This window comes from Hippopotamus amphibius, chromosome 1, assembly GCF_030028045.1.
Source record: "Hippopotamus amphibius kiboko isolate mHipAmp2 chromosome 1, mHipAmp2.hap2, whole genome shotgun sequence".
NCBI classification, from domain to species: Eukaryota; Metazoa; Chordata; class Mammalia; order Artiodactyla; family Hippopotamidae; genus Hippopotamus; species Hippopotamus amphibius.
This window is the reverse complement of record NC_080186.1, coordinates 97,451,868-97,522,059: the sequence shown is the minus strand read 5'-3', so window position 1 is coordinate 97,522,059 and position 70,192 is coordinate 97,451,868. Positions and strand designations below refer to the sequence as shown.

Here is a 70,192-nt window from a genome sequence, read left to right as displayed (position 1 = left end):
GAGGGTACAGAGGGGAAAAAAAAGAAAAGAAAGAAAAATAAGATGAAAAAAGAAAAAATGAAGTAATTGCAAATGATGATAACAGCAGTGATAGCAGTAAATAGGATGGTCGGGGTCAGGGGTCTTCTCAGAGGAAGTGATATTTAAGCTGCAATACAAGGAGTTAAAAGGAGCCAGGCCTACAAAAGAGAGGTAGAAGGATTTTCTAAGGAAGTGGAAACAGCATTAGTAAAGGACTGAAGGCAGGAAAGAGCTTAACATGGCTATAAAAAAATGAGAGACTAGAGCTTTAAAAGGGAGAGTGAACTCACAGTAGGCAAGATAGCTTCTAGTCCCTCTGCCTGGAGTTCCAGTGCTTTTTCTTTCGAATTGTTATTAAATGTAACTTGAGGGAAAATTGGACAGCAACATGTAAAAGAATGAAATTAGAACACTTCCTAATACCATACACAAAAATAAACTCAAAATGGATTAACGGCCTACATGTAAGGCCAGACACTATAAAACTCCTAGAGGAAAACACAGGCAGAACACTCTACGACATACATCAAAGCAAGATCTTGCTGACCCACCTCCTAGAATCATGGAAATAAAATCAAGAATAAACAAATGGGACCTAATGAAACTTACAAGCTTTTGCACAGTGAAAGAAACCATAAACAAGACTAGAAGGCAACCCTCAGAATGGGAGAAAATACTTGCCAACAATGCATCGGACAAAGGATTAATCTCCAAAATAGACAAGCAGCTCATGCAGCTTAATACCAAAAAAGCAAATAACCCAATCCACAAATGGCCGGAAGACCTAGATAGATATTTCTCCAAGGAAGACATACAGGTGGCCAACAAACCCATGAAAAGATGCTCAACATCACTAATCATCAGAGAAATGCAAGTCAAAGCCACAATGAGGTATCACCTCACACTGGTCAGAATGGCCATCATCACAACATCTAGAAACAAGAAATGTTGGAGAGGGTGTGGAGAAAAGGGAACTCTCCTGCACTGTTGGTGGGAATGTAAGTTGGTACAGCCACTCTGGAAAACAGTTTGGAGGTTCCTTCAAAAACTAAAAATAGAACTACCATATGATCCAGTAATCCCACTCCTGGGCATATACCCAGAGAAAACCATAATCCCCAAAGAAACATGTACCATAACGTTCATTGCAGCACTATTTACAATAGCCAGGACATGGAAGCAACCTAAATGCCCATCAACAGATGAATGGATAAAGATGTGGCATATATATACAATGGAATATTACTCAGCCACAAAAAGGAATGAGATGGAGCTATATGTAATGAGGTGGATAGACCTAGAGTGTGTCATACAGAGTGAAATAAGCCAGAAAGAGAAAAACAAATACTGTATGCTAACTCATATATACGGAATGCAAAAAAAAAAAAAAGAAAAAGAAATGGTACTGATGAACCCAGTGACAGGGCAGGAATAAGGATACAGATGCAGAGAATGCATTGGAGGACATGGGGTTGGGGTGGGGTGTGGGGGGCGAAGGGGAAGCTGAGATGAAGTGAGAGAGTAGTATAGACATATATACACTACCAAGTGTAAAATAGATAGCTAGTGGGAAGTTGCTGTATAACAAAGGGAGATCAACTCAATGATGGGTGATGCCTTAGAGGGCCAGGACAGGGAGGGTGGGAGGGAGTCGTGGGAGGGAGGGGATATGCAGATATATGTATGAATACAGCTGATTGACTTTGGTGTACCTCAAAAGCTGGTACAAGGGTGTAAAGCAATTATATTCCAATAAAGAGTTTAAAAAAATTTTAAAAAAATGTATCTTGAATTCAAGGACTATTAGTATCCTTGTATCTCTTTGGTCCAAGTTACACCTTACCAGAACCTATCCCTATACTTCAGGGGCTATTTCCAGAAATAAGGGAATTCCTGTGAACTGGAAACTAGCCCAAATGGTACATGCTGTAGGAAATAGATAGTGAAGACAGCCACTAATATTCACCCTCTCTTCTCTCCAGGAAATGCTGCAGGCTTTTGAAGAAGAGGCTAAAGAAACAGGATACCCTAGACTGCTGATCACAGCAGCTATATCTGCTGGCAAAGGGACAATTGACACAGGATATGAAATTGCAGAAGTTGGGGAATGCAGTGAGCTCCCAGGGTCCCCAAATCCTAAAGCAGAGATTTCTATATTTTTTGGTGGAGAGCATCTCAAGTAGTTATGTAAACACAATGTTGAGAAAGTTGGTGCCTTCAATTGCCAAAGAAGTTTGGGGAATTAGTGGCTCCGGGATAACGTGCTGATTCCTTTAAATTGTCACCATGATGGGTGTTGGGGAAAAGAGGAACAAGATTCAAGACCCTGGAAAATCCTTATGTGTAATAGGAATCATTAGTAGTTCCTTTTGGAAGAGGTTGTAAAATCAAGAAAGCTGTTATTGACAAAGCTACTCACTTGTGATTCCCATGGTCCTGGAGATGTGTGCTTCTGAAACACACGCTCTTCTAACAAGATTTCCTTATCTTCTGCTCTGGGTTTGCCTTGTTTCTTTCAAGAAAGTAAAGGAAGATTTCTACGTAGCCCTATGGGAGTCACAGAAGATAACCTGCTTCCCGAAGGCACCCAGGAAGCCACATTAGTGGGGCCATTTGGGTATTTATTTGACATCATGAATTTCCACTGCTACAATTTCTTGCTCTTAAATTGTCCATAAGAAAATGCTCCCAAGATCTGATGGCTCAAAATCTCTCGTTCCAGGCTCCTTGATCCCATCAGCATGATGACCTATGACTTCCATGGTGCCTGGGACACACGTACAGGACACAAGTGTTCCCTGCATGTAGGAACCAAGGATCGAGGTGACATGGGTTATTTCAACTGTGTAAGAAAGAAAACCCTCAAATCATATGCAAAGGGAAGATGGGGAAGGGATTGGTAGCTTTGATAGAAAACAGGATTTCTCTTTGAGGGACAACTAGCTAGACTTTGTTAATCCTATGGAATAAACGCTAGTGAGGAATAATGTCTGTGTGGCCTTCTTCAGGAATATGCCACGAAGTACTGGAGAGACAATGGGTTCCCTTTGGAGAAGCTTATCATGGGGTTCCCTACTTCTGGGAGGACATTCCAGCTCAGCACTTCTGATACCTCAGTCTGTGCCCCAGTCTCTGGAGCAGGGTCATCTGGTCCTTACTCATGTGAGGCTGGCTTCTGGGCAGTGTTTGCCAAAGACCTGAGCATTTTTGGAAGAATGATCTCAGTGCATATGGTCATGCTTACTATTTCTCAACCTCTGGGTACAGAATTAGAATTTCACATGTTTGTAGCCTGGTTTCATAGAAACTTGTGTTCATTTTATGAAATAAAATCACATTGGAGAGAAATATGTGAAATTAATGTAGATATTTCACAACGTCCCCTTTTCCATACCCCTCCCATTTCTTACTATTTTTCTCCCTTTAACTCCTTCCTCCTCCAATACATGACATAATCTATGATGTGCTCAGTGTTGTCTTCTTCATTACCCCACAGATCTGCACATTCCCAAATAAAGCCACAAATGCCTGGATTGAAGACCAAAAAGTCCCACAGGCTTATAGAAACACTGAGTTTATGACAACATTGAGAGCTATGGATACAAGATAGGAACCGTGTAAAAAAATTAGAATTCTAGCTTTGAATCCCAAGTTTATCAGGAGCCCATTTCACTAAGATCTGTGGTTTCAAAGTTTTAAATATGCACAAAGCCGGGTAGACACCAGGCAGTGTCTAGATAAGTACTTTGAACTTGGGTGCTATGAGGTCTGACTTTGACACACCTAGAATAACTTGTAAGGCTTCAGGGCAACATTAAAACTGGGAGTCCGGGGCAGATGCAATCCACCAGCCTCCCTGTAGCACCCTTCTCGTACTTCAGTCCAGGCCCAAGAAGCCAGTAGATGAGTTCATTTTGATTCCTGCTGTACCCCCAGTGCTTGCCACTCTGCCTGACACATGGTAGGAATATGATGATGACTGACAGACTAAATAGATGACATGATGGGAAAGGGGGAATTTTTGATTCTGTGGGTTTTACACAGATCTGGAAAAGACAATCAAATTGGGACATTCCCACTCCATGCTGGGGAACTCAGACACTTGGAAGTGGAGTCTGTTTTCCCCAGTCCTGTGGAGCTCCTGCAATTAAGTCCCCTGGCCTTCAAAGACAAATGCTCTGGGGCCTCCTCTTCCGAATGCCGGACCTACAGGCTGGAGAGCCTGACATGGGGGCAGAACTCTCACTCCTATAGGAGAACGTCTGTGATATAATTATTCTTCAGTTGGTGGGTCGCCCACCCAGGGGGTGTGGGATTTGATTATATCATGAATGTGCCCCTCCTACTGTCTCATTGTTGTTACTTCTTTATGTCTGTGGATGCAGAATATGTTTTTTGGTAGGTTCGTCTTTTTTACCAATGATTATTCAGAAGTTAGTTGTGATTTTGGTGTGATGCTGAGAAGAGGTGAACTCCAGGTCCTCCTACTCTGCCATCTTGTCTAGGAACTGGAAGAGTTCCTAAAACATTTTCTCTGCCTTAAGTATCCTCTGCATCTAGCAAGCCCAAATACAAGGCCAAGCAAGCCATCCAAAGCCTCGATATGTATAGATCAACATACATATCATGGTAAGTCTGCTATTATCAAGGCTACTGATATCTACCACTAGGTAGAAAACATAAAACTGCTGCCTGGGAATTAGGGCTAGAGTGCAGGGACCCATAAGTATTTCAGTAAAGTGAAGCCACCCCACTGAACACTCAGTAGGAACCCCCGTGACCACCTACATGGATACACAACTAACCAGCACAGGGAGAGAGAGCCCTCTGAAATAATCTTTATGCTGCCAAATAGCAGTTATAAGCCCCTTGCCCCTCCCTGTGCCCCATGCTGCAGACAGCAGGGCCGGAGCAATGCAGCAGGACAAGAGTGGCTCTGTCCTCAGTCCTGGAGAGTCTGTGGGCAGGAAGAGCACGTGGAGGCAGTCACAGCTTCTCAGTCGTAATACAGGCTTAGGTAGGCCACACGGTTCCGATGCTTTCTAAAGTCTCTGTCTGTGGACAGCTGCAATGACAGAATATTGTCTAGGTGAATATTCAAATGAGAACCCTCTGCCTCTGGTCTTCCTGGTTGTGCAAAATAGAACTCTATGTTAGAGCTGCTGTGGCCTAGCTGGACCCTAACCCCATAGTAACCTAGCCTTAGTGACTCTCTCAACATCTCTATGTACATCTACCCTTTGTCATCTTACCCTGGAATATATCATACTAGGAATTATTTTCTACTTGGTAGATCATCAAGTATAGCTGGTAAACTTCTTGAAAATGAGGATTCTATTTCTAATTCTTTTTAAAGTTAATTAATTAATTAATTGGTTGCATTGGGTCTTCGTTGCAGTGTGTGGGCTTCCCAGTGCAGTGGCTTCTCTTGTTGTGGAGCACGGGCTCTAGGCAAGCGGGCTTCAGTAGTTGTGGCACATGGGCTCACTATTTGTGGTGCGCAGGCTCAGTAGTTGTGGCGCATGGGCTTAGTTGCTCCACAGCATATGGGATCTTCCTGGACCAGGTATTGAACCCATGTCCCCTGCATTGGCAGGCGGATTCTTAACCACTGCACCACCAGGGAAGTCCTATATGTTTAATTCTTGAATGCTACCCATCGGCCCTAGCACAATGATGTTAAGACATTTGGCATTTAATAAATATTTGTAGAATTGATACAAAGTTCCACTGGGGAAAAAAGACACCTCTGGAATTATGATAGCTGACATGGATTGAGAACATTTATTATGTTACAGGTACTGTGCTAAATGCTTTTCTATGATGTTTCAATCTTTACAACTTTATCGACTGAACCTATTATTATATCCATTTTAAACACAGGCAAGCTGAGGCTTAGAAAAGTTAGAGGACGCTCAGCAAGTAAATATGGAACTTGTATTTGAACCCAGGAAGTCTGTCCCTGAAATCCATGTTCCTGCCAGAATGATCCACAGCCCCTTGATGATCTAATACTCAAGTGGTGCGATGGAAAGAGCACTAGCTTTGGAGTCACAAGATCTAGATTCTAGCTGAGCAACTTCTACAAGCCACTTAATCCATCTGAATTTGTTTCCTCCTCAATCATAGAGGATAATTATCTCAGACTACCAAGGAAGATTATTTGAGGATTAAGTAAGAGAATGTGACTTTTGATCAGTCACACATACCTTTAAAAGAGATCCCCATATGCATATACACACAAAATCGTGCAAATAATTTCAGGGAACAAGGGCTTCTTGAAGCTTATTCACGGACTCCTGGTTAAGAATCACTGATGTATGTGGAAGTATTAGGTAAAGGGCTCCACAGAAGTCCAATTCTGTTACCTCAGCTTTCAGGGTTCTTTTCTGTAGACATGGAACCTGAGCCCAGTCTGGAGATCCAAATTTCATTGGCCAGGTGACTTTCTGGGGTGCCTTTATCTCTGGGTTGTATGTGCCAGGGCTAGAAATAAAAACATAAAATATTATGTTGAATGAGTTAGTCTCCAGATACATACTTCATCAGTACCACCTGTGCACCTGAACTAGTCCTAACTCGTTTGGAAGAGGCAACAGACTGATTAGATCTTAATGTCAAGTGTAGCGTTCCTTTGCCTATTTACAAATTTCTAAAGAGGTCTTAGTGTTCGAGATGTCTAGTCTTGACATGCAGTTAGGGTAAAAATCGACTCTAGTTTAAAATATTTCTGCAACCTCAGGATTCTTAGCTGAGAGACCAAAAGATCCCAGAAATAGTGAGTGATAAAAGAGATCTACCACAGTGATGCTTAAGTACTGCCCATGATGTGAAATTTCTTAACAATGGGATATCTTGTATTGCCTCTGTTCATAACACTTTGTCTTTTAGTGTAGACTCTCTGCTGTGGAAATAACACATAGAGTGGACATAGGAATCAAGATTTAAAATCTCCACTTCCTTACTACAACTTGAGAAAGTTACACTCACTCTCTGATCCTTGGATTTCTCACCAGTAAAAGAAAAACCTTGACCCTGTGCTCTACAGTTCCACACATTCTGAATGGCTTCCTTTAGGAAGCCATTTAGGAGGCATTTAGAATGCCTCCCTAGATCTATTAGACCTATGTACTCCAGCCCCGCCCCTCCGCCTCTGTTTTCATTTCCTCCTCGCCCTCCATACTGTAGCCATACTAGCCTTTGTTCTTTTTTCCTCACACCAGATTTCTTCCCAGCTTGTAGACTTTGTACTTGTAGGTCCTCCTGCCTGGGAAGCTCTGGGTCTAGATCTTCACAGGGCCTGTTCAGGCTTATCACTGTGATATTAGATCAAGGGTCATTTCCCTAGAAATACCTATCTTGACAATCCTTGCCAAAGTAGATTCCAGCCATCACTCTGTATCATATCATCTTGTTTGGTTTTATTCAGCACGTCATTAGGTCACCATACTTCCTAGTGTGCCCAGGACAGCCCCAGCTTATGGCTGCTGTCTAGTTATAATTATTAATAAGATCCCCTTTCACTCTCAGAAGTGTCACACACTGACAAAAAAATTATATGGTCAATCTCCTTATTATCACTGATATTATCTTGTTTATTTGCTTCTCATCTGTCTGGACTCTAGAATGTAAGCTCCCAGAAATCAGGAACCTTGAATGATGGGTTTAATGTGAAATCATTGGCACCTACAGAACTGCTTGGCCATTTATAAATATTTATTGAATGAATCACTATACTCTACAATATTATAATTCTAGAGACCTGGAAGGCAAGAGGTTGAATCTTTAAAGATAGATGATTTCTTATTTAGAGGACATGGTTGAGATGAAACCCCTTTTTGTATTTCTTTTCCTATTGCTCTTTGTTGAAGTGCACCAGAAAAAGGGGCACATACCCAGGATAACAGGTGTCCTTTGAATATGTCCTAAATCGAGGCAACAAGGCATTAAATGGAGCAAAATTTTGTTTGTGTGTTTGCTCCTGAGGATTGACTGTCTGGTACATGCCTGGGTAAGGTGTCATATCCTGTTTCCAAGAAAAAAATCAATATGTTAGAGGGTGATATATACACATGAAAAGCCTTCTAAGTAGAAAAAACAAAGTCATCCTTTTCCTGTTCATATATCAGCTATGGTTTAATCAGCTCAAGCTATAGAAATAGGCCTACAGTAGGTAGAAAACCAAAATAAGAGCATGGTTCAGCTACCTAAAGGTATCTAATGCTTAGGTTATGGAAATAAACCTATAGTGGGTAGAGAGCCAAGGTAACTCACTGCAGCTACTACCCCCACCATCCCACCATCGCACTCAGAGATTCTTTTAGAGCCAGTATCCCTTTCCTTGAGCTTAAGTGTCAAGGAAATGTCTAACAAGAGATTAAGAGCCTATGCTGAAGACTTGAAATCCAGTCACACAAAAGGGTGACGAAGTTGGAATTTGTTTCTTAACTGACAAGATAATATGATGCATATAAACAAAGCTTCCGGTATTTTAATGTCAGGTGTCTCAGGGCTGAAGCCCTGCCTTGGTAACGTTATTTCTGAGACTTGTTTTCCACTCTCCCAGGACACTCACACACATATTCGCAGTGCTAACATCCAAGCTTTTCAGATAGGCTTCTTAGTAGCTTTTGCCCAAATGACCTTTTTTCTTGAGTTTCAGGGCATGTTCTTTGGGTAACCTCTAGCTTTGCTCCCCATTGCAAATATATGCAGCAACATGGATCACGCTAACATCTAAGTACATTCAGCCATTTCTAACCTTGCTGATTGGCTTAAATCTCACGGCTGTTCTGGCTCCAAAAGCATATCCTTTTTTACTAGTCAGGATCTTAGAGAGGTTGTATGCCAAGCCATACTTCTTCAGGTTGTATATAGAAAAGAAAGAAAGAAAGAAAAAACACACAGAGAGAACATTATAGTTACTAAAACCAAGTGAACTTAGAATATTCCTGAATCTTCTCTGCCTAAGTTGCTCTTTCTTTCTTGATTCCTCTGAATCAAGACCATACAAGCAAATGCATAATTAATAATTAATTAATATATATTTATTATTAATATAATATATATAATAAATAATATAATTAATACAGGCAACTCTACAAAGGAATGTGGCTGGAGAGGTAGAGTGAATGACATTTCTGTGCATTCCAGTGAATCCACTCCTCTGAGCCCCACAGAGCTGAATCTGCTGTAATGCAACTATCAGTCTGATTTCATAAACTGACCTACCAGCACAGCCACAGTCCAGGTTTGGACTAAGGGGAGCTACTGAGTCACAGGCCTCTGGAGATGGGAATGGAGTCTCCTTTGGTGGGGACTATACTGGGGACTGACTGCATGAGGCCAAGGTTTGTGTTTGGTGGGGATTCAAAGGGGAGCCATGGCCCTTTAATTTCTGATATTGGCCCTGACAGCTGGTTGCAGAGGACCAGGGCAGTTTCTCATGTTGGAACCCTGAGGGTCACAAATCGCACAGGGCTTTTCTTCCAGGAAATTTGCGTATCCTTATATAGTCCGGGAACTGAGACCTACCTAAAGGAAGAGGAATACTCACGTCTTCTGCTATGTAACATCCAGGCCCTCTGTGGGGCACTCCCCTAAGAGGGAGAAACTTGTTCCCCAACAAGTTGGGGGGGTGGAAGTGAGGAAAGAGCTTCCTTTGCTGACATGTTCCAAAGGAGTAGTTAACCAGCGTCTCTGGAAAGCAAGAAAGAGGAGAAACTCACATGAGGGAAGGCCCCTGTGGACTAAGTGAAAGCTTGGGGGCAGGTGGGGTGTGGGGAGGAGGAGCAGAGACCTGGGCAGACAGAGCTCTTAACAAAACCCTGAGCAATCCAAGGAGGGGGGGTGAACTACATTTCACTCCTTTCCCTTTGGTCTTTCCCAGTCTCCCCACTACTTGACTCAACCCTCCTCACCTGGTTTGTTGAAGCACATCGCGCCAGTGCCGCTACTGCCAGCGTTTGCGTACTGTGTTGCCTAGGAAGCAGAGGCTGGCTGACAACCCCGGCCCTTGTGTTCCTGGAGGGGCGTGGCTCCTAGCGCGCCTGCGCAGCAAGTGACTGCCAGGGAAACACATTGGGTGGGAACCCACACCTCCAGGGCCAGGAGCCTAGGAGAGTGTGAGCTAACAAAAACAAAATGAGTGTATGTGTACCAAGTATATGAGGGACAGAAAAAGGCTGAGGAATTACTTCCGTTTGAGGGATATTGATGAAACATGAAAATCTAATGCGACATGTATTCCTGGATAGGATCCTGACTGAAATAAGAAAGATATGCTGCTGCAACAATTACCAAATTTGAATAGGGTCTGTGGATTTAATGACAGTGTTTATCAATATTGAATTTCAGATTGGTGGGGTTGTATGGTCATAACGTTTGAGAGAATCTCTGGGAGGGTAACAGTAGAGTTTTTAGGGTGGTTTCGGAATCATATCAGAAAAATTATCTATACGCGGGGCAGGAGGTGGGGCGAGGGGGGTGGAGGGAGAGAGAGAGAGAGAACACTTAACAATAAGAAATAGAATTTAATTTAAAAAATGAGTAAAGGTTTGAATGGGCACTCAGAGAGAAGAATGTCCAATCTGTACTACCTGTAGCTTTCCATTTTTTTCTATTCTGCTTTCTTTGTTTTGAATGTCAGACTCAGCAATGGAAACTTTGCATAAAAAACGAACGAACAAGCAAACAAACATCATTTGGGTGTTGGCAGGCATTGCATGGAAAGTAGAAGTGGGACATATGCTGAGCCTCTCTGGCAGTTGAGCTTGAACACAACTTATTCAGGACAACTATTTGGAGGGTTTCTGTACTTAGCTAGTCACTGAAAAGACAATGAATTATTCAACATACTTTTTATGATGCTGTAAGACATTTATTCAAATTGTTCAACAAATATTTATTAGTGTCCAAATAACGGGGAAGATTTCACCAGATCATTGTTTCCTAAGAACTTATTTTCCAATGTTTTCTCACTGGAAGTGGAATAATGGATTTTGCCGGCCATTCCATCTTTCCCTGTCTTTTTCTAGAAGCTTTCCCCACCTAATTTTCTGGGCTGTTAGTAGGACAACAGCAATGCCAGAATAAAGCCAAATGCCTTGAGAGTTAGTTAAACCCTCTCATGATGTGGACTTTGCTTTTATAGGAATAACTTAATTTGTTAGGTTAGTGACAGTGGACTACTTGAATCCTAGAATTGTTTTCTTGGTGTAATCCACTCTCAATTTCCCTCCCCACCCCCAACAGGTGCTGTTGCATTGTGGGAGCTGGATGACAATGAGACACTCATTGTTAGCAAGTTCTGCAAGTATTAGCACGATGACATCGTGTCTACAGTCAGTGTCCTGAGCTCTGGCACACAAGCTGTCAGCGGTGGCAAAGACTTCTGGTGGGTCCCTGCTCTCACTGAGTCTCCAGACCTCATTTGGGTGTCTTTAGTGTCATAGTAGCCTCATTATACTTAATGTTTTGGACTTATTATAAGAACCCAGTGACTAATTAGGACACGTCTATAAGGTTTCCTTAGAGATTTTGCAATTCACTGTAAAAGTACACTGTATTAGAAGCCCAGGAGGCAAAGACACAGCATGTGTCAGTTAAAGGAACTTCTTGTTTGAACACATTTTTATGTAGATAGTGTAGGTCCAAATTAAATTTTTGTTTCCTTTTGCTTAGCATCAGTATTTGGGATCTTGCTCAGAAAATGGTTCTGAATTCATACCAAGGTGAGTGCATGCTGTTTCCTTTTCAGTCTTACCCTTGGCTGTTTTATTTTTAAATGGTACTAGGAATCCACCTGGAAGAGGCTTTCCTTAGCCAGAATCAAAGGTGAGGGTGCCAGGTGCCCAGTCACTTTGATACAAGTGACAGAATTGTTTTATTCCCACTAAAGCTCTGCTGACCCCATTTTGTGCAGTGGGTTCCAAGAGGAAGGGCTCGTTCCTGGTGGGTCATTTATATTTCCTGGATGAGAGAACAAAGGGACCAGAGTTGTTATCTTCATACTTTATATTGAAACTTGCCCAAGACTCACTTCTGGAAAGGGCAGGAGGCTGATGGGTAGACATAGGTTGTGAGGGTCAAGGATGAGGACAGGACTGCCTTAGCAGGGCTTGGGAAACTGAATATAGGTGCTCCTGGGATTTAGAGTTTCTTCACCTGAGAGGCTTCTTTTCAGACCTGGTCTTGTTCCAGACATCTCTTTTCCCCTTGGCAGGCTGCAGTGCCTCTGGCTACCTTCCTGCCTCCCTGGCTTGGCATCCGCAGCAGAGTGAAGTCTTTGTCTTTGGTAAGGCAGCATGTCGAACTCTGTTGACTCTGGGAACGGGAGGATGAGCGAGAGCTGACTCCATAATTCAAGGCTCTAGCAGCTCAGTCTCATCAGCACACTTGGGCACCAGGTGATACTGATGGAGGGGGTGGGAAGGTGGGATGATCCAAAAGTGGTTTTAGTTTAGCTTTGGAGGACATGATGACTTTTGTCCTAGTAGATTTGACTCCTGATTGTTTGCTGTGGCTGTTGTATTCTGGGCATTGTTAGGAGTCAGTGGGCTGCATAGCAAGTGAATTGCTACATAGGGAATCCTGTTGTATAGCAGGGATAGTTGTGTTAACGTGGTGATGCGGCTGTGTATATGGTGACCAGTTTGTGGTTAATATAACAACGATGTCATCCATTAATTTAATTTTCACAGCCCCCAAATGACTAATTATTCCTGCTTTACTGATGCTCAGAGTGGTTAACCTGTTCAAGATTGAGGACCTAGCATTCAGATCCAGATCTGGCTGAGTCCAAAAACCCACGCTCTTAACCTCTGTGACATACTCCCTCTTTCCTTCAGGTGATGAGAATGGAACCATCTCCCTTGTGGACACCAAGAGTGCAAGCTGTGCCCTCAGCTCAGCTGTGCACTCCCAGTGTGTCACTGGGCTTGTGTTTTCCCCACACAGGTACTGTCCTTTGTCGTCAAGGGCCTGGTGGGTATGAATGGGAACAGTGAGAGGGGGGATGCTTGTGTTGGCATAGCATTAGCTGATTGGGTAGTTCCTTAAAGCGGGCACTATTATAGCTGAGGTTTTAGAATGGGAAAGATCTCTTAAGACTGTAGCCTGCTTTTTTTTTTTTTTGGGTTGTATGGTCTCTGATTGCAAATGGCTAAAATATGATCTTGTTCCTGCTCAACACCCAAAATGATTAATATTTGGGCTTCTAGGGCTGTGTGGTTGGAAAGGCTGTGTTTCTGGATCATTGCTGAAGCTATTGGGAGGGACCAGATAGGATGGTTAGTTGCCAGGATGGCTGTCAACCCTGGCTTTTCTCCATTTCCTTTATCTTCCCTTGGAACTTATACCATAGGCTTGAGTGGTAGCCAGACATTAACCCAAAGTGGGTATCAGACCACCTTCTCTGATTATTTTAGAGTGTGGTTTGGGGACTTCCCAGTCAGGTTTTGTCTTGAGATCCATGGAATTTATGTTTCCCAATCCTCTCCTTCTCTCCTAGTGCTCCCTTCCTGGCCTCAATAAGTGAAGACTGCTCACTTGCTGTGCTGAAGTCAGGCTTTTCTGAGCTGTAAGTGTGATGTGGAATCCTGTGAACAGGAATCAAGGAGAGGAGCAACAGGTGGCTGGGTCCTTTTTCTCTTCTGAAAAGTATTATCTCTTTCAAGGGGACTCGGTGACGGACGCAAGCTAACTGTTGACTGTCTCCTTGTTCTGGGGGGCTGAATCACAACCAGCCCTGTTCCCAGTAGAAGAGGAATGTGGTGATGGGTGGGATTTCTGAGTCTGGTATTCCAGGGTTCAGCCTGGAAAATGAAGTGCATTTTCAATATTGCAGCTGCACCCTGCAGCCAGCTTCCAGAGCCAGCTCTGCCCACCAGTACACCTATAGCAGCTGTGGCTAAACTTCACAGTCAACCAGCTTGGAGGATAACCCCACCTACCAGCACATGCACAACTGTCATGGAACCACCACAACATGAGGGCCCATGCAGGGTAAACTTCTGGAGTGCTTGGCTTTGGTGACCAGAAGTGATTGCTCTCTTGTCCCCATAAGAATCCTTCTACATAAAGCCACTCCTTCAAGACTGAGAGATGTAGCTGATCTACCTAATATATAGAAACAAACACAGAGAATTAGGAAAAATGAGGAGACACAGGAATATGTTCCAATGAAAGAACAAGACTAAACCTCAAAAAAATAATTATACAAAGTAGAGAAATAATCTAACTGATAAGGAGTTCAAAGTAATGATCATAGAGATACTCCACGAATTTGGGAGAAGAATAGGTGAACACAGAACTTCAACAAAGAGGTAGAAAATACAAAAAAGAACAAATCAGAGGGGAAGAATCAATAACTGAAGTAAAAAATTACACTAGCTGGAATCAACATTGGATTAAATGATAGTTAGAAAGAGACCAGTAATCTGGAAGACAGAGTAGTGAAAATCATATAATTGGAACAACAAAAAGAAAAAATTTTTATTAATTTATTTAAAACATTTTTTTAATTTTAAAAATGATGATAGTTTAACAAACTTTGGGGACAACACCACATTGTAGTAACATTCATATTATAGGGGTCTGAGAAGGAGGAGAGAGAGAAAGGAACAGAAAATTTATTTCAGAAGATAATGGCTGAAAAATTCCCTAACCTGGTAAAGAAAACAGTTACTCAAGACCAGGAAGCACAAAGAGTCCCAAGCAAGATGATCCTGAAGAGACCCACACCAAGACATAATTAAAATGTCAAAAGTTAAAGATAAAACAGAAAATCTTAAAAGAAGCAAGAGAAAATCAACTAGTTACATACAAGGGAACACCCATAAGACTATCAGCTGATCTTTGAGCAGGAACTTTACAGGTTAGAAGGGAGTGGCATGATATATTAAAGGTGTTGAAAGAAAAAAAGAAAAAAAGCAAGAATACTCTTCCCAGCAAGGTTAACATTCATAACTGAAGGAGAGAAAAAAGTTTCAAAGTCAAGCAACTGTAAAAAAGGTTTACCAGCAGTAAATTGGCCCTACAAGGAATGTTAATGGCCTTCTTAAATGGAGAAGAAAAGGCTACAACTAGATACAAAAAAATTATGAAAGACAAATCCCACTGGTAAATGGAAACATAAAGGTAGTGGATCAACCACCTATAGCTAGTATGAAGGTTAAAGGACAAAAGTAGTAAAATAGGGGGAAGAAAGATGGTGGTGAAGTAGAAGGATGTGGAATGCATCCCTCTCCACAGATGCATCAGGAATACACCAAAAGATGCAATAATTCCCACAGAGAACCGGCTTAATGCCAGCAAAGGACCTTGGACACCAGAAAGGACTGCAAAGATCCCAACATAACTGGGTAGGACAGGGGAAAAAAAGAAGAAAGAGGAGGAGAAGAAAGGAAAGGGGCAGGTCCCACACCCTAGGGTGGGGGGATCTGAAACAGAGGGGAGATTGCTGAATTCAGGGAAATGTCCCTTATCTGATGGGGAAACCCCTTCTCCAATGGGGAATTTCCCTGGGTTGGAAGGGAGACATTTAGGACTGTTCAAAGAGGGTGAAGTGGCTAAGCTGTGGCAGATGGGATAGAGTGAGAAACACACGGATGGTCTGCACCATGGCTCAGCGTGTCCAGACTGAGACATCGATTCACAGCTGAACAGGGGGTCTGGGAACTGGAACGTGGGAACCGGAAAACTGGTTCAGGGTGAGAAACATTGTTGGCAGTGGAGAGATGGACTGAGAGAACAGGAGGGAAGAAATCCGCAGTGGTGAGTGCCTACCGCAGAAAGATGTGTGGCAATAGTGGTGGCTCGATACTGCTGACTCACAAGCGGGGGGAGGAGCTGCGGGTGTAGCCTCTCTCTTGGAGCCTGCGATGGACAAAGGAAGGACCCCTCTGGGCCTGGCTAACACACTCAGGGATAACAAAGGCCCCCAGGCAGGGCTGGCCTAGAATGCCTGCAGCCAAGAGCCATAAGCCTGCAGAGTGGCCCAGCTCTGGAGACACTTTGTTTACACCTGAGCTGCCAGCATCCCTCTGCAATAGGCACCACCATGGCCGACTGAGCCACTGTGACCCAGGCAGGGTGCACTGGTGGAGTCATAGCAGGGGGGAGGAACCGCAGTGGGAGTCACTCTCTTGCTCTCTCAGCCTGAGCTGCCCAAGCCGCCATGACACAGGCAGGGTGCCACTGCTCACTCACTCCCAGGGGAAGGAGACACTATTGTACCCTCTGTCTCCCCACACACCGGTGCTTACAGACGAACAATAAAGGAAGCTCTGCTGGTCACAGAATAATACAAAAAGCCCAAGGCAGGTAGAAGGACACTTACAGCTGAGACCCCAAGGAAACAGAAATATTACTATTAATTCTATTGATCTGGTCCATTCTGGGGTCAGTTCTAGTTTTTATTTATTTATTGTTATTAATTACGATCTTAGTCCTAAGGGATCTACAAGTTTTATAACATATTTTTTATTATATTTTTCTCTTTAGCCTTTTTATGTATTTCTATTTCTAGCTAAGTTTTTTGTAGTGCTGACTGTATCTCTCCTACCTTCTTTTCATCTCTATCTTTTATACGTTTCTATATCTGTCTTTCTCTTTTCATATTTCCAGTCACACTACGCTCTTCTGTTGCCCTGTCTTCTATCCTTTTTTAGTATATTTTATCTTAATATACTTATAAGCAATATTATTGGTCTGCTCTGTTTCCTTGCTTTATTCTCCAGATGACACACTGCTTTGGTTTTTACTATTATGATTTGTCTTTAACTTAGTTCTAAGTATAATTGTCTGATTTCATTCGGAGAATCTTCACTCTGTCTGGTGGTACTCTCGCTCATTATTATATTTGATCTTAGCTTTCAAAATCTCCCTGGATTTGTGTTTGTGTGTGTGTGTGTGGTATGTTTTTTTGTTTTGGTTTTTGTTTTTGTTTTGGTTTGGTTTTGAATTTCTGTTGGTTTTCTCTTTCATTGTCTGATAGCATACTGGGGTTCTTCTGTCAGGTCTTTCTAGTGCCTTATGTTCTATTGGATTCAGTATTTGTGTGTCTTATACATGTATGTGTTTCCTTGACTTAGTATTTGTTTGACTCAACACTCTTCCATTAGTCTGGGGTTTGGACAGTCTTCTTGAAACCCCTTTATTGCCAGAACAAGCAACCTCTGAAATTTGGACTATTCCATCAGAAGTCAAGTAGGAGGCTCTGGAGAGGGAGCACTGAATCCAGGATGCTAGACTACTAGGAAGTCCTCAGGTGCAGGGAAGATTAACTGCAGAGAATTCTCATGGAGCCTCATATCAGATTCTAAGACTAGGCTTCATCCAACTGTCTGCAACTGCCAGTGCTGGACACATCACACCAAACTACAAACAAGACAGGACCACAAACCCACTCATCAGCACACAGACTACCTAAAGCCATATTAACCTCACAGATACCCTAAAATACACCTCCTGACATGGTTCTGCTCATCAGTGAGAAAAGACGCACAGCCACACACCAGAAAGCAGACACCAGACCCCCCCACCAGGAAGCCTACTCAAGACACTGGACAAACCCCACCACAGGGGACAGAGGGCAAAAACAAGAGGAATTACTACTAGGCAGCATAGGGAAAGGAGACAGCAAATCCTATAAATTAGACAAAAGGAGAAAACAAAGAAAGACCATGCAGGCAAAGGAGCAGGAAAAAAATCCACAAGACCAAATACATGAAGAAGAAATAGGAAAATTGCCTGAAAAAGAATTCAGAGTAATGATAGTAAAGATGATCCAAAATCTCAATAACAAAATACAGAAAATACAAGAAACAGTTAATAAGGACTCAGAAGCACTAAAGAGCAAACAAACAGTAATGGATAACAAAATAAGTGAATTAAAAATACTCTAGATTGTATAAACAGCAGAATAACTGAGGCAAAAAAAATGAATAAGTGAGTTGGAAGATAGAATGGAGAAAATAACTGCCACAGAGCAGCAAAGAGAAAAAAGAATAAAAAGAATGGAAGACAGTCTCAGAGACCTTGGTGACAACATTAAGCCCACCAATATTCGAATCATAGGCATCCCAGAAGAAGAAGAAAAAAAGAAAGGGTCTGAGAAATTATTTGAAGAGGTTATAGTGGAAACCTTCCCCAACATGGGAAAGGAAATAAGTAACAAAGTCCGAGAAGCGCAGAGAGTCCCATACAGAAAAAACCCAAGGAGAAATACACCAAGGCACATATTAATCAAACTAATGAAAATTAAACACAAAGAAAAAATCTTAAAAGCAGCAAGAGATAAGCATCAAATAACATATAAGGTAAAACCCATAAAGATAGCAGCTGATTTTTCTACAGAAACTCTGCAGGCCAGAAGGGAATGGCAGGATATACTGAAAGTCCTCAAAGTGAAAAACCTACAGCCAAGAATCCTCTACCCAGCAAGAATCTCATTCAGATTTGAGGGAGAAATCAAAAGCTTTACAGACAAGCAAAAGTTAAGAGAATTCAGCACCACCAAACCAGCCTTACAACAAGTGCTGAAGGAACTTTTCTAAGTAGGAAACACAAGAGAAGGAAAAGACCTACAAAAAGAAACCCAAAACAATTAAGAAAATGGTAATTGGAACACACATGTCAATAATCACCTTAAATGTCAATGGATTAAATGCTCCAACCAAAAGACACAGACTGGCTGAATGGATACAAAAACAAGACCCTTCTATATGCTGCCTACAAGAAACCCACTTCAGACCTAGGGACATATACAGACTGAAAGTAAGGGGATGGAATAAGATATTCCATGCAAATGGAAGTCCAAAGAAAGCTGGAGTAGCAATACTCATATCAGACAAATTAGCCTTTAAAGTAAAGACTATTACAAGAGACAAGGAAGGACACTCCATAATGATCAAGAGATCCATTCAAGAAGAACATATAACAATCGTAAATATCTATGCACTCAACATAGGAGCACCTCCATACATAAGGCAAATGCTAACAGCCATAAAAGGGAACATCGACGGTAACACAATAAGAGTAGGAGACTTGAACACACCACTTACATCAATAGACAGAGGTCATCCAAACAGAAAATAAATAGGGACACACAAGCTTTAAATGACACATTAGACCATCTCAACTTAATTGATATTTATAGGACATTCAATCCCAAAACGACAGAATACACTTTCTTCTCAAGTGCACACGGAACATTTTCCAGGATAGATCACATCTTGGGTCACAAATCAAGCCTCAGTAAATTCAAGAAAATTGAAACCATATCAACCATTTTCTCTGGCCACAACGCCATGAGGCTAGATATCAATTACAGGAAAAAAAATGGTAAAAAATACAACCACATGGAGGCTAAGCAATACACTATTAAACAACCAAGAAATCACCAAAGAAATCAAAGAGGAAATAAAAAAATATCTAGAAACAAATGACAATGAAAACACAACAACCCAAAACCTATGGGACACAGCAAAAGCAATTCTAAGAGGGAAGTTTATAGCAATACAGTCCTACCTTAAGAAACAAGAAAAATGTTGAATAAACAACCTAACCTTACACCTAAAACAATTAGAGAAAGAAGAACAAAGAAACCCCAAAGTGAGCAGAAGGAAAGATATCATAAAGATCAGATCAGAAATAAATGAAAAACAAAGGAAGGTAACAATAGCAAAGATTAATGAAACTAAAAGCTGGTTCTTTGAGAAGATAAACAAAATTGATAAAGCCTTAGCCAGACTCATCAGTAAAAAAAGGGAGAAGATGCAAATCAACAGCATTAGAAATGAAAAAGTAGAAGTAACAACTGACACTGCAGAAATACAAAAAATCATGAGAGACTACTACAAACAACTATATGCCAACAAATTGGGAAACCTGGAAGCAATGGATAAATTCATAGAAAAGCCCAATCTTCCAAGACTGAACCAGGAAGAAATAGAAAATATGAACAGACCAATCACAAGTACGGAAATTGAGACTGTGATTAAAAATCTCCCAACAAACAAAAGCCCAGGGCCAGATGGATTCACAGGCAAATCCTATCAAACATTTAGAGAAGAGCTAACATCTATACTTCTCAAACTCTTCCAAAATATAGCAGAAGGAGGAACACTCCCAAACTCATTCTGCAAGGGCACCATCACCCTGATACCAAAACCAGGCAAAGAAGTCACCAAAAAAGAAAATTGCAGGCCAAATATCACTGATGAATATAGATGCAAAAATCCTCAATAATATACTAGCTAACAGAATCCAACAGCACATTAAAAAAATCATACACCATGATCGAGTGGGGTTTATCCCTGGGATGCAAGGATTCTTCAATATATGCAAATCAATCAATGTGATACATCATATCAACAAATTGAAGGATAAAAACCATATGATCATCTCAATAGATGCAGAAAAAGCTTTTGACAAAATTCAACATCCATTTATGATAAAAACTCACCAGAAAATGGGCATAGTAGGAAATTACCTCAACATAATGAAAGCCATATATGAGAAACCAAAAGCCAACATCATTCTAAATGGTGAAAAACTGAAAGAATTCCCTGTAAGAACAGGAACAAGACAAGGGTGTCCACTCTCACCATTATTATTCAATATAGTTTTGGAAGTTTTAGCCACAGCAATCAGAGAAGAAAATGAAATAAAAGGTATCTGAACTGGAAAAGAAGAAGTAAAATTGTCACTCTTTGCAGATGACATGATATTATACATAGAAAACCTGAAAGACTACCAGAAAACTGCTAGCACTAATCGATGAATTTAGTAAAGTAGCAGCATACAAAATTAATGCACAGAAATCTCTTGCATTCCTATACACTAACAATGAAAAAACAAAAGAGAAATTAAGGACACTCTCCCATTGACCATTGCAACAAAAAGAATGAAATACCTAGGAATAAACCTGCCTAAGGAGGCAAAAATCTGTATGCAGAAAACTATGAGACACTGATGAAAGAAATCAAAGACGATACAAACAGATGGAGAGACATAGCATGCTCTTGGATTGGAAGACTCAACACTGTGAAAATGACTGTCCTACCCAAAGCAATTTACAGATTCGATGCAATCCCTATCAAATTACCAATGGCATTTTTCACAGAACTAGAACAAGAAATCTTACAATTTGCGTGGAAATTCAAAAGACCCTGAATACCAAAGCAATCTTGAGAAGGAAACATGGAGTTGGTGGAATTAGGCTTCCTGACTTCAAACTATACTACAAGGCCATAGTGATCAAGACAGTATGGTACTGGCACAAAAATAGAAAGAAAGATCAATGGAACAGAATAGAGAGCTCAGAGGTAAACCCAATCACATATGGGCAGCTTATCTTTAACAAAGGAGGCAAGAATATACAATGGAAAAAAGACAGCCTCTTCAATAAGTGATGATGGGAAAATTGGACAGCAACATGTAAAAGAATGAAATTAGAACACTTCTTAACACCATACACAAAAATAAACTCAAAATGGATTAAAGACCTAAATGTAAGGCCCGACACTATAAAACTCCTAGAGGAAAACATAGGCAAAACACTCCACGACATACATCAAAGCATGATCCTTGTTGACCCACCTGCTAGAATCATGGAAATAAAATCAAGAATAAACAAATGGGACCTAATGAAACTTACAAGCTTTTGCACAGTGGAAGAAACCATAAACAAAAGAAGAAGGCACCCCTCAGAATGGGAGAAAATACTTGCCAACGAAGCAACACACAAAGGATTACTCTCCAAAATAAACAAGCAGCTCATGCAGCTTAATACCAAAAAAGCAAATAACTCAATCCACAAATGAACGGAAGACCTAAATAGACATTTCTCCACAGAAGACAGGCAGATGACCAACAAACCCATGAAAAGATGCTCAACATCACTAATCATTGGAGAAATGCAAGTCAAAGCCACAGTGAGGTATCACCTCATACCAGTCAGAATGGCCATCATCAAAAAATCTAGAAACAACAAGTGTTGGAGAGGATGTGGAGAAAAGGGAACTCTCCTGCACTGTTGGTAGGAATGTAAGTTGGTACAGCCACGATGGAAAACAGTTTGGAGGTTCCTTCAAAAACTAAAAATAGGACTACCATATGATCCAGTAATCCCACTACTGGGCACATACCCAGAGAAAACCATAATCCAATAAGAAACATGTATTGTAATGTTTATTGCAGCACTATTTACAATAGCCAGGACATGGAAGCAACATAAATGCCCATCAACAGATGAATGGGTAAAGAAGATATGGCATATATATACAATGGAATATTACTCAGCCATAAAAAGGAATGAAATTGAACTATACGTAATGAGGTGGATAGACCTGGAGTCTGTCATACAGAGTGAAGTAAGCCAGAAAGAGAAAAACAAATATTGTATGCTAACTCATATATATGGAATCTAAAAAAAAAAAATGGTACTGATGAACCCAGTGACAAGACAAGTATAAGGATGCAGATGCAGAGAATGGACTGGAGCACATGAGGTTGGGGTGGACGGCGGGTGAAGGGGAAGCTGGGATGAAGTGAGAGAGTAGCATAGACATATATATACTATCAATTGTAAAATAGATAGCCAGTGGGAAGTTGCTCTATAACAAAGGGAGATCAACTCGATGATGGATGATGCCTTAGAGGGCCGGGTCGTGGAGTGTGGTGGGGAGTCGCGGAAGGGAGGGAATATGGGGATATGTGTATAAATACAGTTGATTGACTTTGGTGTACCTCAAAAACTGGTACAAGGGTGTAAAGCAATTATATTCCAATATAGAGCTTAAAAAAAGTTAAAAAAAAAATCCTTCGTCCAATTACTATAGGGTTGGGTTCACTTCTGCCTGAGTGGAAACAGAGCAGAAGCCCATAGCTGACATCCTGATAGGACTCCACTGGCTCTTGTTCTCCTATCCTCTTTGCTTTCATCATCTGTCCCCTTGTAACCTTCTTCCCAACCATGGCTTGGAACTCTCATGGGCTCAAGTTCTTGGAAAACAAAGCTGATATAGGAGGAGGTCTATAGTTGTTGCTTCTAGGTTCAAAAACAGCTTATGAAATGGTCTTTCTGTTCTTTTAGAATGCACGCCACCAGCCACCAAGACCTGGTAACCAACAAGTGACACCCAGAAGTGGCAATTCTGTGCCAATATTGGCAGAGACAGTGGCAGTGGTGGAAAAGGTGGTAGTGATGGAGGAAGTGGTGGAGGAGGTGATGGTGTGGGGGCAGTGAAGGAGATGAAGGTTTCTGCACTAGTAAAGCAGATGGCATTCATAACTATCCCAAAGACAACACCAAGTTCTACCAGTGTGCGGGAGGCAGGACCTTCCATTCCCAGTGTGCCCAGGGTCTGGTGTTTGACCAGAACTGCAAATGTTGTAATTGGCCTTAAATTTTAAATGTTGGAAAAACTCTACTTTGTCGCAGAGTCTCTTATACTGCATGTCAAACTTCATCTTCCAATACTACATATAGTCTGCATATTATATCTATCTGTCTGTCAGTTTGGAAGCCCTACCTTACTGAAACAGCATTATGATTAGGTCTTACTCCATTAAAACCTAAAAAAAAAATTGTAAACCTCTTGAACTAAATCCATTTGTAAAATAAATATGATACTGCATGTTTTATTTTTTGTATTCATTTGTATTCTTTCTTAAGTACTTGAATATACAATTAAGCATTTCAAGGAAACTTGAAGATTAACTGAAGCTATAGTAAAACTTTTACTTTTTATCAAATCAGATTACTATTGTAGAAAGGGGAATTCCCTTTTTTGGTAAAAGCCTTGAGAGTATAAACCAAATGACAGTGTGAAAGATGTTCTCTCACCCTTGTCACTCTCCTCCAAAGAAGGGGCCCAAGACCCTGAGTCAGAAAAGATAATGAATGCTAAATTACAACCTCTGAAAAAAGGGAGGCAGGTGTGTAAGAGAGGTGAGAAATGTTAATCTTGACTTAAATCATAAAAATACTTCCTGACAAGATAATAGAAATATTTAAATCATCAGATTTAATGGAGTGAAAGTTTTTAGACTGAGGTATCTTTAGCATTACCTTAATATTCTAATTTGATTTCCAGCAGAATTTTCTTTCACCATTTTTCTTCAGAAGATCTTGGCCTCTAAGGAATTAGGCCTCTCAGCATCATACTGCCAGTAGTGCCTCTTTCACCAGCTAACACTTATCATGTGCTGGCCCTGAAGGGTACAGCAGGCTATAGCTTTCTGAGGCACTGGCAGCATTTCACTCATTGGTACCCAGACACATGAAGACTTGCCATCAGTCTGATAATTACTAAGAAGGTTAAGCAGGCACAAAAGGACCTTCCCATTAAAAGATAAGGTAAACTACACAATGCCCATTCTGAAGGAACCATACTTGAGTTACTTCAGTTTGTGTTGGAAGGAAAAGGCCTGTCTCCCAGGCCAGTGTCTAGATAAGTACATTGAATGTGGCTGCTATGAGTTCTGACCTTGACAAACCTAGAGTAACTTGTAAGTCTTCAGGGAATCATTAAAACTGGGAGTGGGGGGCAGATACAATCCACCAGCCTCCCTGTAGCACCCTTCTCATACTTCAGTCCAGGCCCAAGAAGCCAGTAGATGAGTTCATTTTTTTTGGCACACAGGCTTAGTTGCTCCATGGCATGTGGAATCTTCCCAGGGCAGGGCTTGAACCCATGTCCCCTGCGTTAGCAGGCGGATTCTTTACCACTACGCCACCTAGGAAGTCCCGATTAGTTCCTTTTGAGTCCTGCTGTATCCCCAGTGCTTGCCACTCTGCCTCACACATGGTAGGAACTCAATATGATGATGACTGACAGACTAAATGGATGATGTTATGGGAAAGGAGGGATTTTTTCATTCTGCGAGCTTTATATAAATTTGGAAAAGGAAACCAAATCAGAACCTTCTCACTCCATGCCAGGGAACTCAGACACTTGGAAGAGCTCTGAAACCTAAATGTTAACTCTGCCTTTAAATATCCTCTGCATCTAGCAAGCCCAAATACAAGGCCAAGCAAGCCATCCAAAGCCTCGATATGTATAGATCAACATACATATCATGGCAAGTCTGCTATTATCAGGGCTAGTAGTAGAAAACATAAAACTGCTGCCTGGGAATTAGAGCTAGAGGGAGGGACCCACAGTATTTCAGTAAAGTGAAGCCACCCCACTGAACACTCAGTAGGAACCCCCATGACCATCTACATGGATACACAACTAACCAGCACAGGGAGAGAGAACCCTCTGAAATAATCTTTATGCTGCTGAATAGCAGTTATGAGCCCCTTGCCCCTCCCTGTGCCCCATGCTGCAGACAGCAGGGCTGGAGCAATGCAGCAGGACGAGAGTGGCTCTGTCCTCGGTCCTGGAGAGTCTGTGGGCAGGAGGAGCACGTGAAGGCAGTCACAGCTTCTCAGTCGTAATACAGGCTTAGGTAGGCCACACGGTTCCGATGCTTTCTAAAGTCTCTGTCTGTGGACAGCTGCAATGACAGAATACTCTCTAGGTGAATATTCGAATGAGAACCCGCTGCCTCTGGTCTTCCTGGTTGTGCAAAATAGAACTCTATGTTAGAGCTGCTGTGGGCTAGCTGGACCCCAACCTAGCTTTAGTGAGTCTCTCAACATCATTGTGTACAGCTACTCTTTGTCATCTTACCCTGGAATATATCATACTAGGAATTATTTTCTACTTGGTAGATCATCAAGTATAGCTGGTAAACTTCTTGAAAATGAAGATTATGTGTTTAATTCTTGAATGTTACCCATAGGACTTAGAACAATGATGTTAGTACATTTGGCATTTAATAAATATTTGTAGAACTAGTCCAAAGTTCCACTAGGGGAGAAAAGGCACCTCTGGAATTATGATAGCTGACATGGATTGAGAGCATTTATTATGTTACAGGTACTGTGCTAAATGCTCTTCTACAATATCTCAATCTTTACAACTTTATCAGGTTGGACCTATTATTATATCCATTTTAAAGGCAAACTGAGGCTTAAAAAGTTAGAGGACTTGCACAAGATCACAAAGCAAGCAAATATCGAACTCATATTTGAACCCAGGCAGTCTGCCCCTGAAATCCATGTTCTTGCCAGAATCATCCACAGCCCCTTGATGATCTAATACTCAAGTGGTATGATGGAAAGAGCACTGGCTTTGGAGTCACAAGATCTAGTCACAAGATCTAGCTGAGCAACTTCTGCAAGCCACTTGATTCATCTGAGCTTCAGTTTCCTCCTCAATCATAGACGATAATTATCTCAGACTACCACAGATTATTTGAGGACTAAATAAGAAAGTGTAACTTGTTTAGTCACACACACCTTTAAAAATCAAGTGAAATTGTCTAACTCTCCAAAAAGATCCCCATATGCATATACACACAAAACTGTGCAAGTGATTTCAGGGGAACAAGGGCTTCTTGAAGCTTATTCACAGACTCCTGGTTAAGAATCACTGGTGTACATGGAAGTATTAGGTAAATGGCTCTATAGAAGTCCAGTTCTATTACCTCAGATTTCAGGGTTCTTTTCTGTAGACATGGAACCTGAGTCCAATCTGGAGATCCAAATTTCATTGGCCAGGTGACTTTCTTAGGTGGCTTTATCTCTGGATTGTATGTGGTAGGGCTAGAAACAAAATTTTAAAGAATCATGTGTAATGAGTTAGTGATCATATATGAACTTCAACCCCTGATCTAGCGTCCTAACTCTTTGAGGAAAGGCAGCCAACTGATTAACATAGGATTCCTTTGCTTGTTAATGTATTTCTGATTACGTTTTAGTGTTCAAGATATCTAGTCTTGACAAAGTAAAAATCAGCTCAGTTTAAAATATTTCTGGAACTTCAGTATCCTTACCTGAGGGACCAAAAGATCCCAGAAATGGTGGGTGATAAAGAGAGCTAACACAGTGATACAAAATTGAGTATAAAAGTGCAGTGCTAATTTAAAGTATCAGTAATCTAGGGACAGCAAAGCAGGTGAAATTTCTTGATAATGGGATTATTTAATAATTGCCTTTGCTCATAACACTTTGTCTTTTGGTGTAGACTCTGCTGTGGAAATAGAGTAGACATGGGAATCAAGATTCACCATCTCTACTTCCTTACTACAACCTTGAGAAAGTTACACACACTCTCTGATCCTTGGATTTCTCACTAGTGATAGAAAGACCTTGACCCTGTGCTCTACAGTTCCACAGACTCTGAATGGCTTCCTAAAGCACTTGGAATGCCTTCCTTGGTCTACTAGACATACATACTCTAGTCCCACCCCTCCTTCTCTGTTCTCATTTCCTCCTTGCTCACTGCACGCTAGCCAAACTAATCTTCTTTCTTTTTTTCCTCACACCAAATTCCTTCCCAGCGTCTAGCCTTCTCACTTGCTGTTCCTCCTGTCTGAGATGCTCTGGGCCCAGAACTTCACAGGGCCAGCTCAGTCTTGTTATTGTGATTTTAGATAAAGTGTCATTTCCCTAGAAAGACCAATCTTGACAATCCTTGCCAAAGTAGATTCTAGTCCACTAGTGCGTGTATTATCATCCTGTTTGATTTTATTCAGCACATCACCAGGTCACCAGACTTCCTGATGCACCCATGACAGGCCTAGATTATGGCTACCATCTTGGTATAATTGTTAGTAAGACACCCTTTCTTTCTCAGAAGTGTTACTGTCTGACTAACAAATAATATGGTCACTCTCCTTATTACCATTAATATTATCTTTTTAAATTAATTAATTAATTAATTAATTTTATTGGCTGTGTTGGGTCTTTGTTGCTGCACACGGGCTTTCTCTAGTTGTGGTGAGCAGGGGCTACTCTTCCTTGTGGTGCACGGGCTCCTCATTGTGGTGTCCTCTCTTGTTGCAGAGCACAGGCTCTAGGTGCATGGGCTTCAGTAGTTGTGGCACATGGGCTCAATAGTTGTGGCTCATGGGCTCTAGAGCGCAGGCTCAATAGTTGTGGCTCATGGGCTTTGTTACTCCATGGTATGTGGTATCTTCCTGGAGCAGGGATCGAACCCATGTCCCCTGCATGGGCAGGCAGATTCTTAACCACTGTGCCACCTAGGAAGTCCTACCATTGATATTATCTTGTTCATTTGCTTCTCATCTGTTTGGACCCTAGAATATAAGTTCCAAGAAATCAGGTATCTTGTGTGATGGGTTTAATGCAAAATCTCTGAAACCTATAAATCTGCTTGGCCATTTATAAATATTTATTGAATGAGTCACCATACTCTACAATCTTATAATTCTAGAGACCTGGAAGGCAAGAGGTTGAATCTTTAAAGATAGATGATTTCTTATTTAGAGGGTGTGGTTTGGATGCAACCCATTTTTGTACTTCCTTTCCTACTGCTCTTTGTTGAAATGCATCAGAAAAAGGGGCACATACCCAGGATAACAAGTGTCCTTTGAGTATGTCCTAAATCGAGGCAACAAGGCATTAAATGGAGCAAAATTTTGTTTGTGTGTTTGCTCCTGAGGATTGACTGTCTGGTACATGCCTGGGTAAGGTGTCATATCCTGTTTCCAAGAAAAAAACCAACATGTTAGACAGTGATACACACACACACACACACACACACACACACACACACACATACGTAAAGCCTTCTAAGTAGAAAAAACAAAGTCCCCTTTTCTTGTTTATGTATCAGCTATGGTTTAGAAATAGGCCTACAGTATGTAGAAAACCAAGATAAGGGTATGATTCCACTATGTAAAAGTACTTGATGCTTAAGTCGTAGAAATAATCCTATGGTGGGTAGAGAGCCAAGGTTACTAGTTGCAGCTACTACTCCTACCATCCTACTCAGAGATTCTTTTAGAGCCAGTATCCCTTTCCTTGAGCTTAAGTGTCAAGGAAATGTCTAACAAGAGATTAAGAGCCTATGCTGAAGACTTGAAATCCAATCACACAAAAGGGTGAAGAAGTTGGAATTTGTTTCTTAACCGACAAGATAATATGATGTATATAAACAGAGCTTCCAGTATTTTAACATTAGGAAGCCCTGAAGCCCTGCCTTAGTACCATTTCTTCTGAGACTTGTTTTCCACTCTCCCAGGACACTCACACACACATTCGCAGTGCTAACATCCAAGCTTTTCCGATAGGCTTCTTAGTAGCTTTTGCCCAAATTACCTTTTTTCTTGAGTTTCAGGGCATATTCTTTGGGTAACCTCCCCCTTTGCTCCCCATTGCAAATATATGCAGCAACATGGATCACGCTAACATCTAAGCACATTCAGCCATTTCTAACCTTGCTGATTGGCGTAAATCTCACAGCTGTTCTGGCTCCAAAAGCATATCCTTTTTTACTAGTCAGGATCTTAGAGAGGTTGTATGCCAAGCCATACTTCTTCAGGTTGTATATAGAAAAGAAAGAAAGAAAGAAAAAACACACATAGAGAACATTATAGTTATTAAAACCGAGCGAACTTAGAGTACTCCTGAATCTTCTCTGCCTAAGTTGCTCTTTCTTTCTTGATTCCTCTGAATCAAGACCATACAAGCAAGTGCATAATTAACACAGGCAACTCTACAAAGGAATGTGGCTGGAGAGGTAGAGTGAATGACATTTCTGTGCATTACAGTGAATCTACTTCTCTGAGCTCCATAGAGCTGAATCTGCTATAATGCAACTGTCAGTCTGTTTATATGATTTCATAAACTGACCTACCAGCACAGCCACAGTCCAAGTCTGGGCTAAGGGGAGCTATTGAGTCACAGGCCTCTGGAGGTAGGAATGGAATATCCTTTGGTGGGGCTATACTGGGGACCTCATGAGGCCAAGGCCTGAGCTTGGTGGGGAGGCACAAAGGGAGCAATGGTTCTTTGATTACTGATATTGGCCCTGATAGCTGGTTGCAGAGGACCAGGGCAATTTCTCATGTTGGGACTCTGAAGGTCACAAATCCCATAGGGTTTTTCTTCCAGGAAAACTTAGTATCCTTAGATAGTCTGGGAACTGAGACCCACCTCAGGGAAGGTGAATACTCACGTCTTCTGCTATGTAACATCCAGGGCCTCTGTTGGGTGCTCCCCTAAGAGGGAGAAACTTGTTCCCCAACAAGCTTGGGAGATAGGAGTGGGGAAAGACCTTCCTCTGTTGACATGTTCCGAAGGAGTAGTTAACCAGCTGCTCTGAAGATCAAGAAAGAGGAGAAACTCCACATGAGGGAAGACCCCTTGGGCTAAGTGAGAGCTTGGGGGCAGATGGGTTATGGAGAGGTGGGGCAGAGCTCTTAAGAGCAGGCCCAGCTCTTAACAAAAACCAGATCAACTCTATGTAAGGGGGTGAACTGCATTTTCCCTCCCTTCACCCTTCTTCTTTCCCAGTCTCCTTACTCTTCCTCCTGCCTCTACTCTTCACTCCTCTACTATAGCCCTCCTCACCGGCTTTATTGAAGCACATCTCAGGAGTGCCACCAGGGCCAGAGTTTGTGTACTGCATTGCCTAGGAAACAGGGGCGGGGCTGGGCAGCACCAGAACCAGAGAGGAGTGGCTCTGAGTTAGCCTATTCAGCAAGTGGGGAATCTTGCAGAGTCACCCTTGGGGCTGGAGCTGCACCTCCAAGGCCAGGAGCCCAGGGGAGTGAGAACTCTGCAGCTGGGCAGAAGGTAGAAGGTTTGCTGGATCTGAGGTTGTAAGCTGAAGAGCTTTGGAAGCTGGACCACCAGAAATGCACTGCTGAGGAAGGAGGGACCCCCATGTTCAGGATGCCCTGAAATCCAGGCTACCAGGTTCAGGGATGTAGGAAAACACAGCCCCTGTAGTGATGGCCTGTGGGGGTTTGATTCTTAGGAAATGCCCAGAAGAGGGGAGTTGGGGACCTAATGGAGCCCAGATAGTTCTGTATTAGACCCCACTAAGACCCATACTTCCTTTTTCTCAAGCCATTCCCATCAGGTTACCCCCTTCTATCCCTAAGTGGGGCTTGAGGCTTTAAAAGGTCTGACATCCTTAGTGGAACAGTAAGAGTGCAGTGGAATCGCAGAAGTGCTTAACAGCTTAAATCTGGGGGCAGTTACTTAAATGTTTAAGTCCCAGTTTCCTCAACTCTAAATTGGGAACAATAATTCCTCTTTATAGGGTTGTTGAGAGGATTCAGATAACAGGATTGAAGCAGTTCATTGCCTAGTGCTTTGTAGGTGACAATGCAAGAGATTAGTATTACTAAAATAGTATCTAGCTAGCTTAGGAGCACCCCCATCCTAACCCAAGAGGAAATATCAGGGTGTATGATGACTTCTTTACCTTTGTCCTAGATATTAACACTAACTTGCTTTCACTTGATTTTAGGGTAACTTTAGGAGTTGTCAGGTGTGGGAGGCAACAGAATACACAGTGTGATTGGTACATTCTGTCTTTGGCTTCTAAGGATGATCCTGGGATCCACACATACCCAGGGATAGCACAGTCTACAGGGATGATTTTATAGCTCTAATATAGGGTTTCCAAAAGAGGTGATACTGAGTCCTAGAGGATATTTTGGAAACTTGCAGAAGTGTTTTGCTTGTTAAAAAGTATTGAAGTGATGCTCCTGGTCAATGGGCCAGGGAGGCTGGATACATGTAGCTCATTGCCCAGTTACACAGCGAATTGTGTCAAGTCCTATATAACATTCAAATATCTTCCTGGCCTCTACAAAAATAGTTGATTTGACATATATAGCAACATTGAAGAAGGTTTTTGTTTTTTCAAAAGAAATGCAGAAAGCCCAGTAATATAGGAGAAGGTCTTATGAGAAACAAAGCTTAACTGGAATAAAGATATGGTCTCAACATTATTGTACAATTTGCTTCAAGCCTCTTTTCTACTCGAAATATAATTACAGTAACAATGATGGTAAACAAAATGTAAAGAGATATCGTATTAATTCAATAATTTTCACTTTCCTTAGTATTTTAAGGAATATTAATATTGTTAGTTAGTGTTTTTTAGAAATTAGTGTTTACATCATTAGTGACATGAAACATGTCTCACAAAGTACTTTGAAATCATGGCAACATATTTCCTCATTGGCAGATTGGTGTGCTTCAGACTAAGCCTCCAGCTGAGAAGAGAGAGAAAAACCAGACTCAATAAAACATACATATTTCAAGACATCAGAGATATACCAAGGAAGAAAGAACCTCCAGGGCCAAGATCCCAGAGAGAGAGGCAGCCCTAAGTGGTGAGCCCAACAGGTGGCGCTGCTCTTCCCTTTGAACGTTAGCTACCTAGAAAGCTGGCTGAGAAGCAGAGGATTTGAGAAGAACTTTGAGCAGATGGTCTCTGAAAGATGGAGAGCAAAAGTTAGGCTGACTATGGGGGAGATGAGACTGGAAAGCTCCCTGGAATTTTAGTTAGGACTCTAAAGAGATACATCTCAGGAATAAAAGTAAGTAAGAAATAGAGCAGCTCTCCAAAAATCCTGAAATTCACCTTTCTATCAACTGAGTCCCCAGTTGCATTAAGAGGATCTATTTTTACCCATACTGCATACCAGAAACAAAAGTAAATCATATATTAGTATAACATCATCTGAGCCTCAAGTAATTTTTATATTTTTTATGCAAAATGTTTGGCATTGAATATAAAACAACCACTCACACACAAAAAAGTAGAAATAAACCCAAAGGAAGTCCAGAGATTAGCGTGGACATTAAGATCAAGTGTGGACTTTAAGATACCTGTACTTGGCTTTAGATTTTAGAAGAAGCCTGAAGATTGCAGCAAAAGAAAGCAAGGAAATTTGTGATCTTGAAGCAAATTCTTGGCTTCTGAGGTAAGAAGCTAAAAGAAAAAGATAGATTAGACCCTGAAAACAAACTCAATAAAGACCCCAGTGTACTCAGGGAAAGAGAAATTTTCCCCATCAGTCTTTATTTTTATGTTACTAATATAACACAGGACCCACCTGTATCCAGACTGATGAAAATTAATCAACTTTTCATTAAAGCCAATCCAGACATAGAACAGTCAAAGACAGACTGTCTGTATGTTATGTATATCTCCTGTATTACTGATTGTACAATGGTGAAATTCAGAAGTTAAGCAGAAATTCAGAAAACTCCAAGGATTGTCAAGAATCACTGAATCTTTAAATGATGGATGTTTTTGAATGATGATCGTGTGCAAAGAAACCTTGCAGGTGACCACTTGGAAGAGAAGAACAGCTAGATAGATGTAGCCACTTTTTTTTTTTTCACTCAACAAGTGTTTATTCAGTATATATAAAATAATATAATATGACTAAGCAATTGGCTCTGGAGTTCAGACAGATCTTACTTCAATTACTGCATCTACTACTTTTTTTTAAAGATTTATTATTTATTTTTTAAATTTTTGGCTGCGTTGGGTCCCCATTGCTGCGCACGGGCTTCCTCTAGCTGTGGCAAGTGGGGGCTACTCTTCATTGCAGTGCGTGGGTTTCTCATTGCGGTGGCTTCTCTTGTTGAGGCACACAGGTTCTAGGCACTCGGCCTTCAGTAGTTGTGGCACATGGGCTCAACAGTTGTGGCACACAGGCTTAGTTGCTCCGTGGCATGTGGGATCTTCCTGCAGCAGGGATCGAACCCACGTCCCCTGCATTGGCAGGAGGATTTTTAACCACTGCACCACCTAGGAAGTCCCCCCCTCATTCCTTTTTACTGCTGCTCAGTACTCTACTGTACAGATTTACCAGTTTATTCAATCATTCCCTTACTGGATGGATATGTGAGTTGTTTCCAACATACTATTATTACAAATAGTGCTGCAATGAATAGCTTTGTGTATGTTACTTCATATTTTTGCCATCATATCTCCAGGAACTTTACTTCTGTTCTCACTTAACACTCAAAATAACTCTATGCCTTAGACACGGGGTCTCCAGCTTATGTACAAGCTTGATGTAGGGAAACCACTGCTGTGGTACACAGCAGTCCAGCAACTGCAACAGTACATTACAGAACAAGCCTTTACAACACGGAATAAACACCCTCCCTCCTACCTTACCATTTTCTTCCAATATACTGACAACACTTCTTAGAGAAAAAGAAGTTATTCTGCCAAGTTAAACACCACAGAGAATAAAGAAGGAGTTCAGTTTTATTTTCTCTGTGCATCTGCAAAACACTTAGGACCAACACAGAGAAAAAAACAAAACCTCCTGTGAAAAAAATTACACTTATAAAAAAGGGCCTGAGAGGGATTAGCGCCTTGGCCCCTGGGAGCTACAGCAATTCTGATTGGTCCAAGGAAGTGAACTGATATTGGGAGGCTATAACAGGAGGAAAGACAATGAGAAATCACTGAGGGAGAGGGCCTCGAAGTGGGCCTCGAGGGGGAACTGGAGGCCAGGGAGTGGGTCTGGGTGGAGGGAGGGGCCCCCACTGGTAGCCGTAGGGTGGAGGTCGTGGAGGGCCAGTGTATCCGTGAGGAGGCATCAATGGAGGAGGTCCACGCATACCATGCGGAGGCATAGGACCTGGGTGACCCATGGGAGAGCCAAACGGAGGCCCTCGGGGGGGCATGCCCATTGGAGGAGGTCCAGGATGAGGCATTCCAGGTGGTGGTCGGGGTGGTGGCTGCCCCCCAGAGCCAGGGGGCCCAGCATGGGGGTGTCCTAAGCCATGAGGGCCATGGTGGGCCAGCTGCATCTGAGACATCCCTGGATGGGGCATCCCACCCGGTGGGAATGGGTGAGGATGTGAGTGTCCATGTCCAGGATGTCCGGCCCCTGGGGTTCCTGCTGATGGGGGGCCATGTCCTCCAGCCCCAGGAGGCATAGGTGGTGGGGCATGGCTGGGGGTATCGCAGGTGGAAGGGCTCCAGGAGGTGGTACTGGGGGTGGGAAGGAGCCAGGAAGAGGCATGCCTGGAGGAGGAAGCCCAGACCCCAATGATGATACCACAGGATTGGGAGCAGAGGGTGGAGGGGGTGCATCTGCAAACAGCTGATGAGGGCGGTCAGCCTGGGAGAGTGGGTTCTGTGCTGCCAGAAGTCGTTCAGCTGCTGAGCCATGGCGCTCGCCCTTGGAGTCCTTCTTGAAAGCATAGGATACAGTGATTGGGCGGTTACAGAGGTACTGCCCATTCATGGCCTCAATCGCTGCATCCGAAGCATCAAATGAAGCAAAATTAATAAAGGCATAACCTTTGGAGTTGCCTGTGTCAGGGTCCCGCATAATCTTGGGGGTTTGTAAGATGACCCCAAAGGCGCTAAAAGTATCATAAAGCAACTTCTCATCGATCTCTGGGTCCAGGTTCCCAATGAAAATGTTGGCCCCCACATCCAGGTTTTTGTTGTGAGCTGATGCCTTGTTCACCCGTATTGGTTTCCCATAGAGTTTGATCATGTTCATGATTTTAATGGCATAGTCAGCATCTTCCTCACTCAAGAATTCCACAAAGCCATAGCCTTGGTGCTGACCAGTGACTCTATCCTTTGGCATGTGGGTGTTGACCATGGGCCCTGCCTGGAGAAATAGCTCCCACAGCAGTGGTTCGCTAACCTTCTCATCAAGGCCCCCGACGTACACAGTGGCATCCTGGTTCCGCTCGGAGATCGGCCCGGCCGCCATGGCGAAAGCACTCCCGCCGTCTCCAGATGTAGCCACTTTTGATGGAAGTCTTAAAGAATTCAGTAGTTCCTGTCATGTACATTTCTAACCATAGTAATAGCATCAAGAGGATGTCTGATGTTTATGGAGACTGTTACAGATTTATGAGATAGTTATCTGCTTTCCTCATTTGACTATGTACGAGGCTATTGTAAGAATTATGATTCTAGGAAACCACCTGCTCTGTTACAGTGGTCTAACTGAATGGGGATAAGTAGATTCAACATTTGGTATAATGTTTTAAATAGATTTTTGTCTCATTTAAAAGTGTATTGGTTTGATGTATGTCATAGAGTGTTCTGCCTATGTTTTCCTCCAGGAGTTTTATAGTGTCTGGCCTTACATTTAGGTCTTTAATCCATTTTGAGTTTATTTTTGTGTATGGTGTTAGGAAGTGTTCTAATTTCATTCTTTTACATGTTGCTGTCCAATTTTCCCAGCACCTCACACCGGTCAGAATGGCCATCATCAAAACATCTAGAAACAATAAATGTTGGAGAGGGTGTGGAGAAAAGGGAACTCTCCTGCACTGTTGGTGGGAATGTAAGCTGGTACAGCCACGATGGAAAACAGTTTGGAGCTTCCTTTAAAAACTAAAAATGGAACTACCATATGATCCAGTAATCCCACTGCTGGGCATATACCCAGAGAAAACCATAATCCCAAAAGAAACATGTACCATAATGTTCATTGCAGCACTATTTACAATAGCCAGGACATGGAAGCAACCTAAATGCCCATCAACAGAAGAATGGATAAAGAAGATGTGGCACATATATACATGGAATATTACTCAGCCATAAAAAGGAATGAAATTGAACTATATGTAATAAGGTGGATAGACCTGGAGTCTGTCATACAGAGTGAAGTAAGCCAGAAAGAGAAAAACAAATACCGTATGCTAACGTATATATATGGAATCTGAAGAAATGGTACTGATGAACCCAGTGACAGGGCAAGAGTGGAGAAAGAGAAGTAGAGAATGGACTTGAGGACACGGGGCTGGGGTGGGGGGCGAAGGGGAAGCTGGGACGAAGTGAGAGAGTAACATAGACATATTTACGCTACCAACTGTAAAATAGATAGCTAGTAGGAAGTTGCTCTGTAACAAAAGGAGATCAACTTGATGATGGGAGATGCCTTAGAGGGCCAGGACAGGGTGGGGGAGGGAGTCATGGGAGGGAGGGGATATAGGGATATATGTATAAATACAGCTGATTCACTTTGGTGTACCTCAAAAACTGGTACAAGCGTGTAAAGCAAATATATTCCAATAAAGAGCTTTTAAAAAAGTGTATTGGATTTAATAGTAATATATCAATTCAGCAAACAGTAAAAGATGATAATTGTATTTAAGAAACTAAATGAAAAGATGGAGAAATTTAGAAGTAAAAAAAGAAGCAAATAAAAATTGCCATCACCAAAATAATAACTGAATGCACAGGGAATATATTACAAAAGGTGAAAAAAATTAATGAAATGGAAAATAAATCAAAAGAATGTACTCAGACTGAAGCTTGGAGAGGCGAGGACAGAAAATACGGAGACAGATGAGAAACAATGAAAAGTTCTAACACATGTATTTGGAGTTCCACAAGGAATAGAGAGAGAGAGAGAGAGAGAGAATGCAGCAGATGCAAGATACAGAGAGAGAGAGATACAGCAGATACAGAGAGAGAGAGAGAGAGAGAGAGAGAGAGAGAGAGAGAGAGAGAGAGAGAGACAAAGAAGTAACATTTAATAATTGAGGAATTTGGGTGAGGGGCATAAGGAAATAGTTTGTACTATTTTTGTAGCTTTTCTTTAGATTTGAAACTTTCAAAATAATAATTTAAAAATATATATCATGTATCATTATGAGAGTGAGAAAAGAAGCCAAGATATGGGAGAAGATAGAAGCAAAAATGCTTCTAAACCTGAAATGTATAATAAAGTATCCACTACCCATATGTAACTATTGAGCACTTGAGATGTGGTTAGGCCAAACTGAGATGTGTTTAAGTGTAAAATGCACACTAGATTTTAAAATCTTAGAATGAAAACAAAATGTGGAAACTGTCTCTAATAAGTGTCCTATTGGTTACATGTTGAACTGATAATATTTAGATTATTTGGTTAAATAAAACATATTAAAATAACTTTATTAGCTACTTTTTACTCTTCTTAATGTAGCTATTAGAAAGTTTAAAATCATTTGTCCAAATTGTATTTCCATTAGATGGTGCTGATCTAGAAAATATAAAGCACTATTACAAATCAATAAGGAAAAACAACTTAATTTTAAAAATCAGTAAAAGACTTGAACGCACAACACAAAAGAAGAATATGCAAATGACCAACAAACATATAAAAAGTGCTCAACATCAGTAGTTAAAAGGGTAATGCAAATTAAAATCATAATGACATACCCACCTGATAGCTAAAACTATAAAGATGGAGAATAGGGCTAAGGATGCGAAGTAACCGGAAATCTTTAATACACTTTCAGTATAAGGGTTAATTGACACACTCACTTTGGAAACTGATAGTATTTACTGAAGCTGACCATAGACATCTCTATGAGCTAATAACTTCTACTCCTTGGCATCTACTCAGCAGAAATGCATATGGGTTTGTTCCAAAGACGTGTATTGATACAAGAATATTAAAAGCAATGCTACCCATAAGAGTCTCCAAACTGGAACAACTGAGTGTCCGTTAACATTACAATGGAAGAATAACTTGTGGTATAATCGTGTAAATGAATACTGCATAGCACTGAAAATGAACAAAATCCTGCACATTTAATAATGTAGATTAATCTCACAATGTTGAATGAAATAATTCAGACATGAATATTTACACACTGTATGAATAAATTTACATAATGGTCAAAAATAAGCAAAGCTAATCTCTATGGTAGAAGTCAGGATGGGGGTACCTTTGTAAGGAGGGTGGAAGGAGGAACTGAGGGTGAACATAAGGAGCGCTTTTGGAGTGAAAGCAATGTTCCAATTTTTTTTAATTGAGGTGCAGTTGATTTAAAATATTATGTTGGTTTAAAGTGTACAACATAGATTCAAAATTTTTATAGATTATACTCCATTTATACTTATAAAATGTTGTCCATATTCCCTGTGCCATATGATATATATTTGTAGCTTATTTATTTTGTATACAGTAGTTTGTACGTCTTAATCCCCTACCCTTATCTTGCCCCTCACCCCCTCCCTACTAGTAACCACTAGTTTGTTCTCTATATCTGTGAGTCTGGTTTTTGTTGTTGTTGTTATATTCATTATTTTACTTTGTTTTTTAGATTCCACATATAAGTGATATCATAGTGTCTTTCTCTGTCTGACTTATTTCACTTAGCATAATACCCCCTCAGCTCCATCCATGTTGTCCAAATAGCAACATTTTGTTATTTTTCATGGCTGAGTAGTATTCCAGTGTGTGTGTGTGTGTGTGTGTGTGTGACATCTTCTTTATCCATTCATCTGTTGATGGACACTTAGGTTGCCTCCATACCTTGGCTAAGGTAAATAATGCTGCTGTAAACATTGGGGAGCATGTATCTTTCTGAATTACTCTTTATGTTTTCTTTGGATATATAACCAGAAATGGACTTACTGGATCATATGTTAGTTCTATTTTTAGTTTTTAAAGGAATTTCCACACTGTTTTCCATAGTGGCTGCACCAATTTACACTCCACCAACAGTGTACAAGCGTTCCCTTTTCTCCACATCCTCACCAACATTTGTTATTTGTGGTCTTTTTGATGACAGTTATTTTGACAGGTGTGAGGTGATCTCTTAGTGTGGTTGTCATTGGCAGTTCTCTGATGATTAGCAATGTGGAGCATCTCTTCAGGTGCCTGTTGGCCGTCTACATGTCTTCTTTGGAAAAATATCTCTTCAGGCCTTCTGCCCATTTTCTAATAGGGCTTTTTTTTTTGATGTTGAATTGTATGAGCTGTTTATATTTGATGGATATTAACCTCTTATCTGTCATATTATTTGGAATATTTTTTCCCATTCAGTAGGTTGTCTTTTTGTTTTGTCGATGATCTCCTCTGCTGTGCAAAAGTTTTGTTTCATAAGGTCCCATTTGGTTATTTTTGCTTTTGTTTACTTCACCTAAGGAGACAGACCCCCCAAAAAACAGTACTACTGTTCATGTCAAAATGTGTTGTGCCTGTGCTTTCTTCTAGGAGATTCATGATTTCAGGTCTTACATTGAGGTCTTTGAATCCATTTTGAGTTTGCTTTTGTATATGGTGTGAAAAATGTTCGCATTTTATTCCTTTACAAGTAGCTGTCCAGTTTTCTCAACATCTCTTATTGATGAGAGTGTCTTCTGTCCATTGCATATTCGTGCCCACTTGTCATAGATTAATTGACCATAAGTGCATGGGCTTCTTTCTGAGCTCTCTATTCTATTCCATTGGGCTTGTGTCTGTTTTTGTGCCTGTACTGTACTGTTTTGATCACTGTAGCTTTGCAGCATAGTCATAAGCCAGGGCGCGTGATACCTCCAGCTCTGTTTTTTCCCAAGGTTGTTTGGACTATTCAGGGTCTTTTGTGTTTCCATACAAATTATTTGTTCTAGTTTTGTAAAAAATGCCCTTGGTATTTTGATAGGGATTACATGGAATCTGTAGATTGCCTTGGGTACTATGGACCTTTTAACAATATTAATTGTTCCAATCCATGAACGTGGTGTATCTTTCTGCTTGTTTCATCTTCAATTTCTTTCATCAGTGTCTTATAGTTTTCCAAGTACAGGTCCTTTGTTTCCTTTGGTAGGTTTATTCCTAGGTATTTCATTCTTTTTGATATAATTGTAAATGGAATTTTCCCCTTAATTTCTCTTTTTGACAGTTTGCTGTTTGTATATAGAAATGCAATAGATTTCTGTATATGACTTTTGTATCCTGCAACTTTGCTGAATTGTTGAATAGCTGTAGTTTTCTGATGGCATCTTTAGGATTTTCTATGTATAATATCATGTCATCTGCAACCAGTGAGAGTTTTACTTCTTTTCCAATTTGGATTCCTTTTATTTCTTTTTCTCCTCTTTTTCTTATCCTTTTTTTATTCTCTGTCCTTTGCTGTGACTAGGATATCCAATATGGTGTTCAATAAAAGTGGCAAGAGTAGACATCCTTGTTTTGTTCCTGATCTTAAAGGAAATGCTTTCAGCTTTTCACCATTGAGTATGATATTAGCTGTAGGTTTGTCACATATGGCCTTTATTACACTGAGGTATGCTTTCTCTATACCCACCTTCTGGAGAGCTTTTATCAAAAAAGGATGTTGAATTTTGTCAAAAGCTTTTTCTGCATCTATTGAGATGATCATAAGGTTTTTATTCTTCAGTTTGTTCCTGTGGTGTATCACATTGATTGATTCGTGGATACTGAAAACTCCTTGCATCCCTGAGATAAATCCCACTTGATGATGGTGTATGATCTTTTTACTGTATTGTTGGATTCAGTTTGCTAATATTTTGTGGAGGAGTTTTGCATCTATGTTCATTGGTGATATTGGCCTGTAATTTTCTTTTTGTGTGATATCTTTGTCTTCTCTTGGTATCAGAGTGATGCTGGCCTCATAGAGTGAGTTTAGCAGCATTCCTTCCTCTGCAATTATTTTGGAATAGTTTGAGAAGGATAATTATTAACCCATTCCCAAATATTTGGTAGACTTCACCTGAGAAGCCACTTGATCTTGGACTTTTCCTTGTTGGAAGTTTTTACATTACTGGTTCAATTTTGTTAATGGTAATTGGTTTGTTCATGCTTTTTTTTTTTTCCTGGTACAGACTTTGGAGACTCGGAGATTGTACATTTGTAGGAATTTGTCCATTTCTTCTAGGTTGTGCATTATATTGGCATAGGGTTGCTTGTGGTAATCTCCTGTGCTCCTTTCTATTTCTTTTTTTTTTCTAGTAATTAGTTATTTATTGGCTGTGTTGGCTCCTCCTTGCTATGCACAGGCTTTCTTTACTTGTAGCAAATGGGGGCTACTCTTTGTTGTAGTGTGGGGGCTTCTCATTGCAGTGGCTTCTCTTATTGCAAAGCATGGGCTCTAAAGCATGTGGGCTTCAGTAGTTGTGGCACACAGGCTCAGTACTTGTGGCACACAGGCTTAGTTGCTCCATGGCATGTGAGATCTTCCCAGACCAAGGATCAAATGTATGTTCCCTGCATTGGCAGGCAGATTCTTAACCACTGCACCACCAGGGAAGTCCACACTCCTTTGTGTTTTTATGGTGTCAGTTGTCACTTCTCTTTCACTTCTAATTTTATTGATTTGGGCCCTCTCTTTTTCTCTTGATTAGTGTTGCTATCAGTTCTGTTCATCTTTTCAAAGTACCAGCTCTTAGCTTCATTGATCTTTCCTCTTTTTAAGTCTCTATTTCATTTATTTCTTCTCTGATCTTTATGACTTCTTTCCTCATGGTATGTTTGGGTTGTTTTAATTCTTCTTTTCTAGTTCCTTTCAGTGTAAGGTTAAGTTGTTCCTTTGAGAATTTTCTGTTTGTTTCAAGAGGTATGTATCACTGTAAACTTCCCTCTTGGAATTGCTTTTGCTGTGTCCTATAGATTGTGAATCATTGTGTTTTCATCTTCATTTGTCTCTGGGTATTTTTTGATTTCCTCTATGATTTCTTCAGTGATACTTTGGTAGTTTAATAGCATATCATTTAGCCTCCACATGTTTATGTTTTTGTCCAGTTTTATCTTGTCGATTTTTAGTTTTATTGCATTGTGGTTGGAAAAGATACTTCATATGATTTTAATTTTATTAAATTTATCAAGGCTTGTTTTGTGTCCTAGCATGTGCTCTATCCTGGAGAATATCCCATTTGCACTTGAAAAGAATGCATTTTCTGCTGCTTTTGGAGGAGATATTCTCTTATATATCCATTAAGTTCATCTCATTTAATGTGTTATTTAGGGCCCATGTTTCCTTATTGATGTTCTGGCTGAATTATCTATCCATTGAGGTAAATGGAGTGTTACAAATCCCTTTTATTGTTTTACTGTCAATTTGTCCCTTTATGTCTGTTAATATTTGCTGTATATATTTAGAGGATCCTATGTTGGGTGCATATATATTTACAGTTTTCTTACTGGTGTGTGGGGCCTGGTCTTGGGCCCTCTGGTGGGCAAGGCCATGTCCAGGGGTGGCTATAGGCTCATGGGATCTTAAGGCAGCCTGTCTGCTGCTGGATGGGATTGCTTGGTCCCCACATAGTTGCTTGGCCTGAATCATCCCAGTACTGGTGCCTATGAACTGGTGAATGTGGGTGGGCTGGGTCCTGAGGCTAATTAGCTAGGAGGAGGATTCCAAAATGGTGCTTGCCAACATCAGTGTCCATGGGGTAGAATGAGAACCCCAAAATGCTGCTGCCAATGTCTAGGTCCCCAGGGTGAGCTCCAGTTGCCTCCTGTCTCTCCCAGAGGTCCTCCAAGATCATCAGGTAGGTCTGACCCAGTTTGCTTTCAAATTACTGCTTCTCCCTAGGTGCTGAAAGCATGTGAGATTTGTGTGAGCCCTTTGAGAATGGAGTCTCTATTTTGCACAACCCCCTGAGTCTCTTGAAAGGAAGCCTTACTGGCCTTCAAAGCGAAATGTTCTGTGGCCTTTTCTTTTTGGTGTAGGACCCCGAGGTTGTGGAGCCTGTTGTGGGTCTCAGACCCCTCTCTCCTTGGGGAGAACCTCTGCAATTGTAGTTATTCTCCTATTTGTAGGTCACTCACCCAGGGCTATCAGTCTGGACTATACTGCAATTCCACACCTCCTACCCATCTCATCATGGTTCCTCTTTATATCTTTAGCTGTAGAGGATCTTTTTTTTTATTGATAGGTGTTCTGTGAATAGTTGTAATTTGGTGTACCCATGAAAGGAGTTGAGCTCAGGGTCTTTCTACTCCTCCATCTTGGCTAACTCTCTCCACTTCTTGAAATGAGTACTGCTTAAACCAATGAGTTCACCTTGCATATTTCATTAATCTGTTCAGTTATGATTGGGGCCTTTTTTGGTATGTGAAGACCAATAAAGACTAATAAAATAGCTTATTTTTAAAAATCTGGCACATTACCATTATTTACTCACTTCTTTTGAAGAATAGCATAGACACACCCACTTCATTTTTTTACTTCAATGATTTGTGATTTGTCGAGTACTATCCCTATTATAACTAAAGCTATTTACCTTCTTCCATTATCAGAAACCAGTGAGTCTGGAGTGTTATTAATTCTCCTGACATTAACTTTTGCTCTGGTGTCCACTTCTAACACTGCTCTTTTACTTTCCTAAACTACTTGAGTGAAATGACATTTAACACTCTTTCTTAATTCTAGACTTACTTATTATTGATTATATGGTGCAAAAACCTGACTACTTTGTTCCTCTAAAGTAGTTGTATCTGAGCATTTGTATATTGCAATACATATTATTTGATTAGAAATTATTTTTTCTCCTTTACAATTATAGCATTATATTGTATGTGAAGTTATGTGTGGTAGGTTATGTTATCCGTGAAGTTTATCTTAGGATAATAAAGGGGTGGTTACAAAATGATTTGTTACTCAAAGCAGGACTTGGATCTAAACAGAAGTGAGAAACTCTGATAAGGATAATAGAGATTCAGGGGCTTCCCTGGTGGCACAGTGGTTAAGAATCTGCCTGCCAATGCCGGGGACAAGGGTTCTAGCCCTGGTCCCAGAAGATCCCATACCATGGAGCAACTAAGCCTGTGTGCCACAACTGCTGAGTCTGCACTCTAGAGCCCATGCGCCACAACTACTGAAGCCTGTGTGCCTAGAGCGCATGCTCCACAGCAAGAGAAACCATGTCAATAAGAAGCCTGTGCACTGCAATGAAGAGTAGCCCCTGAGCCCTGCAACTACAGAATCCTGTGCAGCAACAAAGATCCAATGCAGCCAATAAATAAAAATAAAATGAAATAAATAATTTAATTTAAAAAAAGATAATAGAGATTCTGCTGGCGGTTGGATGTGTCTTGAGAAGGGAAACAAAGGAGGGGATAATAGACTTTCTAAATCCCATTTTCCTGACTTTCTTAAATAACACTCTCTTTCATTTGATGGTACAAGAATGAACACAGGATTTGAAGCCCCTCAAAACTGCTTTCTAACAGGTACTGCTCTGTTATTTACTAGCTACATGACCTTGGGGAAGTTACTTAAATCACCTAAGCCTTGGCTTATCTATAAAATAGCACTGATCATTTCTTGCCTCTTAGAGTTGCCATGAGAATTTAAGTGTTAACACAGACAAATCTTGCACAGCAAGTGACTAACCTATAACTGGCATTGAACAAATATTAATGCACTTCCAATCTAATACCTCCATGCACAGGGCTATAGCTAACTCCAAGGGTACCTTCGTGCAAACTTTAAAGTAGTATCCTTTCATCTGGATGGGTGCCACTCCCAGTCAAGGCTCATGACTTGGTTAGTGGGGCACTGCCCCATCCCCACTAGGGTCAAGGTCCTTACCCTACCTCTTTCCAATTAGACTCCAATACTGAAGGAAGGAGTTTTCATACATGTGCTAGAGTCCAAGAATATGATTACCATGAGCAAAGTCCCAAAGGAATGGCTGCCTGATCTGCAGTGTAATTTGGCTTCCCTTCATGTTCTTGAATGGAACAGATGGCATGAACTTCGAAGATCTCTCAGAACCTCTGGAACAGAACTCTCCCTCAAAGACACTTTTAAAAACCCTGACTTTTGTATATTGTCTCCATCAGTGACCAAGAGACCATATGTATAAGTGGACTTTAAGCAAGAATTTGAAGTGTATGACTCAGACTGGCTGCTAAGCAGCAGACCCACCCTTGAAGTCACACTGCCAAGTCATTGTGACACTGCTTGCTACAAGGCAACATTATGGTGTAGAGGGAGCCAGAAAAGCCCACTTTGAAAATAAGCCCTGCTAACTATTAACTTCATGATCTTGGGCAAATATTCCTCACAATATCTCAGTCTGTTCACCTGTAACACGAGGACAATATTCACCATGCAGAAGATAACCTATATAAACTACCTAGTCCAATGCTTGCTTGCTTACTCAACTTGTTCATCATTTCCCTTCCTGCCCACCCTGATTTTTTTCATTCAACAGGTACTTATTAATCTCTTACAATATGCCAGGTACAGACCTAGGCATTGGGAATATAGCAGTGAACAGAAACCCTTGTTCTCATAGAGATGACTCTAGCAGGGGACACAATAAAAATGGCAAATACATAAAATGTATGGGATGTCAGGTATTGATAGCTGCCAAGGAAAAACAGAAGAATCACAGGCAGAGAAGAAGGGAAAAGGAAGTTTCACGGCCAGGAATGGCCTCACTGAGAAGGTGGCCTTGAGGAAAGGCCCACAGGAAGTGAGGCAGAAAGTCAAATGGAAATCTCAGGAAAGAGTAGTCTATCTAGCTTGTGCAAAAGCCCTGAGGCAGTAACATGTCTGGACTATTGGAGAAACAGTAAAGATGCCAACATAGCTCAAGTAGAGGGAGTGAAAAGAGTCAAAGCAGGTGAGGTTAGAGAGGTCACTGGTGCTGGATTGTGCCTGTCCACTTTTTGCACAAAGCAGGTACACAGTAACCATTAATTTCAATGAATAATTAATATGTAAATGTAGCAGGAAAAAGGGGGGAGCACCAACTTTTTAGGCTGCCATGATTTCTGCATTCTAGAAACGGTGACAGAATTAATGTTTGTGAAAAAGAGTGGCTGGAAAAAGCATTAGTCTAGCACTTTGATTTAGCAACTGGCCATAATGTTGTTCAAAAATATTCTCCTCAAACTTAGCAGTCTCTCTCATGTCCTTCACCAAGTCTAGTGCCCTACATCTTTGGGTCCCATCCTCAGTATTTTTTTTCCTAAATAGCAAACTTCTTCTAAATAGACACCCCAAAATTCCCATGTTCTATTTTGCTCCAGACTTTATCATTCTTTGCTAGAAAGGTAATTACATTAATAACAATACTCAATTTTACTGGCTCTTGTCTTTACCGCATTGAGGATACTAGTCCCCACTATCAATGTCTTCCATCTCCAAGGCATGTCCTGCAATTGCTCAGAAGTCAGTACATTAGCTACCATCACCATGAGTGCTGTTTTCCCATGTTCTATAATCCTATTCCAGCCCCATCTCATCAATGTTGAATTTAGATCATGATATCCCCTTCAAATGGCTTTACATCTCACTTACAATAAAATCCAAACTTTTACCCATGTTTCAATATTTTGCATGATCTGACCCCTGCCTATTTCTTCCCTGTGTGCACCATCTTATGGCAACACTAGTCTCCTTTGTCTGTTTTATTTGCAGTAATGTTGGAATATAACATTATATAAGTTTCATGCATATGACATTATTTCTTGACACCTGTATACACCCACCACCAAAAGTCTAGTTTCCATCCATCACCATGCACTGACCATCTTTACCCTTTCCCCATCTTCTTCCCCCACTTCCCCTCTGGTAGCCACCAATTTGTATTTTGTATCTATGTTTTGTTTGTTTTTTGTTTTTGTTCATTTATTGTGATTTTTATACTCCACAATGAGTGAAATCACACAATACTTATCTCTCTCCAGCTGACATTTCACCTAGCATTGTACCTTTAAGGTCCATTTATATTGTCATGAATGGCAAGATGCTTTTCTTTCTTTCTTTCTTTCTTTCTTTCTTTCTTTCTTTCTTTCTTTCTTTCTTTCTTTCTTTCTTTCTTTCTTTCTATGGCTGAGTAGGATTCCATTGCATGTATATATACCATACCTTCTCTATCCATTCATCTGTCAGTGGGCACTTAGATTGTTTCCACATCTTGACTATTGTAAATAGTGCTGCAATGAACACAGGGGTACAGGTGTCATTTCAAGTTAGTGTTTTCTTATTCCAGTAACTACCCAGAACTGGAAGAGTTGAGTCTCCTGGAGGCAGCATATAATTGGATCTCATTTTTTAATCTCTCCAGCCACTCTGTGTCTTTTAATTGGTGAATTTAATTCATTTGTATTTCAAGTGACTATTCCTAAATGCAGACTTAGTACTGCCATTTAATCTTTATTTTTCTGGTTGCTCCATATCTCCATTGTGTCTCTTCCCTTGCGTTTCTGTCTGTCATTTTAGTTTGATGGTTTTCTATGATACTTTTCTCAGTTTCCTCTTTTTTTATGTTTTGTTTCTCTACTCTAGTTTTATGTTTTGTGGTTATCATGATGTTCGTATAAAATGTATCAGAGATAAAATAATCCTTTTTCTGCTAATAGCAAGTTATCTTCATTTGCCTGTTTGGGTTCATCCCCATCCTCTTCCCTAGGTATATTTTTGTTGTCTGAAACTAACCCTTTTTAACGTGTGAGTTCATTACCAAATTGAGGTAGCTACAGTAATTTTACTGCTTTTTTCCCTGTTCTGATTTGAAGTTGCAATTTTCTGATTCTGTCTATTTATCACCTTACTCAAATTTTGGATACTTTTGCTTTTTTGTTTGAGGTAGAAGAGCTATTTTCAACATTGCTTATAAGGCAGGTTTAGTGGTGATAAACTCCCTCAGGTTGTGTGTGTCCCTCATTTCTTCTTTATACCTAAAGTATAAATTTGCTGGGTAGAGTATTCTCAGCTGACAGTTTTTAATCTTTCATTTAAGGTGATTATTGACATGTGTGTTTCTATTTCCATTTTCTTAATTATTTTGGGTTTCTTTTTGTAGGTGTTTTCCTTTTCTTGTGTTTCCTACTTAGAGAAGTTCCTTTAGCACTTGTTGTAAGGCTGGTTGGGTGGTGCTGAATTCTCTTAACTTTTGCTTGTCTGGAAAGCTTTTGATTTCTCCCTCAAATCTGAATGAGATTCTTGCTGGGTAGAGGATTCTTGGCTGTAGGTTTCTCTCTTTCAGGACTTTCAGTATATCCTGCCATTCCCTTCTGGCCTGCAGAGTTTCTGCAGAAAGGTCAGCTGTTATCCTTATGGGTTTTCCCTTATATGTTATTTGTTGCTTTTCTCTTGCTGCTTTTAATATTTTTTTCTTTGTGTTTAACTTTTGTTAGTTTGATTAATATATGCCTTGGTGTATTTCTCCTTGGTTTTATTCTGTATGGAACTCTCTGTGCTTCTTGGACTTGGTTAATTATTTCCTTTCCCATGTTGGGGAAGTTTTCCACTATACCCTCTTCAAATAATTTTTCAGACCCTTTCTTGTTTTCTTCTTTTGGGATGCCTATAATTCAAATGTTGGTATGCTTAATGTTATCACTGAGGTCTCTGAGACTGTCTTCTATTCTTTTTATTCTTTTTTCTTTTTCCTGCTCTGTGGCAGTTCTTTCCCCCATTCTATCTTCCAACTCACTTATTCATTCTTTTGCCTCAGTCATTCTGCTGGTTATACTACCTAGAGTATTTTTAATTTCAGTTATTTTGTTATCCATTGCTGTTTGTTTTTCTGAGTCCTTATGAATTGTTTCTTGTACTTTCTCTATTTTGTTATCGAGATTTTGTATCATTTTTACTATCATTACTCTGAATTCTTTTTCAGGCATTTTCCCTATTTCCTCTTCATTTATTTGGTCTTGTGGGGTTTTTTCCTGCTCCTTTGCCTGCATGGTGTTTCTTTGTTTCCTCACGGTAGTCCAAACTTCTGGGGTTGCCTGTCCCAGCAATAGAGGGTTTTATAGAAGACTGTCCAAGCCCCAGACTAATGTCCGAGTGTTGAGTTAAACAAATACTAAGTCTAGGAAACACATACATGTATAAGACTCACAATTATTGAATCCATTAGGACATAAGGCTCTGGAAATACCTGATAGAAGAACCCCAGTATGCTATCAGATATTCAAAGAGAAAACCAACAGAAACTGAAAACCATAACAGAACAAAACAGAAACAAAAGCAAAAAGAAACAAACAAACAAGTAACACCTTACACATACAAACACTAATCCAGGGAGATATTGTAAGCTAGGATCAAATATAAAAAAGAGCTAGAATACCACCAGACAGAATGGATATTCTCAGAATGAAATTAGACAATTGTACTAAGAACTAAGATAAGGACAAAAACCTAATATTAAATACCAAGGCAGTGTGTCATCTGGAGAATAGAGCAGGGAGTCTGAGCAGACCAATAGTGTTGCTTATAAGTATGTTAGGATAAAATAAACTAAAAATGGATGGAAGATGGGAACAGAAGAGAGTAGTATGACTGGAAATATGCAAATAAAAAGAAAGGAATAGAAATGTATAAAAGATAGAGCTGAAAGGAAGGTAGGAGAGATATATAGTCTGTACTACCAAAAATTTAGCTAGAAATAGAAGTATATAAAAAGGCAAAAAAATAAAAATAGAATAAAAAATAGAATTAAAAAATATATGTCATAAAACTTGTAGATCCCTTAGGACTAAGATCATAGTTAATAAAGGGGAAAAAAAAGAGGGAAAAAAAAACAGAACTTATCCCAGAATGGACCAGTTCAATAGAATTGATACTAATATTTCTGTTTCCTTAGAGTCTCAGCTGTAAGTGTCCTTCTACTTGCCTTGGGGTTTTTGTATTATTCTGTGACCAGCAGAGCTTCCTTTATTGTTTGTCTGTAAGCGTTGGTGTGTGGGGAGGGAGAGGGTACAATAGTGGCTCCTTCTCCTGTGAATAAGTGAGCAGTGGCGTACTGTTGTTTCAGTCGGTCTTGGAGGTGCCTGTTGCAGGGGAACACCAGTGGCTCAGGTGTAAACAGAAAGTCTCAGAGTTGGGCCTCTCTTGGGGTTTTTTTGCTTTTTTTTTTTTTGTTTTTCTCGGCAGCCTCCCTGCTGCTGGCATTCCAAGGGGTTTTAAGCTAACCCCTCCCGAGAGCCTGAGGGTCCCTGTTATCCCTAAGTGCCTTAGGTGGCCCACAGGGGTCCCTGTACTGCCCGCTGCAGGTGCAAAAACAGAGAGAAAGGCTATGCTCATGGCTCCTCCCCCCCTGCCAGTGAGCCTGCAGCATCCAGCTGCCATCATGGCCAGGCAGCTCTCAAAGGCAGGCCCTCCTCAACTCAGACCTCTTCCCTCCTGTCCTCTCTGTCCGTCACCTTACTGGCAACAATTTTTCTCACCCTGAACCAGCTCTCCAGTTCCCACGCTCCCACTCCCAGACCCTCTGTTCAGCTGTGAATCGACGTCTCAGTCTGGGAATGCTGAGCTGTTGTGCAGACCCTCCGTATGTTTCTCACTCGCTCCCATCTGCCACAGCTTAGTCGCTTCACCCTCTTTGAGCCACCGTAGATGCCTCCCTACTAGTTATGTCGGGATCCTTGTGGCCCTTTCTGGTGTCCGAGGTCGTCTGCTGGTGTTCAGCTGGTTCTCTGTGGGAATTATTGCATCTTTTGGTGCATTCCCAATGCATCTGTGGAGAGGGATTTATTCCACGTCCCTCTACTTTGCCGCCATCTTTTCTCTCTGAGTTTTTAATCTTTCAATATGATGAATATGCCATCCCACATTCTCCTGGGCTGTAGAGTTTTTGCTGAGAAATCTATTGATAGCATAATTGGGTTTCCTTTGTAGGTTACTGTAGATTACTGTCCCCCTGCTCCCCCCTACCCCACCATGCCTGACTTTAAATTCTTTCTTTGTCATTGAATTTGACAGTTTTAATATAATGTGTCTTGGAGAAGGTCTTCTTGCATTGAGATCATTATGTGTTCTCTTACCTTTCTTTCCTAGGCTTCAGAGTTCTGAACTCTCTGTTACATAAACTCTCTGTTCCCTCTCTTCTCCTTCTGAGATAACCATTAACCTTATGTTGCCTTTCCTAATGGAATTGTATAGTTCTCATAGAATTTCTTCACTTATAAAATCTTAGTTCTCTTTCCTCTTCTACCTGAATCATTCCTAGATTTTGAACTGACTAGTTCTCTCTTCCATATGGTCTGCTCTATTTCCAATGCTTTTAAAACATTCTCCATCTTGTTGAGTTCTTCAGTTCCAGAATTGCTATTTGGTTCTTCTTTAGAGTTTCAATCTCTTCAGGAAAGCATTCTTTCTGTTCATTAATTTTATTCCTGAGTTCACTGAACTCTCTTTCTGAGTTTTCTTATAGCTCGTTGAGTTTCTTTATGACAGCTATTTTGAATTCTCTATCAGTTCGTTCACACTTTCATGACTTTAGGTTGGGTTTCCTGAGAATTCCCATTTTCTTTTTTGGATAGCATAGTACCATGGTTTTTCATGGTGCTTAATGAGTTGTTCCTCTGCTTGCACTTTTGAAGTAGCAAACATCTTTTGCATTTATGTAAAGCTCTTTTCACTTTGATTCTAACAATTCAACGGGTTGGTTATTATACGCCTTTTTTTTTTTTTCCAGTAGGTAATACCACAGCACAAGTTTTGGGTTTCTCTTACCTGCACTGCCTCTGGCTATGTTTGAAAATTGACTTTTCATCCTCCACCACCTCTGACAGAGATGTCTCTGGTGCCCTTACTGCTTTGCCTCAAGGACCCCTGGTGCCTTGCTGCTGCCAATGTTGCTGTTGTGGCCAGGAGCATCAGGATGGTGGGCACCTCCACTGGGTCCAGGGTTGCCTGGGTGGTGAGCAATATTGCCACAGTGAGGGCAGAGGGATGTAGGGTGGTTATGGTGTGATGGGTACCTTTGCTGCATCTGGGATTGTCAAATGCAAGAGTGCTAGAGTCCAGGCACCACCAGAAGTAGAGGGACTGAGGTCATGGACTGATGATGCCTGGTTCCCTGCATCTGGGGTTTTGCTGCAGTCGGGAGGCCCGATTTGCATGTGCTGCCTTCCCTATTACTACTGGGTCCTCTGGAACTGCTGGCTCAGGGAGTCAGGATTACAAATACCACCTCTGCTGTTCTCCCAATTCCACCATCTATATTTGTTCCAATCTACTTGTCTTCAGATGTACAGATGCGTGGATTTCTCCAGACTCCTGGTGTGTTGGACCAGAGGAAGCTTTGTTGAGTTATGAACATTTTGTTTGTTGTAGATTGAAGAGGGGAGACCAACAGAGTGTCTCATTCTACCATGATATTGACGTCACCCCTGATCTTCTTTTTTCTAGCATGGCATGTTCATTCCACCTCAAGGACTTTGTACTTGCTGCACCTCTGCACTTTCCCAAGATCTCAAAATGACTGCTTCTTCTCTAATATCAAGGCTCATCTCATATGGTCTCTCTGCAGGGAGGCCTTCCTGGACTGCTCAAGCTAAAAGAGGATCCTCCCTTGGTCACTTTCTATCTCTGTTTCACTTTCCTCATTTCTTTCTTTCCTTTTCTTTCTTTCTTTCTTTTTTCTTTTTTTTTTTTTTTTTGGCTAATTTATTGCTTAAGACTCCCATCAGCAAAATAGAATCCCCATAAGGCTGAAGTCTTTATGTTATTTACCCCTATATCTTTAGTACCTAGAACATTATCTGGCACATAACAAAGAATCAAGAAATGTTGTGGGCTCATTACCCAGACAGCTGCATGTGCCTCATCATTACCACCAGTCCTGCCATCTACCATGAGAACACTGAGGTCTGTGTCCAAGGAGGCAGGAAACATAGTAGTTAGGACTGTGAACTCTTTTGGATCTGGCTTCGCAACTTATTAGCTGTGAGATATTACACAGGTTATTCGGTTTCTTGGATTAATATCATCTTCCTCATAAAGCTGCTGGGAGAATTAAAAAATAAAATTCATGTAACACACTTAGAACAGAATTTGACATTCAGTAAGATGCCAGACAATAGCAGCCATTTTATTCTTATTAGATTACTCAGGAATCTCTTAGTTGCAAATAGAAGAAACAAACTTAAGCTGGCTTATGTAGCAACGAGGAATTTATTCTATAGTTATAGGAGTGTTTCACAGCACCCAAAGGCAGAAATGCATCTGGGCCTCAGGGAGGAGCTAGAATGAAGAGCTGGAAAGCCATTGATCAATGTCCTCTCTCCATCTCACATCGTGACTTTCTCCATTGCTCCCCCTTAGTCCTCTTGCTCTGCATTCAGGGCAACATTCCCTTCTCCTCAGTTTCTCACTACAGATCCTGAACTTACATGTTATAGGCACAACCACTCTCAGGGACTGACAGCCATTCCTTATTCTTTGTTGCAGATTCCAAGGGTGATAATCTGATTAGCCCTCTTGAGTATGATGTCTACCCCAGTCAATCAGCCACACCAAGGGAGGAGATGATGCAGTACAACTACAGCTGCTTGACCACTACTATGGTTTCAAGGAAGGAACATGTGCTTTTCCTCCTGAGAAAGGCAGACATCCCCAAAGGAGTCCACTGCATCGATCTTCCCAATGCTGCCAATTCATGGGGGCTGGGCCAGCTCTGGGACCTCAGCAGACATGGCCTTCTGAGGGAATGCCCTGGCCTTCTGTTCCTTGAGCATACCAAACAGGCCTGTGCCCCAGAGTCAGCCAGAATCACTTTGGCTCTCTACTGAAAACAGTCACAGCGCTACAGACCTGTCTTCTTCATGTCCTCATCCCATGCCAACACCAAACATTCAGACATTTCCTCCTGACAGCCTCCAACCTTCTTACAGATCAACCTGAGCAAATAGAAGACTTGTGGGGTTGTTGGCACCACCACTTCCTCACACACTCTCTTCTGCCACTCCACCCCCACGCACAGCCTGTATTTTCACTTCCAGGAAGATCTCCACCTGAATTACTTAAAACCAAGGATGCTCATGTTGTGACGGGTGGATTTTATTGCAGAACTCTAGGTAGGAGCAAGGTGTGCTAAGCAAAGGAGACTGTTCAAGCACCCTAAGGAATGGAGACACAGGTCAGATTTATGCCCAGTTGCAGCACTGACAGCTGGTGTCAAAGACAAGCCCGGCCTGGCAACTCTGTTGGTATGTGATTCCATTTGCGCAGTGCCAGAAGGCATTTCTGTTATCTGCCACAGGGTAGAGGCCATCAGCTTTGTCAGCACAGTATCCGCTCTCCCCAGAGCTGCCTCCAGAGCTGCTGCTCCCACTTCCACTCCCACTTCCACTTCCAGTACTGCTGTTGGGCTCCCTGGGCTGAGGGGAGGTGGTGCAACCTGAAACAGCATGAAGAGCAGACTCGTGGACCAGGCAGAGGCTCTTAGATTCACCTAGAGGTGAAGAACTAGCAGACCTGGGTGAGATCTGGAGGTGGAGTGCAGTTCGCTCTGGGTCCCTGCAACTGAGACGCTCACAAGTCAACTCCATACTTAGGAGTTAGGAATAGCCTAATTTAAAGCCAGCCTGTTTTTAAATTTTAAAAGTTCACTCATATGATGTTAAAATCATTTTTTAAAAATTTTACTGGGCACCCAGTATATGGGAAATGCTTTTCAAGGATCTGGGTATAAGTGGTAAGCAAATAAGCTCTAAGAGAAAATCTGGACAAAATTTAGGGAATTGGTACTTCCTCTAAATTACAGATTAGAAATATGTCAGTACTGCTTAGGACTTCTTGTTCAATCTTCCCAGGCAGGCTGAAGGAGACTTTTAATAAGGGCTTCAAAGAAAAGTAAATGCTTATATTGAGGGTCAGCCTAATTTCTTGAGGATTTTCCACAGCTTTAAGCTTTAGTAGACCTGGAAAAACCACCCATAGGCCTGGTTTCTCATCGGAATATAAAATTCCTGGTGCGGACATTCAAGGGTAAGGAAAGAATGTAGCACCTCTCTCTTAGCCAGGCAAGAACAGTGAGGTGAAATGGGAAAAGACTCCCAGAGGCAAAGGGGGTGGGAAGATGTTAGGGTGCATTTTGAGTTGGAAAAGGAGCATTTATACACCCTGGATATCCCCCCGCTGTCACTTACTTTCACTCTTTAGACCAAGAGCATCCTTCAAGGTGTTGATTAGGGGGAACTTGCCCTGGTTGCAGAAAGAGCCTGTGAAGTCATCCAGGTCAATGGCCCAGACCATGGCACCTCCAAAGCTGTTCTGCTTAAGCCACTCAGCCTGTTTAAGGAAAGAAGACACAAGGAATCATTTTATTTCTTAAGACACATGGCTGAGCTCAAAGTACACTGGAGGGGCTGACCTTACCTTGATATTGAAGCTCTTGACATTGTCATAGCCAACCCACTCATTGCCCTTATAGGCATAGGGCACTTCCTGAGGGGTATCCCATGCCTGAGTGGCTCCATCTTTCAGGAAGGTGCAGATCTTTAAAAAGTCAAGAGATTCAAATCCTTTGAGTATGACTCCCATGAAAGAGAAAACATACACTCTCCTCTTTGATTTTTTCTGTCTTGTCTCCAACTGGGGTTTTCCTCAGATTTCTAATTATGAGTTTTTATTTGCAGTAAATGAGATCAAGTTGTTTTTGAAATACTCAGATGTTATAGCTACTCTGAGTGCTTGATTTTGAGAACCCACGTTAATATGGAAGATAGTTATTTAATTCCCTTTTGTGCTAACATAAATGACCTTAAGTATGTGGTCTGTTGTTTGAAAGGATATTGCACACTATAAATGTTCTTCATACTGGATTAGGTAAATGAATAGGTTACTTAAACACCCAAAGCATTTGGAGAAATATCTGCATTAAAGTAGGTAAGTAGTGGACAGAATAAACATTCAAGCTTTCTGCAGATTCTAGCACTAAGGCTACTGTGCAGGACAGAGCAATGAATTCACAGAATCTGAATTGTAAAGCCCAGCCTACTTACCTCATAGTAGGCCCAGAACCCAGCCTGCCTGGTGTAGGGCCCAGCAGGACCAGCACCAGATGTGGGGGCACCAATGCCATTGTTGGAAGGGTTGCTTAGGATGTAGTTGTGTCCATAGGTAGGGAATCCAACGAGGAGCTTTTCAGCTGGGGCCCCGGTGTTCTTCCAGTAGTTCATGGCATAATCCTGAAAAGGTAGCAGGTGAGCTAGAGGCCCGCCCAGCTAATGACCCAATGTTTAGTTATGCTAGTGCACTGACCTATCAGGAAAAATTGAATGATGCTAATGACAGCTAGATTAGTTAATATTTTTCAAAACATTTTGATGAGGTTATAGTTAATGAGATGTGATCTGTCACTTTCAAGAGAGTTATCCAAAAGAGACTTTTGCAGAATTTATGTTTGTTTTATCCCTGAATCTCCACACTGTGGGACTCACCACATTGAGGTAAGCATTGCTGCCAGTGTCAGTTGGGTGTTTGTAGAGGGGGCTGTTCTCTCCAGTGTAGCCCTCCCATGGGCCATGGAAGTCATAAGTCATAACATGGATGTAATCTAGGGACCTGAGGTGGGATAAAGGGTTTAAAAGCATTTCCAATGGTTATTTCCCACACCTGTGCATGCAAAAGAAACCACTTCGATTGCCCCCTAAACAAAGTCCCTGAATGGCAAGATAGACTAAGGACAAGTCTATCTTGCAAAAGTGATACCCATAGAAGTTTGAGGATAAGGTGAGTCACTCACTGGGATAGCTGGGGAATCTCATAGCCAGACTCGATGTTGGAGATGCCAGCAGCTACTGCAGCGGTGACCAGCAACCTAGACATGTTGGTTTGCTTGGCCTCCTGCTCAAAAGCTTCACGCGTTTCCTAAAGAATAATCAGGTTTAGTAGGGCATCTATGAAACTGATTTCAGCTCCTTAAATATTATTCAATATGTATTTGTATAATGCTTTTCTTTTCCAAAGTGCTTTCGCATATTTGATCTTACTTATTTCCCAATATCCCTATAAAGTAGACAGAATTGATGGTATTAATTTTATAGACAATATGCATAGAAGTTAGAAAATTTCACCAAACTCTCACAGCCTCTAGAACGTTAGTAGATAGGTCATGACCAAAACCCAGGTCTCAGATGACCAGTCAGAACTCTGTTTTTATCCCTACACTTTGAAGTTACAGTTGCTGCAATAACCTCTATCCAGCTTTCTGCAGCGTATAAATTCACTTCCCTTCGTCCAACAAATGAGCTACTTTATAAGACTGACATCCCATCAAAGAAATGCTGAATTGGCCGATGAGGAAGCTGGTAATAGCCAGGTGATGGGTTTCCTTTCAATGCTAGAGGTTAATCCACCTTTATTTTGTGTGACACTAATCTTACACAGAGCACTGGATTTGGTTTTCATAATTGCATTTTTAGGGTGTATCAGAGTGTGTCCCAGCGAAGAGTGGGTTTGAAAATTGCTCTGTGGGTACTTGTTAAAGGAACTAGGTCATTTAACTAGAAGAAGAAAAATTATAAGCAAGATATAGCCATCTTCAAATATTGAACAAATATATCCCCAAATGTGCAGCTTCACTCTATGGTACTTCAGTGGGCAGAACCAGAACCACTAACAGGAAGTTATTAATTATGACTAGAGGCATGTATTAACTAAAAATATAGATGTTCTTTTTGATCTCTAGAGCTGTTCCATAAGCAAGTAGATTGATTTTTCTACCAGTGAGTTACTTAATATTGAAAGTATTGGGGGCTGCCTGACAATCTGGTATCCAGATTGTGTAGGAAAAAACCCTGTCTCGAGGGAGGGTAAATCTAATAGCCATTCTTGGCTTCTCTCACTCCATTCATTTTTCCTTGGTGACCTCTTAGTTATCTGCCTTTGCTGATGACATCAATACAGTATATCAAATCAAGTCCTTTGTCCTGAACTCCGGCTTGGCATTCATCCAATATCTATTCATCCAGTGTCTATTGGGCATCCCTATAGGATGTCCTACAGATTCCTCTCACTCATCATGTTCAAAGACAAATTAATGAGTCCTTCTGCTTGCTCTGAATCTACTCTTCTTCCTGTATTTACCATCTTAATGAGTAGAACCAGAGTCAAACCAGTTGTCAAGGTCAGAAAACTGGAAGTGCTCTCTTTTTCCACTTCCAGCTACTCTCCAACTCCTATTGATTCCCCCCCTCCTAATATCTCTTGTATACTTCCTCTTTCTGTCCTCACTGTTAGGGTCTTTGTTCAGGCCCTCAGCATCTCTTGCTTGCTTTATTGCAATAGCCTCCTAACTCTATTCCTGGCTCCTTACCTTCTTCTAATTTATCCTCCGTGGTTAAAGCCACAGTGATCCTTCTAAAACATGAGTTTTTTCATGCCTCTCTGTTACTTGAAAATCCTTCAAAGTTGCCTTGAGTGTAAAGTCCAAATTCCTTCATATAATATACAAGTCCCGCATGATGTGATTCTTGTCACCTGTGTACCTCATTACCCATCACCCACTTACCTGCTCACACAGAGCTACATGCCTTCATCTGTGCAGTTCCCATCTTCACTTAATTGGTTAACACCACTTTCAAGACTGAGCTCCTCTCGATCCTGCCCCAGGGCAGAATTAGGTACCTTCTCTCTGCGCTGCTTTTGCATTCTGAATAGCTCTATCATGACATTGACCTAAGTGTACTGTGATTGTTGGTTATTTTTCAGGCTTCCACCTAAGATTGTGTATTCCTTGAAGCCAAGGGTTGTGTCTTATTCTTCTCTTTAGCCTGACACTTAACGCAGGGTCTGGGATGGGGTAAGTGCTCAACAATAATAGGCAGTCTAGTATGAAGGTTAGAAGCAGTGGGCTTTGTATTCAGACTACATGAGTAGTTATGACACTTATTAGTTGTGTGATATTAGGCAAGTTACTTAAACTCTCTCTTTCTTAGCTTCCTCATCTGTAAAATGAAGATTATGATACTTACAGTACCTATATCATAGAGTCGACATGAAGATGAAATGAGTTATGATTTTAAAAACAGCTTGCAGAATTGTGCCTGGCACATACCACAGATAATGTCGCTATTATTATTATTAAATGCTGTTGAAAGCAGGCATGATATCTAAGAATCTTTGCATAACTCCAAACTCCAGTTGTTTTCCTCTGGAACCACCAGATTCTCCTTGAAAAGAACAGGCTTTGGATTTTCTTGGGCTAAACACTGCCACCTCCCTCCTCACCTGCACCAAGACAGTGAAGAGATGCTTGTCCTGAGAAGGGCTTCCACGAGAGCCAGGATACTCCCAATCATAGTCCAGCCCATCAAATCCATACTGGCGCAGGAATTTGATGGCTGAAGAAATGAAAGTCTTGCGGTTCTCCGGAGTGGAAACCATGGCAGTGAAACTGAGGGAGATCCAAAGAAGGCAGGATGAGGCTGTGGTGGTCCCAACACTTTGTTGTAAAGTCAAACTCCCATATTTCTGCCTCAGAGCTTTGCACCAGGACCCAGAGCCCAGATAAAAGTATGCTCCTGGTCGTCTCTTGTCCTTGCTTTGCAATTACTTCTCTGCCAGCCATGGTACCACCACGTTCTCCTTGTTTTGTTATCCACCCAACTCTGATCTTTCTCCCAAATTGTACCTGGTGCTTCGAACATCTGTCTACCTTGGCTCACTGTGTTGTCTCTCCAAAAGTCCCTGAAGTTTGTTTACCCTCAAAGAAGTCTAAGTGCTATAACACTCTCCTCAGGAGTTGTGCTCCTGAAATACTTTAAGAAGAGGTTGTTTTGAAATCTCAGTAACTAAACCTCTGTGAGTGCAGTCCCAGAATATCCATCTAAATGTAAACATACAAAATAAATTGTGTTCTACTTAATTTTGAAATCCTGGTGTAGTAATTTATTGAAGTAGCGTATTTGTTAATGTATATCCTTAATATCCTGTCTCAGGTTGTGAAAGCTGAAGGGACATAGGTCTCATTGGGCTAACTTGTTTTCCATGAGAAATGAACACCAGGCTCTGTCATAGACACTTACCGGGCAGTTCCAAAATTCCAGCCTCCAATGGCCAGGAGAGTTTTCAGCTGGCTGTTCCTGTAATGCAAAGGACAGAAAAGAAAAACTTCAAAATCCATGAGTCCCTCAACTTAAAATAATATTGCTTTGGTGTCGGGCCTGGTCGGAAACTTTGATGTTGCCTTGATAAGATATTCTGTAGAACAATTTTCCTTCACTACTGAACACTTCCCTTATAAACATTATTTGTGGTATCATCATGAATGCACTCAGAGTTCTTTAGAAACATCTAAATTAAGGGACCGTGTTTTTTAAAAATAGGAATGTATTGGCAATTCTTACATTCTATGCCACCAGATGAAACTGTAAATGTGGCTTGAACATAATTCCTTTCTCAGACTCTATGATAAGGAATATAAATCAACTGGCTTAGAATCATGCACACTTTCTGGAACAGTGGTCCTCAAACCTCAGTTTAGATAAGAATGAAGTCCAAGGACCAGAGTTGGAGGACAACAGTAAAATTCCAGGTTTATCGCCCCTTTCTCAGATATTGTGATTCCGTTGGATTAGAGGTTGAGATTTTTATCCAGTGCCACATGTGATTTTGATGCATGGTCAAAGGATTACACTTTGAGAAATACCACTCTGAAGGGGTTTATTTCCTCTTAGGTGTCATACCTCAAATTCTACTGGCTGCATTCAAGACACTGCCACTACTGAAGGTAGCAATGGCTGGTAGCCTTACTTCTCCTGGATGTAACTAACTGAACAAACTAGAAAGTAAAAGATACCAGGGTTTTTGTTTGTTTTGTTTCCTCTTTACCCAAAACAGAACTCTGTTAAAATACAGCAAAGTCTGATTTCTTGGGCTCTGTTATGTCTACCCCTCAGGATCCTCTGCCCCCTGTTCTCTGATTCAAGTAGTGAAGATGGTTTGCAGTTTCCTGAGTCATCAAAGAAGATAATGACAGTGAAAGGAAGATATAGAACTACTGTTTTAATACCAGCTAGAGCAGGCAAGGTGCTCTGTTATCTGTAACCTCGATACTTAATTGTAGCTCCTGGACCAGAAGCATCAGCATCATCAGGAAGCTGGTTAGAAATACAGAGTCTTGGTTCCCACCTTGGACTCACTGGACATGAACTGCATGTTAAGAATGACTTGTTTGCACATTAATTAATGTTTGGTAAATACTGCCCTCAAAGATAGCAACTTAGATATTTGCCCATTCTCTTACTTGCTTTTCAGGCCATTGAAAGATTGGTAGAGAGTCACATCATTCCATTCAGTGGTGGTGATCTCGTTGTTGCTCATCCCAGCAAAGGCATAGATCAGGTGAGTACAGAGGAAGGGGTCGATGTTGTCAGGCTTGAAGCTTCCTGGGCCTGGCCGGTACTGGGCCCAGTTGCTGAAGTAGCATGTCAGCTGGTAGGCAGAACCTGAGGATAGTAATATGTAGGAATGATGGCCTGAGTTAGGTGCCACTGAAATGTCTATATATTTTAGCCCTTCCTCTGTTTCCCTCTTTTTGCCTCAGATGCCTAATCTCTGTGTAGGTGTGGTTAGTAGGAATACTCTTGCAAATAAGTTCAAAGCTTCTAATTTGGGAACTAGTCACTGACTTGCCATTTGGTTATTTTTAACTTTGACAGATTCACTTTAGGATCTTGGTTAAGCCTGGGAACCACTTAAGAAATGCCCAGTAGTCCTATGAAGCCCAGTGAATGCCAGCTTACATCTCTCAAGTGGTCATGCTGAAGAGAAGAACAATGGCAGCCAATACAAAATAATAGATTCTCCCAACATCAAACCCCTCTGTCTGTGAAGAAGACAGGATCTTTCTTTCCTAGTACAGCTTATCTCTTGATATGCTTTTTAAAATGTAATATTGGAATATGAAAATATCACATGTAATTTATTAAGTGGACATTGCATTATGAATAATTTATAGCGATTTGAGGTTTATAGTAGGAAAAGATCATGTCAAGGATAAAATACAGAGTCCATGGCTTACCTAGCTGGGCATTCAACAGAAGAGCCAGACCTAGGGAGAAAGAAAAAACATATATTCTGAACCAATTGTCTATACCTTGTAGGATATAATTCGAAGGCCTTGGGTACCATCCTATGGGTCATATGTTTTAACAGCCCAAGTGGCACTTAGGGGTTATGTCAAAGAGTAGGGCTTTCAGTGACAGCACCAATAAATCTGTACTTCCCTTCTCTTTATCAAAAATGAGCATGGTTCCCTCTTCTTCCACCTTCCATGTCAGTAACAAATGTTGTGGAAGGCAGAGTTGGAAGTCTGCTATCTATGGAAGATCTACTCTACTCAACGACTACACACCTATCCATGCTTCATCACCCCTTAACTGGGATGAATACAGGCTTCACACAGAAATCATCCTCTAAATCAGTGAATTCAGTATCTCTTGGAGCCTTTGCATGTTCTTAAATCAACTTTAAGAACACTTACAGTAGAAGGGAAGAACTAGAAACTGTGAGGTAAGACTCCAGGTGCTGTTTCCTGGCTTCTAGCAGAGCACTTTGATCTGATTATTTTATAAATTGGGTAAAAGTTTCATTTGGAGAAGGTTCTGAAGCTACAAAATTTTTGTAAATCACAGCTCTAGAGCAACTAATAAGCTATGGATACAACTTGGCTCTAAACGATGTATTGAATCAACCCCTTTAAATGATTGAATTTCTAACTGACATTTTCATAATACATCATCAACTCTGTAAGCATATCCTATAAGGATAAAAGAGAAACAATTCTGAAAACAGTAGAACAAAGATAACTTTCATAACTCTCTCTCAGTTCCTGCTGATTTTCATCTTTGAAAAAGATAGACCACAAACACAAACATGTAAATAAAAATAATACCAATTAAAATGAGGTGGTGCAGGAAGAGGAATGAGAGAAATTGGGAACAACCTAACAAGAAATGGGAGAGTAAGACAAGCATGGGAAGAACACTAGCTTTTCGTTTAGGATGATGCTTGTGCCATCAGTGAAGGTAGAAATGCTGCCAGAGTCAACTGAGATTAAGAGAATCAGAAGTAGACTTATTTGTGTATGTCAGGATTCTCTTGGAAATTTGAAATGATGAAAGAAAAATAGAAAAGCATAGAGATGTGTGTGTGAAGACTATTTCATGCCTATCAGATGCAAAGAGAAAAAGACATCAGGTAAGAATGGGCCTGTATCTCCACAGACTCACCTGTGAGGAGAATAAGCTTTGCCATAGTTGCCGTCAGTACTGGTCTAGCAGAGCCTGGATTTTCTTTTTATACCATCTGAGTACCAGGTTATCACAAAGGATATCTTCCAGGTGGAGAGCATTTAACCCAGATGTGTATATAGCTAATCAGTGAGTCAAGAGGTTTCCTCCCCTACAAACACCACTTTGTGGACCTCCAACCTGCACAAAAGGTGGTGCAGCCCTCGCCACCACCTTCTCTGCTCACTAAAGACAAAATGTCATCTCTCCTAACAGAGTGGTAGAGATCATGACCATGAAAAACATCAGCTTAATAGTTTTTTGGCAATTCTTAGGGTTCATAAACATCTGTTTAAACATTGTGGCTTTCATGCCTGTGAACATTTCGTACCTAGCATTCGAAGCACATCTTTATTGGAAAATAAACAATAAAAACCCTCTGAAGATATTAGCTGCTCTTAAACCTTTCTTCTTCATGGACTTACTCATACATAATTTGTACAGTCAGTGGTTAAGGAACTTTCATCTTTTAAGTGCGACTTTATGAACATTCTACCTACACCTGTTTTTTGGAATGATCTTAGTCATGATTATACGATAATTTTATCTAAGAATGTATGAGTCCCAAAAGGTACCCTCTGGAGCTCCATGAGAACTCTCTAATCCATAGTTCCAAACTACATCCAGAAAACATTTAAAAATTTTTTGTGCTGCTGATGGAGAGAGATGATGGTGATGATACCGAAGAGTTCCTTTTAATAGAAATATTTGTGCCTTTCTGCCTGTGAATGCCGCCGAGTAAGCATCGTTGACGTCTCCCCCTTCACTGCTGTCATGTCTAAGTCAGAGTCTCCCAGAGAGCCTGAACAGCTGCAGAAGATTTTCATCAGAGGTTTGAGCTTTGAAACAACCGAAGAAAGTCTGAGGAGCTGTTTTGAACAATGGGGAATTCTCACACTCTGTGTGGTAATGAGGGATCCCACACCAAGCACTCCAGAGGCTTCGGGTTTGTCACATATGCCACTGTGGAGGAGGTTGATGTGGCCATGAATGCAAGGCTCCACACAGTGGATGGAAGAATTGTGGAACCAAAGAGGGCCATCTCAAGAAAAGATTCTCCAAGACCTGGTGCCCACTTAACTGTGAAAAAGATTTTTGTTGATGGCATTAAAGAAGACATTGAGGAACATCACCTAAAATGTTATTTTGAACAGTATAGGAAAATTGAAGTGATTGAAATTATGACTGACCGAGGCAGTGGCAAAAAGAGAGGTTTGTTTTTGTAACCTTTGATGATCATGACTCCGTAGACAAGACTGTCATTCAGAAATACCACACTGTGACTGGCCACCACTGTGAAGTGAGGAAAGCCTTATCCAAGCAAGAGATGGCTAGTGCTTCATCCAGCCAAAGAGGTCGAAATGGTTCTGGAAACTTTGGTGATGATTGTGGAGGTGGTTTTGGTGGGAATGACAAATTTGGCCATCGAGGAAACCTCAGTGGTCAAGGTGGCTTCGGTGGCAGCTGCGGTCGTGGTGGATATGGTAGCAGTGGGGATGATATAATGCATTTGGTAATGATGGAAGCAGTTTTGGAGGTGGTGGAAGCTACAATGATTTTGGCAATTACAACAATCAATCTTCAAATTTTGGACCCATGGAAGGAGCAAACTTTAGAGGCAGAAGTTCTGGCCCCTGTGGTGGTGGAGGCCAATACTTTGCCAAACCACAAAACCAAGGTGGCTATGGTGGTTCCAGCAGCAGCAGTAGCTATGGCAGTAGCAGAAGGTTTTAATTACTGCCAGGAAACAAAGGTTAGCAGGAGAGGAGAGCCAGAGAAGTGAGAGGGAAGCTACAGTTTACAACAGATTTGTGAACTCAGCCAAGCACAGTGGTGGCAGGGCCTGACTGCTACAAAGAAGACATGTTTTAGACAATACTCATGTGTATGGGCAAAAAAAAAAAAAACCTCAAGGACTGTATTTGTGACTAATTGCATAATAGGTTATTTTAGTTTCTGTTCTGTGGAAAGTATAAATCATCCCAACAAAGAGTTTTAATATAGTTTTTTCTTTGCACCCATGCTGTTGATTGCTAAATGTCAGTCTGATCATGACGCTGAACAAATGTGTCTTTAAAAAAGAAAAAGAAAAGAAAGAAAAAGAAATATTTGCATTTTGACCATTTATAGAATTTTGTTTAAAATTAATTCCAACATACCTTTCCAAACTTTATCCACTACTATTTTCCAAAAAAAAATTCCGCTTCAGCCAAAATGGTCTATTCATTGTCCCCGAACACGTCTTGCATGCCTTGGCTCACACTATCTCTCTACTATCTGCCTGTAATGTCTTCTACCCCAGTATTGCAGTTCTTCAAAGCCCACTTCAGATCCTCTCTTTGAAGCTCAATGAGCTCTCCTTCCTCTGAAATACTTTATGTCCTCTAGTACATATTGTCTGTTCTTGCTTGTATGGTACTGTCTTCTGACAGTACCTGGAAAGCAGTTGGTGGACATATGGGTGCCCATCATGGGATGTTGACACCTTAGCAGACTTACTGTAAATATACACTGATTTTTGTTTGTAATCACATTTAGAAACTAAATTGTGTCTATTCACCGAATGATAAGTAGGTCCTGGGTGTTTGGTTCCCACTCGTAGGACCAGAGAGAGTCTGGTAAAAGTGCTTCCAGGCAGGTTTTCAGTCATAAAAATAATATCAACAGACACTACAAGCACCTGCTATGTGCCAGAGATTGTTCTTGGTGTTTATGTTACTAAGAATTTATTTTTTCCAAGTGACTAAAGCCAACTCTAACAAGCATGAATCACTATATTGGGAGAATATAAGGAAGCTCACAGAATCAAAGATGAGACTATAGGACCTGCTTCTGATTATGACAGAAATCACATTTCTTGGGGGAGCAAAGTGGGAGGAGCATATAGGACAAATAAGTTCCAATTTTACTTTTTATCTATGCATCATTCCACACAAGAATCAAAGTCCTGAGAGAAATAGTCTGTGTAGCTTTGAGTTTGAACCAGTCCATGGCTTAGGGAAAGGACACAGGGCACTTGGATTTAAATTTCCATCCGGATTGGCCACAAAACGAAATACTAACAGAATGGAGAGTGAATACTGAGTGAGTGAACAACAATGAATGCTCGTCAGAGGGCTCTACTTCCTTATCTTACTTAGCCAGAGAAAGGATTATTACTGTCACCTCAACTTTGTAAATGAAAAAATTGGTCAAAGAAATCTTAAGCACCAGGTCCAAGATTCAGTGCCAAGACCCAGGGCATCCAGAATGGAAATTTGCTAATATTTACAGTGTGTTGCTTCCTTATATTAAAAGAAGTGGGCTAGTTGGTGGCCTAGGTTGAACTCAGAAAGGCATTTCCGTGAGGTACCCAGGAGAATATGGTTGAGACACAGTGTCAGAATTGCATCAAATCAAGATTAAGTCAGAGACATGCAAAAATAAGCAGCAAGACCAGTAGTCCCAGATTTATCCTATTTGGCACTATCAAGTCTAGCTGCTGTTTAGATTTAGCGAGATATTTTCTATTGAATTTGGCTCTCCTGGCCCTGTATAAATGACCTGCAGATAAAACATCCCTACTAATATCTCCTTAGGAACTCCAACTGAATCCCGGTCAAACTTGCCTTCCATCTGAGTACTTGAGTGTTGGAAAGAATTACCAGCATCATAAGTTTATAGAATAATAAAGGTTTAAAAGTGTTGGCATTATGTATCTTTTCATATTATTCAATTTTTTTCAATAATCCTATATTGGAGGGGAGGAAAGATGATGGTAAAGGAGAAGGACGTAGAGTGCATCTCTCTCCATAGATGTATCAGAAATACATCAAAAGATGCAATAATTCCCACAGAAAACCAGCTGAACACTAGCAGAAGACCTTAGACACCAGAAAGGACTACAAGGTCCTGGCATAACTAAGTAGGATGGAAAAGAAAAAAAAAAGGAGAAAGAAGATGAGAGAAATAAATAGAGATGGGTCCTACACCCTGGGGCAAGTGGAGCTGAAACAGAGGAGAGATTACTGAATTTGTGGAAACACCCCTTATCTGATGGGGAAAGTCCCTCAGCACTATTTACAATAGCCAGGACATGGAAGCAACCTAAATGCCCATCAACAAATGAATGGATAAAGAAGATGTGGCACATATATACAATGGAATATTACTCAGCTATAAAAAGGGATGAGATGGAGCTATATGTAATGAGGTGGATAGACCTACAGTCTGTCATACAGAGTGAAGTAAGTCAGAAAGAGAAAGACAAATATTGTATGCTAACTCACATATACGGAATCTAAAAATGGTACTGATGAACTCAGTGACAAGAACAAGGACGCAGGTGCAGAGAATGGACTGGAGAACTCGAGGTTTCAGAGGGGGCGGGGGGTGAAGGGGAAGCTGAGAGGAAGCAAGAGAGTAGCACAGATATATATATACTACCAACTGTAAAATAGATAGCCAGTGGGAAGTTGTTGTATAACAAAGGGAGTCCAACTCGAGGATGGAAGATGCCTTAGAGGACTGGGACAGGGAGGGTGGGGGGGACTTGAGGGAGGGTGAGGGGGAACTCGAGGGAGGGAGGGAATATGGGGATATGCGTATAAAAACAGATGATTGAACTTGGTGTACCCCCCAAAACATAGTAAATAAATAAATAAAATTAAAAAAAAAAAAGAAACAGGGAATTTGATTGAATCAGAAGGGAGGCATTGGGGACTGTCCAAAGAGGGTGAAGCGGCTGATCAGTGGCAGATGGGAAAGAGTGAGATATACGCAGAGTATCTGTACCACGTCCCTGCATGTCCTGGACTGAGACGTGGGTTGACAACAGTAGAGGGGCTCTGGGAGCTGGAACATGGGAACCAGAGAACTGGCCCAGGGAGAGAACCATTGTTCGCAGTGGGGAGACAGACTGAGGGGACAGGAGAGAAGAAATCCACAGCATGGAATGCCTACCGTGGAAAACTGGGCTGCCGTGGTAGCAAAGCTACTGCAAGTCACAAGCAGGTGGGAGGAGCCACTGTTGTAGCCGCTCTCTCACCGCCTGTGATAAACAAAGGGGACCCCCTCTGGGCCTAGCTGTCCCAGTCAACAAGGGTTAGAGAAAGCCCCCTCAAGGGCTGACCTGGTGTACCTGCTGCGGAGAGCCAGAAGAAGTCGGCAAAGCGGGCCATCTCTGGAGGCATTCTGCTTACACCGGATCCCACCAACTTCCCTTTGCAATCGGCACTGCTGCCACCCCCAGGGCTCCTGTGATCCAAGTTGGGCGCTACTGCTGAGTCACACGCAGTGGGGAGGAGCCACTGTTGTAGCCTCTCTCTCAGTGCCTGCGATGAACAAAAGGACGCCCCCTCTGGGCCTGGCTGTCACAGTCAATGAGGGATAGAAAAAGCCCCCTCAAAGGCTGGCCTGGTGTGCTAGTTGCCAAGGCCAGAAGAAGTCAGCAGAGTGGGCCATCTCTGGAGACATTCCGCTTACACCCAAGCCCACCGGCTTCCCTGTACAATAGGCACTGTCGCTGCTGCCAGGGCTCCTGCGACCCAGGCAGGGCACTTCTGCTGACTCACACGCAGGGGAAGGAGCCACTATTGTACCCTCTCTCTGCCCACACACCAGTGCCTAAAGAGGAACAATAAAGGAAGCTCTGCCAGTCACAGCATAATACAAAAAGCCCCTGAGGGCTTGTCCTTGTTGGGGCTTGAGTGCAGGTTGGAAAAGAATTTCCAGACACTAAGCAATGTAGAAAAGAGCAGGTTTATTGAAAACAAGGAACAGAGAGGGTGGAAGGCGCTGAAAAAAAATCAGTGGGCTGACTTCCTGGCACATCAGGGAGAGCCAACCATCTCATGGGTTCTGAGCCAGCTTTTATAACCCCAAGAGAAAGAAAATTCCTGCTAGGAGAATGGCATTAATCAATTGGTCAGTTTGCCATAAAACAAAGGGTGTCGTTAGGTGAGAGGCCAGGATCCTATATGTTGAATACCTTCTCTAAGATGGGGTCATGTTATTAGCTAGCCTAAGTTAGGAAATATAGCCTAAGTTAGGAAATATAGCCTAAGTTAGGAAACATAGCCTAAGTTAGGAAACAAAAGTAGCTAGGGGGGTCAAGCTAACTCTGGAATTGAGTTGCTAGGCCATAAATTAACTCCAAATAGTAACTTTGGTTTAGGGCTCCACAGCCCTCAGGTGCCTTATGCAAGGCACCAGTAAAGAATCACACTAAGTTGCGGCGGCAGAGTTGGCAGCGGCTGCAGTGAGGGAGTTTGGTGCGATGTCTCACACCATTTTGCTGGTACAGCCTACCAAGAGGCCAGAAGGCAGAACTTATGCTGACTATGAATCTGTGAATAAGTGCATGGAAGGTGTTTGTAAAATGTATGAAGAACACCTGAAGAGAATGAATCCCAACAGCCCGTCTATCGCATATGATATCAGTCAGTTGTTTGATTTTATTGATGACCTGGCAGACCTCAGCTGCCTTGTTTACCGAGCTGATACCCAGACGTACCAGCCTTATAACAAAGACTGGATTAAAGAGAAGATCTATGTGCTCCTTCGTCGACAGGCCCAACAGGCCGGGAAATAG

General features: G+C 41.3%; 6 protein-coding genes across 9 annotated transcripts in view; 2 read left to right on the top strand and 4 right to left on the bottom strand.

The window, feature by feature from the left end:
- Positions 1–2,489: 2,489 nt before the first annotated feature.
- LOC130855802 (protein pitchfork-like) lies at positions 2,490–10,055 on the bottom strand. 3 transcript variants are annotated; one of them, XM_057739836.1, is made up of 6 exons: positions 9,942–10,055; positions 9,578–9,720; positions 8,783–8,881; positions 7,917–8,047; positions 6,390–6,507; positions 2,490–5,086 (listed from the first exon to the last, which is right to left on the bottom strand). In XM_057739836.1, exons 1-6 carry the CDS (start codon positions 9,958–9,960, stop codon positions 5,018–5,020), a joined length of 579 nt encoding a protein of 192 aa, XP_057595819.1. In that variant the 5' UTR covers positions 9,961–10,055; the 3' UTR covers positions 2,490–5,017. The 3 variants fall into 3 exon arrangements, with proteins under 3 accessions (XP_057595819.1, XP_057595895.1, XP_057595979.1); XM_057739912.1 differs by having other exon boundaries at positions 8,783–8,878; XM_057739996.1 differs by lacking the exon at positions 8,783–8,881.
- A 1,653-nt stretch (positions 10,056–11,708) lies between these two features.
- On the top strand, positions 11,709–23,616 carry LOC130855955 (methylosome protein 50-like). Its single transcript, XM_057740112.1, has 5 exons — positions 11,709–11,753; positions 12,245–12,316; positions 12,870–12,978; positions 13,532–13,600; positions 23,120–23,616. Exons 1-5 carry the CDS (start codon positions 11,732–11,734, stop codon positions 23,160–23,162), a joined length of 315 nt encoding a protein of 104 aa, XP_057596095.1. The 5' UTR covers positions 11,709–11,731; the 3' UTR covers positions 23,163–23,616.
- Positions 23,617–23,886: 270 nt separating this feature from the next.
- LOC130832364 (protein pitchfork-like) lies at positions 23,887–30,515 on the bottom strand. Its single transcript, XM_057700728.1, has 6 exons — positions 30,410–30,515; positions 30,063–30,205; positions 29,322–29,420; positions 28,454–28,584; positions 26,566–26,683; positions 23,887–25,530 (listed from the first exon to the last, which is right to left on the bottom strand). The coding sequence occupies exons 1-6, from the start codon at positions 30,513–30,515 to the stop codon at positions 25,462–25,464; spliced, it is 666 nt and encodes a 221-aa protein (XP_057556711.1). The 3' UTR covers positions 23,887–25,461.
- Positions 30,516–34,104: 3,589 nt separating this feature from the next.
- On the bottom strand, positions 34,105–35,628 carry LOC130855731 (splicing factor 3B subunit 4-like). Its single transcript, XM_057739721.1, is given in 2 exon segments — positions 34,105–34,827; positions 34,830–35,628. Coding segments are annotated over 2 exon segments (1,272 nt in total). The 5' UTR covers positions 35,611–35,628; the 3' UTR covers positions 34,105–34,336.
- An 18,741-nt stretch (positions 35,629–54,369) lies between these two features.
- On the bottom strand, positions 54,370–68,862 carry CHIA (chitinase acidic). 2 transcript variants are annotated; one of them, XM_057739607.1, is made up of 11 exons: positions 68,741–68,862; positions 62,352–62,381; positions 61,575–61,776; positions 60,355–60,411; positions 59,558–59,723; positions 57,072–57,196; positions 56,767–56,890; positions 56,329–56,514; positions 55,703–55,822; positions 55,474–55,615; positions 54,370–54,722 (listed from the first exon to the last, which is right to left on the bottom strand). In XM_057739607.1, exons 1-11 carry the CDS (start codon positions 68,790–68,792, stop codon positions 54,469–54,471), a joined length of 1,458 nt encoding a protein of 485 aa, XP_057595590.1. In that variant the 5' UTR covers positions 68,793–68,862; the 3' UTR covers positions 54,370–54,468. The 2 variants fall into 2 exon arrangements, with proteins under 2 accessions (XP_057595590.1, XP_057595506.1); XM_057739523.1 differs by having other exon boundaries at positions 68,732–68,853.
- Positions 68,863–69,847: 985 nt separating this feature from the next.
- LOC130856022 (enhancer of rudimentary homolog) overlaps positions 69,848–70,192 on the top strand; it is a 757-nt gene continuing 412 nt past the window's right edge. Inside the window, exon 1 of the mRNA XM_057740223.1 lies at positions 69,848–70,192. This exon is cut by the window's right edge and continues 412 nt beyond it. Within this exon, the coding sequence (XP_057596206.1) occupies positions 69,878–70,192 (315 nt within the window). The 5' untranslated portion in view covers positions 69,848–69,877.

What these genes read in the sequence shown, in the direction of transcription:
- LOC130832364 (XM_057700728.1), bottom strand. Translation starts at nt 30,515, where the DNA reads ATGCAGTACACAAACTCTGGCCCTGGTGGCACTCCTGAGATGTGCTTC. An exon ending in AAGGACACTTGTTATCCTGG is followed by an intron (nt 26,684 to 28,453) that starts GTATGTGCCCCT and finishes TTTTGTTTCTAG; the next exon opens with CCCTACCACATACAATCCAG. An exon ending in AAAGAACCCTGAAATCTGAG is followed by an intron (nt 25,531 to 26,565) that starts GTAATAGAACTG and finishes CTGTCATTGCAG; the next exon opens with CTGTCCACAGACAGAGACTT.
- LOC130855955 (XM_057740112.1), top strand. Translation starts at nt 11,732, where the DNA reads ATGGTTCTGAATTCATACCAAG. An exon ending in CTTGTGTTTTCCCCACACAG is followed by an intron (nt 12,979 to 13,531) that starts GTACTGTCCTTT and finishes CTTCTCTCCTAG; the next exon opens with TGCTCCCTTCCTGGCCTCAA. An exon ending in AAGTCAGGCTTTTCTGAGCT is followed by an intron (nt 13,601 to 23,119) that starts GTAAGTGTGATG and finishes CTGTTCTTTTAG; the next exon opens with AATGCACGCCACCAGCCACC.
- LOC130855802 (XM_057739836.1), bottom strand. An exon ending in GATGTTACATAGCAGAAGAC is followed by an intron (nt 8,882 to 9,577) that starts GTGAGTATTCCT and finishes TACAACCTGAAG; the next exon opens with AAGTATGGCTTGGCATACAA. An exon ending in AAAGAACCCTGAAAGCTGAG is followed by an intron (nt 5,087 to 6,389) that starts GTAACAGAATTG and finishes CTGTCATTGCAG; the next exon opens with CTGTCCACAGACAGAGACTT.
- CHIA (XM_057739523.1), bottom strand. Translation starts at nt 68,792, where the DNA reads ATGCCTCCAGAGATGGCCCGCTTTGCCGACTTCTTCTGGCTCTCCGCA. An exon ending in TCTTCACTGTCTTGGTGCAG is followed by an intron (nt 57,197 to 59,557) that starts GTGAGGAGGGAG and finishes ATTATTCTTTAG; the next exon opens with GAAACGCGTGAAGCTTTTGA. An exon ending in GGTTCTGGGCCTACTATGAG is followed by an intron (nt 55,823 to 56,328) that starts GTAAGTAGGCTG and finishes GACTTTTTAAAG; the next exon opens with ATCTGCACCTTCCTGAAAGA.